This window comes from Nicotiana tabacum, chromosome 19, assembly GCF_000715075.1.
Source record: "Nicotiana tabacum cultivar K326 chromosome 19, ASM71507v2, whole genome shotgun sequence".
Lineage (NCBI taxonomy): Eukaryota > Viridiplantae > Streptophyta > Magnoliopsida > Solanales > Solanaceae > Nicotiana > Nicotiana tabacum.
This window is the reverse complement of record NC_134098.1, coordinates 82,038,207-82,110,295: the sequence shown is the minus strand read 5'-3', so window position 1 is coordinate 82,110,295 and position 72,089 is coordinate 82,038,207. Positions and strand designations below refer to the sequence as shown.

The window sequence follows — 72,089 nt, the reverse complement described above, 5'->3', positions numbered from 1 at the left end:
AGAAAACAAAGATGCTTTACCTCGGGGCAAAGAGACCGTTGAGGGGGCGGTGGATGCCGGTGCAGAAACCGGGCTTGAGGCTACCCCAGATGGAGGCGGTGCCCCAAAAGACCCACTTGGGGCAATATAGATCGGGGATTCCCTTCGTTTCCTTTATTTTCCGACTCGATGATACGTGAAGCTCAGGCCGTGGAGGCCTGTCACGAGGAAGAAGCTCGTGGAGAGGAAGATCCTTTCTGTGGTTATTTTATTGGGGTAGAAGGTGTCACTGGTCTGAGTGACTTGGAGGCTTCGAAGAAGAGCTCGGGAGAGTTGGGAGCGCCTTATCTTTTCAACGAAGCCCAACAGGCCCTAAATCGGGTAAGTACATATTTTCTTTGCCGATGTCAATTTTCATACATGTGCTTTTCTTTTTGTATAATTCATTCCTTCTATTTTTGTAGGCTTCTGCACTCTATCTTGAAGCTTTCTTCCGATCCCGGGGGGAGCTGAACCGGTATGAAGCCGAAATCGAAGGCTTACTGAGGAGAGAGATGCCTTCAAGCTTCTCAATGAGCATAGGGAAGAGGAAGCAAAAGGACTTCGGGCTGAGCTGGGAGAAACTCGGGAAGAACAAGCTGATCTGGCTGAGCAGGTAAAAAGAATCTTTGAAGTTAATATCACTGACTCAGGCATGGTGGCTAATAGTTCGATCCCACAGATCCAGCGAAAGCTCGATGTGATCGAGCAGCTTTGTGAGGAAGTGGACGCAGTGAAAGCGGATGTCGAGGCGTGGAAGAAGAACATAGACCGCCTTGCCTCAGAAAAGGAGGCTGCCTGAGCTCAACTGGCCTCGGCTGAGACCCAACTCCGAAGCTTGAAAGAGAAGGCCTTGGTGTAAGCCAAGAAAATTGAGGAGTTCCAGTCTCGGTTAGGTTTAGCAACTTCCAACCGAGAGAAGCTGGCCACAGAACTTGCAGCGGCCAAATCGGAGGTTGAAACGGCCAAGGCTAATGCCGATGCAATGGTGGTCATCTACCAGTTCGACACTGAAGCTGCTCAGGTTCGAGAAAATGAGGTTGCCGAGCTGCTCAGGCTCGAGCAAACTGGGTTTTCGAGCATGCTAAATAACAGTCTCGAAGGGAAACTCTCGAAGAGATCCATGCTCGTGGCTTCGATCTTACAGCCGAGATCGAGAATGCTAAGGAGCTTGAAGCCGAAGCCAGAGTGTTGGCCTTTCCTGATGATGATGATACTGGGAGTATGAGCGGATCTGAAAGTGAATGAGGCCTCGAGGGCAAATATGTTGCTCCCAGAGAGGACTAAGTACTTTAGTATTTTTTGTGTTTCTTTTAAGACCGTATCGGTCTTTTGTAGAGAAAGTTGATCGAGCCATGCTGCCCTTGTAAATGTTATTTTCGATATATACAAAACTTTCTTCCTTTCTGTCTTATGAATTTATGAAGTTGTATCTAAGGTTTAAACATTTTGATTGAAACCGAACTAGTATAGCCTTTAGGTCTTTATGATTGAGTAAGTGCTTGCTCGAACTTGAAGTAAGGTAACCCTTAGGTTTTTAGTTGAGCAAGGATGATCTCTCGAACTCAAAGCAAAAAACAACCCTTAGGCTTTTATAAAAAGATTTTTTTATGGCTTTGTCCTCTTTTCGGCTTTTATTTGCAAAACTTGTAATGCCTTAGCATAAAATAGGGAATTGTTCGAGAGTTCGAACAATTTTGTACTCATTAGGGTTTTGGGGGGCTTGATATTATCATAGCCTTTTATGATTTTTCCGAGGGTAGCCTTTTATAACCGGTTTATGAAAGATTTCGAAGGCAAGTTTCGTTACAGAATTCGGACGTCTCTGATCCGTGTTAATTTGGTCGTAGCCTCTTTAGTTCGGTATTTGCCTCTTGGGCTTATTTTCCCGTTTTACTTTGAGCTTGCCCGAAATGTCAGTCCCTGAGTGGGGTGGTCGTGGCCTATAACAATCTCTCTTTAGTTCGGGATTAGCCTATTGGGCTTATTTTTTCGTTTTACTTCAAGCTTTGCCCGAAGTGTCAGTTCCCGAGTGGGATGGCCGTAGCCTATAAAATCGAGGGTTTCCTAAAAGGTCTTATGATCTCAGAGTTTATATAATTCGGTCTCATTTATTTTTGGGGCAGCAGTCCCCGATTAAGGGGGTAATCATTCGAACTCCGGTCATGGTCGGCCTTTAAGCATGTTTGCATAATAGATCGAGAATATGAAGTAGAAATTTTTTTCCAAGCTATGAGGTATTGGTAAAGAAGAATACTTCTCTTTATAAATCATTATACATGCGTACATGTTTTGTGTCAGGGCTCGAGTAAACTACACGGGCATGGTTCGTTTGATCTTTTGGCCCTTACAAATTTTTCCTATCGAGACCTTGCAGCCATGAAGTAACTTCCTCGTACCGAAATTGATATTTCGAGGGCAATGTCCCCTAGTATTCGGGGTTGATTGTAAAGAAGCCTTGGATGCTACTGAATTGTTCTAAGTTAGCATGATCAATGATTGCCTCATTAAAAATCTTACCGAAAAACCTATTTGGGACAAAACCGGTCTAAGAAAAAAAGAGTGCAACGCGTGCTTTTAGACCTAAGGGCTTCATTTTGAAGAATCAATCGTTGTTTCTAGTCGAACACCTATAGAGGTTAGTTTTGAAATATAAATAAAAATGGGTGGGGTCGTACCTTAGCAGTAGTATCATTTTAGGCGCGATACGTTCCAATTGATCGGTAGTTGTTTGTCGTTTATCATGCCGAGCTTGTAGGATCCTTTTCCGATGATTTTGAGAAGCTGATACGGTCCTTCCTAGTTCGGGCTTAGTTTTCTTTCATTCGGATTTCAAGTGTTGAGGGTGACTTTTCTCAGTACCAAGTCCCCGATGTTAAAATGTCGAAGATTGGTTCTTCGATTGTAGTACCTTTCGATTCGCTATTTTTGGGCTGCCAATCGGACGAGAGCGGCTTCGCGTATTTCGTCCAACAATTCTAGGCTTGTATTCATGGTCTCATTATTCGACTCCTTTATTGCATATCGAAACCTGATGATAGGTTCTCCGACCTCGACCGGTATCAGAGCTTCGGCGCCATAAACCAACGAGAACGGTGTTGCTCCGGTACTGGATTTCGATGTTGTGCGGTATGCCCATAGGACCTCGTGCAGTATTTCTCTCTATTTTCCTTTGGCGTCAGTCAATCTTTTCCTTAAATTTTGGATGATGGTTTTGTTGGTCGATGCGGCTTGTCCGTTCCCGCTATGGGTATTTAACGGGCGGGTTGGACACAAAAAAACCCAGCCCGTCCGTTTAACGTTGTGGGCTGTTAGCGGGCTGAGTTAGCGGGCTGTTAGTGGGCTGTACTTTTTCGGGTTTTTTTGTCCGTCCGGGTTCGGGCTTAGCGGGCTGTTAGTGGGCCGTATAATTTTTATTTATTTTTTAAAAGTAAATTTTGTTTTTCTTATTCAATGTTATTGATACTTAAGTGTTTGCAAACTTTTAAGGCTTAGAATTAAACTTTGAAGTTTAAAATTTTAAATTTTAAATTTGAATTTTATAATTTTAAAATTAAAATTTGAAAGTAAGTGGCTACAAAAAATTATTTAATAAGACCAATAGGCAATATGTAAGGATCAAGCTCCGAAGACTTTAATAAGACTAATAGGCAATATGTCATTTGAACTTATATTGAATAATATATAATACTTCAAATTAAGTTGCTAGTTCTTTTTTAATTTTGTTATTTTTGAACTTGCAAATTAAAAGTTTACAACAATTATAAATATAAAAAACATCACATGCTTTGCATCATTTTTATAAGTTCATCCATGTCAACATGAGGTTCTTGGTTTCCGACATTGGTTGAATCAGAACCATAAATCATTATATCTCTAATTTCTTGGTCCTCCGCTTCATCTACCTCGTCATGCCCTTGATTTCGTCGTTCTGATCTTATCCAATCTCTGAAGCACATTAGAATTTCCAAAGGGTTGCTACCCAATGAATGACGGGTATCTCCTAGTTGCTGTCTTGCTTGGCTAAATGCGCTCTCTGATGCGATTGTTGAAATCGGCATATTTAGCACGTTTCGAGCCATGGCCGAAAGAACAGGAAATTGATTTGAGTTGCTCCTCCACCAACCCAATGATAGAAATTTCTTTGTGCGGGGCTCTGCTGACTTTTGCAAGTAGAATTAAAGTTCATCAATATTCCTGCTACTGGTTTGTTGATGCTCCCCTATTGTAGACCAAATCAAATAATCTTCAACACCATCATTATCATCCAAAGCACTGGTCCCAGATGTTGAAACTGAACTTGAAGGAATATTTGCATCTACAGCAGAAGAAGCATCAATAATGTTAGCATAATAATTATATAATATTTTTAAATATTTGTGTAGATCAGAAATACAAGTGTCAATATCAGGAGTTTCAGTTGGTCCAATATCCATATAAGAATATAAAGCAGTGATTAATTGGCGACAAGTGGCCATTTTGATAGAAGGGTTTAAAATAGCACCAATTAGGTAAAAAGGGGGAATTGTGTAAAAATATTTTTTAAACTATCTAGCATAGAGAGTGAATTGTGAGGAAAAATTAAGAAGAAGGGGGGCTATTTATAGTTTTTAAAAGGTTAAAATTATAATTTATCAAATACTAGGGGTGTGGGGGCTATTTTCTTAAGGGTAGATCGAAATGGCCATTTCTGCAAAAAAGGGCCGTTGGCCAATGGTCATATTTGAATTTGACTGTTGGCAATGGTAAAAAAAAAGCGTTAAAAATCGGGCTAAATCAGGTTGTAGTCCGTTAACAACCCGTTAATGGGTTAACGGGCTTAGCGGGTTCCGGTGCACCGGTATCAAAAAATTGTTCGTTTGAAACCCGTTCCCCGCCTAACCCATCCCAGCCCGCCCCCCACGTTACAGTACCGGGCTTACCCCGGGCTAAACCGGGTTGTAAACGGGTCAGCCCGGCCCGATTAACAGGTATAGTTCCCGCTGGGATGATAAGGTGTTGATAGGATTCTTTTGATCTTATGATCCTCGAGAAATTTAGTTACCTTGGTGCCGATGAATTGTTTTCCATTATCACATACGATCTCTGAGGGCATCCCGAATCGACAAATGATGTGGTCCCAAATGAAGTCTATGACTTCATTTTCTATGACTTTCTCGAAAGCATGTGCTTCAACCCATTTAGAGAAATAATCAGTCATAAACAAAATAAACTGAACCTTACCTGGGGCCGATGGAAGAGGGCCAACGATGTCCATTCCCCATTTCATGAAGAGCCATGGGGATAGGACCGAGTAGAGTAGTTCCCCGGGTTAGTGAATCATGGGCGCATGCCTTTGGCATATGTCACATTTTCGAACGAACTCCTTTGCATCCTTGCCCATATCGGTCCAATAATACCCTGCTCTGATCACTTTATAGACCAGCGAATCGGCACTGGAATGATTTTCATAAGTGCCCTCATGAATTTCCTGTAGGATGTAGTCGGTATCTCCCGGTTCCAAAAATATTGTTAATGGTCCATCGAAAGTCCTTCTAAACAGCGTTCCGACTTCGGATAATGTGAACTGTGCTGCCTTTGTGCGTAGAGCTCTTGACTCCTTTAGATCTGATGGAAGTTTCTCGTTCTTTAAGTATTTTATGTATTTATTTCTCCAATCCAGGTTAAACTTGTAGAGTTTATCTCGGTGACCTTCTTCAATTACCGATCTCATGAGCTGTACGATAGTCCCTGAGCTGAGTTCGTCGTCTTCGACCGATGAACCTAAGTCTGCAAGAGTGTTGGCATCGATGTTCTCTTCTCGAGGTACGTGTTGCAAGGTCCATTCCTTAAATTGATGTAGAGTCACCTGTAGTTTATCCAAGTACCTCTGCATTCGGTCTTCTCGGACTTCAAAAATCCCGTTAACTTGGTTTACCACGAGGAGGGAATCACACTTAGCCTCTATGACCTCCGCTCCCAAGCTTCTAGCTAGTTTGAGACCTGCAATCATGGCCTCATACTCGGCCTCATTGTTAGTTAATTTAGTAGTTCTAATAGACTGTCTAACTATATTAATTGTGGGTGATTTTAATACGATGCCTAGTCCGGACCCCTTCGCATTCAAAGCACCATCCGTAAAGAGGGTCCAGACTCCCGAAGATGTACCTGATTTTATTAGTAGTTCTTTTTCAATCTCGGGTACGAAGGCCGGCGTAAAGTCAGCCATGAAGTCCGCTAAGATTTGAGATTTGATGGCGGTTCGGGGTAGATACTTAATATCATACCCACGGATTTCTATGGCCCATTTGGCCAATCGACCCGAAAGCTCAGGTTTGTGTAAAATATTTCGAAGAGGATAAGTTGTTACAACATGTATCAGATGACACTGGAAATATGGTTTAAGTTTCCTAGAGGCACTTATTAAAGCAAGAGCTAATTTTTCTAAGTATGGATATTTAGTTTCGGCCTCACCTATGGTCCGACTGACATAATAAATAGAGAATTGCGTACCTTGTTCTTCTCGGACCAGGACTCCACTTACTGCTATCTCTGAGACAGCTAAGTATAGGTAAAGCTGTTCGTTCAATTTCAGGGTATGAAGCAGCGGCGTGCTCGATAAATACTGCTTTAGTTCCTCCAAGGCCTGCTGGCATTCCGGAGTCCATGCAAAGTTACTCTTCTTCTTAAGTAGTGAGAAAAATCGGTGGCTCCTATCTGAGGATCTCGAAATGAATCGCCCTAGGGTGGCTATCTGTCCCGTTAGTCTCTGCACGGCCTTTACATTATCCACTATCGTGATATCCTCTATAGCTTTGATTTTATCGGGGATTGATCTCGATTCCCCGATTGGACACCATGAAACCAAGAACCTTGCCCGAGCCAACCCCGAATGCACACTTTTCGGGGTTGAGCTTCATATTGTACTCCTTCAGTATATCAAAAGTTTCCTGCAAATGCTTTAAATGGTCCTCTGCTCGCAGGGACTTAACTAACATGTCATCAATATAAACTTCCATTGATTTTCCTATTTTTTCTTCGAATATTCGGTTTACTAAGCATTGATAAGTTGTACCAGCATTTTTTAGATCGAATGGCATTACGTTATAACAGTAGGTACCGTACTTAGTGATAAATGAGGTCTTTTCCTGATCCTCCGGGTTCATCTGTATCTGGTTGTACCCGGAGTAGGCATCGAGAAAACTGAGAGTCTCGTGGCCGGCCGTGGCATTGATCATACGATCGATATTAGGCAAAGGAAAAGAATCCTTTGGGCATGCTTTATTCAGGTCTTTATAATCTATGCACATTCTAAGTTTGTTTCCCTTCTTAGGGACTACCACCACATTTGCTAACCATTCAGGGTACTTTACTTCTCGAATGGATCCTATTTTGAGAAGTTTGGTTACCTCGTCCTTAAAGAAGGCATGTTTGACTTCGGACTGGGGCCTTCTTTTTTGCGTCACCGGATTGAATTTCGGATCCAAGCTTAGTCTATGGGTGGTGATTCCTGGTGGGATCCCTGTCATGTCAAGATGGGACCAAGCAAAACAGTCCATCTTAGCTATAAGAAATTGAATAAGCTTTTTCCTGAGCTCGGGACTTAACCTCGTGCCCAAGTACACCTTTCATTCGGGCAGATGTTCGATTAATGTGATTTGTTCCAGTTCTTCGACCGTTGACTTGGTAGCATCGGAATCATCAGGGACCATGAAGGATCGAGGGATCCCATAATCATCATCTTCGTCAGTCTTCTGCTTCTCTATTTGGGTCTAGGCCAAAGATTGTGATTGCTATTTGGTATCATGTTCCTCCTTCGAATTTGATCCCTTTGTCGATGAGAGTGATGATATCGAAATCAACTCATCGACGACAAACATTTCCTTTGCAGCTGGTTGCTCTCCGTAGATTGTTTTGATTCCCTCTGGTGTTGGGAATTATAGAACCTGGTGTAGGGTACTGCTCTCATGTTGTGGATCCACGACCTTCCGAACAAGGCGTTATACCTCATGTCGCCCTCGATCACGTGGAACTTCATTTCTTGGATGGTCCCGGCCACGTTAACTGGCAGAATTATCTCGCCCTTAGTAGTTTCACATGCCATATTGAATCCGTTTAGTACCAGGGCTGCGGGCACGACCTGGTCCTGTAGACCGAGTTACTCTATGACCCTCATTCGAATGATGTTGGCCGAACTACCTGGATCAATTAACACACGCTTAACTTGAGTTTTATTCATAAGTACAGATATTACCAGTACATCATTCCATTTGGAAATGTGATACGAACTCTCTTAGTATCTCGTTATCTTTTTGCCTTACCTTGAAAAGATCCGACTTCCTGGTCTCGACTATTATGGCTCCGGCGTGTGCTTTTACAAAATAATCTGCAAGCATGGCAAAAGAATCGATAGAGTTAGGTGGTAAATTATGATACCATATCATTGCTCCTTTTGATGGGGTTTTCCCAAATTTCTTCAATAATACGGATTCAATCCAGTCGTCCTCTAGATCGTTCCCTTTAATGGCACATGTGTATGAGGTGACATACTCATTGGGATCCGTCGTCTCATTGTATTTAGGGATCTCGGGCATGCGGAACTTCTTGGAGATTGGTTTGGGAACTGCGCTCGGGGGGAAAGGCTTTTGTACAAACTTTTTGGAATCCAAACCCTTCAATATTGGTGGTGCCCCCGGGATCTGATCAACCATGGAGTTATAAGTTTCTTCCTTTTTGTCGTTTGCTTCAATCCCTTATTCTCCTGACTCTATCTGTTTTGTCAGTTCCTCGAGCATCTTTATAATTTTGGGGTTAGTCCCCGATTCTTGTTCATTTGACCTTACCACAGCTGGCCCCGTTATGTGGGTGGCTTCTCGAGATGGACCGAGCTCTGGCCTGCTTGGTGCCTGGGTTTGGCTTTGCAACTGAGCTATCGCTACTTGTTGAGTTTGCAACATTTCAAAAATCATACGCAAGCGGACCCTGTCTTGTCCAACATTTTGGGTATTTCGAACTGCAGATCGAGTTCCACCATGAATGATATTTTCGGGGTCGGAATGTTGGTTTGCTTCGATGGCCACATGTGAATTAACGTTAATTGGATCTACGACCCGAGTTCCGATGGGTTCAATGGGTGGCCTTTCATACCCGGGTATCACGTTGTTATTCTCATCTTGATGGCCAAATTCGTTGTCGATTGGTAGGGCCATTAACTGAGAGTCCGTCATTTTAGCCTGAAATCAAAGACACTTCGAAGAGCAAGTGTAAAATAGTGTATTTTTACAGAGATTTGTACCAAATAACCACTATTATCCTTAGTCCCACGGTGGGCGCCAAACTGTTTACCCGAAAAATGAATAGAGTTGAATTTTTACGCAGTTCTAAGGATACGTGGTATAACTTAGTACAAATTGGGAAAGATAAATAAATGAATATCGAAATTAGTTGTAAAAGAAATAAATGCAAATCGAATGGACTAGTTAGCCTAAGACTTCAAGTTTTATCATCTCCAAATTGAGTGAAGAATGATTGGTAGAAGAAACAATATGACTAAATATCAAAAGCGAAAAAATGATAGTATTTGCTCTATTATCTGTATATGTCAGAATGAATGTGTGTATGTCTCTCCATTACAAATGATAGCCACTCTTAATATAGTGGGAGAATTCCATTTTGGGTATAATTAAAAATGCATAGTGGGGATCCCATGATAGATTAATTAATTATCTTTTCCTTGTTTCAAGCCGTGATTTCCGCCGAGATTCTCTCCCCAAATGCGGCTATAACGGTTTTTTTATTTTTTGGCTCGATATCGATCTTGGCCGATCTCAATCTTGACCGGTCTCTGGGTCTCGAGCTCGACCTTGACTTGGCCGGTCTTGGTATTGATCGGTCTCTGAGTCTCGAGCTTGATCTTGACTCGATCTCGATATTGATCAGTCTCTGGGGCTCGAGCTTGACAACCTAACTTCGTATTATGGCTCAATATTACAATGATGAACCTTGGACCATTATGTTCCAATCTCGATTAGTCATACGAAGGGCAGACTCGGTTTTGACCGCATACATTCAGTTTGTTAGCCAATTAATTGACTTCCTTTTTCTTATATTGAAGATTAAAATAATACAATTCAATGTGATTTTTTTTAGATTTAAACAAAGGAGATAAAATTTATGTGTAGATTCAGAAATTAAATTATTTTTCCTTCTCTATCTCCTTTTTGAGGGTGGAGGATAGGTGGATGGTAGGGGTGGGTGTCGGTTCGGTTCGGTTGTGAATGTTATCAGTTCGGCATATCGGTTATTGCTTTATAAATATGCTAAACCGATAACCGAACCGATAAGATATCGGTTATCGGGTATCGGTTAGTCGGTTATAGATCATTATCGGCTTGGTTATCGGTTTACACGATAAGAATAAAAAATATCCAAAAATATCATATTTTTATTATAAAAATCACGATCATACTATTAATCTGCATTTTTATTTTTAAAAAAAAGAGGGATTAAATTTTAATTTTAGAAAATAAAACTTTCTTTGCATGTAAAAATCCCAAGAAATAATCTCAATTCTCAGGGTCATAATTTAGTAGGAGTAACTAATAAGACATTGAACAATCTAATCTTACTAACTATCTCAATACAAGCGGGCATAATTCACAGGAATATAATAAAATCATAATGTTGTAAATGCTTAATATCAGTGCAACAGAAGAAACAAATAGAAAAACTAAAATCTGAATAATTAATCCTTTAAAGTTTAAAACTAAAATCTTAATTGAAGTTTGAAGAGAAATTCAAAAAAGTTTAAAACTTACCCTAAGGAGTGCGGTCTAAAGATATAGAGTGACTATTGAGAGAATGAGAAGACGAGGCCCTATGGCGGCTTTATTACTTGGTGAGTAAAATTATAATTTTAATAAAGCTTATTGGGTTATCGGTAAACTGTTGTCAAAATTATGCAAATCTAGACCCGAATCGATAACCTAACAATCAAATAATATTAAATCGTTACTGGACCATTTACCCAATAATCCGATACTGATAACCCAAGAGTTTTTTTTCAGTTCGGGCTATCGATTTTACCCGATATATATCGTGGCCTAATGGATGGAGTTGTTTTTTCATACTATTACATTAATAAAGTACATTTGATTTAATAAGTATCTTATGTTAAAATTGAAAATAAAATTTATGACTCAAATTTCTAGTACTTTTTATTATTATTATCCATGTCTCCTATTTCTGCCGCAATTAAAGTGACCACATCTGCTCAAGTCCGACCTAATATGACTCATTCCACATTGAATTCCACCCATGAATTTGATCAAGTTGATTCTTCAAAATGTTTAGCAATAGAAGTTTTGGGCTATTGCTGTATAGAGAAGTTCCTTCTACTTTAATTTTGTAATTTATTTTGTAAATTTTTCTTTTGAAATATATAGATAACGAAACAAGTAATATGCCTAAATGATTATTTACAAAAAAAAAAAGGACAAAGAGACAAGTGGTGCGCCTTGGAACGGTCTCCAACCTCATCTATCTTATCTGTAGATTGGGGGTATTCGCCGGTCGGTACAGTGTCTCTAAACGTATATGGGGACCAAAATCACACAACCCTAAATCCTTAATTTACTCGTGAATCATGCGATGCAATTGTAAGTATTTCATTTTACACTGTATACTATCAATACAAGAATTTTATATCTTCAGGTCACCTCTATATGTTTTATTAAGTATAAAATATTACTTATAAAATTATAAATTTTACATTTTAAGAAAGCTTAGTCGTAAATCTTTTGAATGACATGTTAACGTTTGTCAAAATTTGCCCTTTTGTCAAAAGAACTCCACTGGTTAAGATTTTTTATATGAAAATACAGCTCTTCTTATAGAAGTTCTTGATGTAAAAAATTTTCCCCTCAAATTGGCAAACTTGAAACAAAGTGAATATCCCAACCACTTCTTAATTATTTAATATTAAACTTTGCACTTAGTTTAGTACACGAGTAATATACCATCTTTTAATAAGGAGTTAGCTTCATTATCCTGAATTATTTATTTTCTAAATTAAATTTATTAATTATAAGTCATAGGTTCGAGCCGTGGAATCAGATACTAATACTTGTATTTGGATAAACTGCCTACATTACACTCCCTTGAAGAGCGACTATTCCCCGGATCCTACGTGAACATGTAATAATTTGTGCATCAGACTACCTTTTTTTTTAAAAACATAACTTCAAAGTCTGACTTCCAATTTTGTTATGTTGTTACTCTCTTTTTGGTTTTTATCCTTCGGCTTCGGATAAGTGCACAAACTTTCACTAGAAATGTTAATATGGTAGTGTCTTTAGTATAGATTTACAAATTATCTTTTTTTTTTAAAAGAAAATTTTCTGAAAAATTAGGTGAAATATCAATTTAAATTAATGGGTTGGAGGATATGAATTCTCGATATTTTTGTTGCTCCAATGAAAGTCACAAGGTTTATTTCAGTTAAACATCGTGATCATCAGTCAATGTATAGCGAAATTAATAATGTTAATGGATAGTGAAATGTGAAGGAAAAAAGAATAATGAAAACATAGAGAATCTCCGTATCTCAATGATAATAGGAACGGGCCCCACTGTTGTGGCCTTTTCTTGACGCGGAGAAGACACTGTTTTACTTTGTGGAATTGAAACTTCACTGACTCATCAGTCTATCATTTAAACGAAACTTCTCATTGACTCACAAAGTGACTCTCTTTCCTGCTATTTAAGAGTAACGTAATTATTTTACCGATTCAAATTTTAAATTTTATGAATTGGAATTTATGATTTTTATATTTGATTTACTGAGTTCAAAATCTAATATTTATAATTATTTAATGAATTTTAACAAATATACACGATTTAATCAAAAAAACTGAATTCAAATGAATCTATAACTTAAACATTAGATCCGCTACTGTTCCATCCCTTCTCCATTACCCTCATAAAATTCTCGCATATTCTCATTTTGTTCCACTATTGAATGATTTTGGGAATATGCTAATTTTGTCTTAATTATGCTGCCTCGTTTTTTAGTTATTTGTCTTGATATGAAATTGTAAAACAGACTTTTAGCATAACTCTCAGACCCTATTAGTGGGATTTTACTCGATTGTTGTTATTGTTGACTTTTAGCATAACATTAATAGATATAACATACTAAAAATGTCACAGATACTTTGTTGTCTATGTATACAGTCAAAACCGAGTTTACCCTTCGTATGACTAATCGAGACTAGAACTTGATAGGCCAAGGTTCAAACTCGTGTCATATCGAACCATGGTGCGAAGTTAGATTGTCGAGCTCGTGACCCAGAGACCGATCAAGATCGAGATCGGCCAAGATCGAGACCGAGCAAGATTGAGATCGAGCGAGACCGAGTGAAACTTACCGAGCCAAATAACGGAAAGCTGAAATATCCGCAATCGGGCGAGAATCGCGGCGGAAATCCCGGCACGTATCAAGAAGAGGCCGACTAATTAGCCTATCATGAGATTCCTTACTGTATTTAGAATTGTATCAAGAGTAGGACTCTCTTACTATATAAAAATGGTATGATCATTTGTAAGACACATCACATTTACGCAATACAAAGCAATATACTGCCTTCTTCTAGCTTTCAATAACTAGCTACTCTGCTCTTATATCAGTTGAATCTTCACTTGGTTTGAGGGTGATCGAACTTGAGGGCCAAGGCTATTCGATTCGTTTGGTTTGCATTTATTTCTTTCATAGTCAATTTTAAGATTAATATATATATTTTCTCAATTTGTGCCAAGTTATATCACGTATCCTTAAAATTCTCAATTTGTGCCAAGTTATATCACGTATCCTTAAAACTGCGTATAAATTTAATTATTATCCGTTTATTGGGTAAACAGTTTGGCGCCCACCGTGGGGCTAAGGATAATAGTGATTTTCTAGTACTAACTTTCGTAACACATACTATTTTACACTTGTTGTTGTGAGTATCTTTGATTCCAGGCTAAAAAACAAAAATGTCAAACTCTCAATCAGCGCCTCTACATGTTGATAACGAGTCCGGTCACCAAGGTGAAAATAACAACATAGCGGCCAGTAACGAGATACCGCCTGCTGATCCCGCTGGAATTTCGATCGCAGATCCGATCGATGCTAATTCGCATGTGGCTATCGATGCAAATTTGCCTACCGGCCTCAAAAATAGTGTTCGTGGTGGAGCCCGGTCGGTGACTCAGAACGCATAAAATGTTGAAGGAGACGCGATCAACCTACGAATGATCTTCGAAATGTTACAGGCTCAACATGAGGCGATAGCTCAGTTACAGAACCAAAACTGCGCACCAAGCAGGACTGAGCCCGATCCTTCACGGGAAGTCACCTGCAGGGATGAATCGGTCATAGAAAGGTCAAACGAACGTGAATCAGGGGCTAGCTCCGAAGTTATAAAGATGCTTGAGGAGTTGACGAAACGGATAGAATCAGGGGAGAAGAAGATAACAAAAAGGTGAAAACTTACAATTCCGGGGTAGACCAAATCCCAGGAGCACCTCCGATATTGAAGGGCCTGGATTCCAGAAAGTTCATACAAAAACCTTTTTCTCCGAGTGCGGCTCCGAAGCCGATCCCCAAAAAATTTAGCATGCCTGAGATTCCTAAGTACAATGGAACGACTGACCCAAACGAGTATGTCACTTCTTACACATGTGCAATTAAACGGAATGATCTAGAGAACGACGAAATCCAATCCGTGTTACTAAAAAGAAATTCAGGGAGACCCTGTCAATGGGAGCTATGATATGGTACCACAATTTACTACCTAAATCTTTTGATTCTTTTGCTATGCTTGCAGATTCTTTCGTAAAGGAACACGCCAGAGCCATCAAGGTCGAAACCAGGAAATCAGACCTTTTCAAGGTAAGACAAAAAGACAATGAAATACTCAGAGAATTCGTTTCTCGATTCCAAATGGAATGGATGGACCTACCACCGGTCGCCGACGATTGGGCAGTTCAAGCTTTCACCCAAGGACTCAATGTTCGAAGCTCGGTGGTTTCGCAGCAGTTAAAGCAGAATTTGATAGAATACTCGGCTATCACTAGGGCCGATATACATAATCGATATCAATCGAAGATCAGGGTTGAAGATGACCAACTCGGTGCTCCTTCCGGGTCTGTTTATCCTATCAGACCCGCTGACATAATTAAGAGGGATATAGACCGAGAACCAAGGTCGAAAGGGATCGGTACCAGCCGTATAATGGAGATCGTAGGGGCAACGGACCTGGGCGCAACCCTCTACGAGGTGAAATGAGAAATGATCGAGGCCATAGCTCTCGAGGGATCATGAGCAAGAATGGTTTCGATAGGCATACCGGACCTAAAGAAGCACCACGATTGTTAGAATATAACTTCAATGTCGATGCATCCGCCATCGTATCGGTTATCGGACGCATCAAAGATACTAAATGGCCTCGACCTCTATAAATTGATCCAACACAAAGGGATCCCAACCAAATATGCAAATATCAGTGCACACATGGCCACAAAACGGAGGATTGTTGTTAATTGAGAAAAGAAGTAGCCCGGTTATTCAATGACGAGCATCTTCGAGAACTTCTAAGCGACGGAGCTAAGAATCATTTCAGAAATAGGGATTCCAATAAATAGAATGAACAAGACGATCCCCAACACGTCATTCATATGATCATCGGAGGGGTCGATATTCCTCAAGGTTCGATGATAAAGCGCACCAACATGAGGGTTGTGATCGAAGGAGACACGAGGTACAATTCCCTGTTCGGGAGACCATGGATCCACAACATGAGGGTTGTGCCCTCGACCCTTCACCATGTATTAAAATTTCCGACACCAGTAGGGATAAAGACAGTTTATGGGGAGCAGCCCACCGCAAAGGAGATGTTTGCCGTCGATAAAGTAATTCCGATATCAACACTCTCATCGACAAAGGACTCAGGTTCGAAAGCGAAATAGGAAGCCAAATAGCAATCATCGATGCCAGCCTCGACCTAATCAGACAAGCAAAGGATTGATGAAGACGACGATTACGGGGTTCCTAGATCCTTCATAATCCCCAATGATTCCGACGCCACCAAATCGAAGGTCGAAGAACTGGAGTAAGTGATACTAATCGAACATCTTCCCAAATGAAAGGTATACTTGGGCACGAGGTTAACTCCCGAGCTCAGGAAAAAAATTATTCAATTTCTTATAGCTAACATGGATTGTTTCGCTTGGTCCCATCTCGACATGACAGGGATCCCACCGAAAATCACCACCCATAAACTAAGCGTGGACCCGAAGTTCCATCCGGTGAAGCAGAAAAGAAGACTCCAGTCCGAGATCAAGCATGCCTTCATCAAAGATGAGGTAACCAAGCTTCTTAAAATACGGTCCATCCGGGAAGTAAAATACCCTGAATGGTTAGCAAATATAGTGGTAGTCCGTAAAAATGGAAACAAACTTAGAATGTGTGTAGATTACAAAGATCTAAATAAAGCATGCCCAAGGATTCTTTTCCTTTGCCTAATATCGATCGCATGATCGATGCCACGACCAGCCATGGGATCCTCAGTTTTCTCGATGCGTATTCCGGTTACAGCCAAATATAAATGAACTCGGGTGATCAGAAGAAGACCACGTTCATCACTAAATATGGAACCTACTGCTATAACGTAATGCCATTTGGATTAAAAAATGATGGTGCCACGTACCAACGTCTAGTAAACCGGATGTTCGAAGAACAAATAGGGAAATCTATGGAAGTGTACATAGATGATATGTTAGTTAAGTCCCTGCGAGCAGAGGACCATTTGAAGTATTTACAGGAAACCTTCAGTATATTGAGGAAATACAACATGAAGATGAACCCGAAAAATGCGCGTTCGGGGTCGGGTCAGGCAAATTTCTCGGATTCATGGTATCCAACAGAGGAATCGAGATCAACCCCGATAAGATCAAAGCTATCGAGGACATCACGGTAGTAGACAACATAAAGGTCGTGCAGAGGTTAACCGGGCGCTTAACCGCCCTGGGGCGATTCATCTCGAGGTCCTTCGATAAGAGCCATCCATTTTTCTCATTGCTGAAGAAGAAAAATAACTTCAAATGGACCCCGAAATGCTAGCAGGCCTTGGAAGAGCTTAAACGTTACTTACCGAGCCTGTCGCTGCTTCACACGCCGAGGGTAGACGAACAAATATACTTATATTTGGCAGTATCGGAGATAGCGGTAAGTGGAGTCCTAGTCCGGCAAGAACAAGGTACGCAATTTCCAGTTTATTACATTAGCCGGACCTTAGGTGAGGCCGAAACTAGGTATCCCCACCTAGAAAGGTTGGCGCTCACTTTGATAAGCGCCTCTAGGAAAATAAGACAGTACTTCCAATGTCACCCCATATGTGTTGTAACAACTTATCCACTTCGAAATATTATGCATAAGCCCGAGTTTTTAGGGCGGTTGGCCAAATGGGCCGTAGAAATCAGCCGGTATGATATCAAATATCGACCCCGAACAGCCATTAAGTCTCAAATTTTGGCAGACTTTGTGGTTGACTTCACACCGGCCCTAGTACCCGAGGTTGAAAGAGAATTGTTGGTAAACTTGGGGACATTTTCGGGAATCTGGATCCTCTTTACGGACGGTGCTTCAAACACAAAAGGGTTTGGAATCGGTATCGTACTAAAACCGCCCACAGGCAACGTGGTTAGACAATATATTAGAACTGTGAAATTGACTAACAACGAGGCCGAATATGAGGCCATGATTGTAGGTCTCAAACTAGCCAAAGGCTTGGGAGCGGAGGTGATCGAAGCCAAATGCGACTCCCTCCTCGTGATGAATCAGATTAATGGAACCTTCGAAGTTAGGAAAGAACGAATGCAAAGATACCTAGATAAGTTACAAGTAACTTTGCACCGATTTAAGGAGTGGACTTTGCAACATGTGCCTCGAGATCAAAATAGTGAGGCCGATGCCCTCGCAAACTTAGTGTCATCGGTCGAAGACAACGAGCTCAATTTGGGGGGCCGTCGTGCAACTCACAAGGTCAGAAGTCGAAGAAGGCCACGCCGAAATGAACCCCACAAGCTTGACATGGGATTGGAGAAATAAATACATAGAGTATTTGAAAACCGGAAAGCTTCCCTCAGATCAAAAAGTATCGAGGGCCCTGCGCATGAAGGCAACACAATTCACCATATTCGAAGACGGAACCTTGTTCAGAAGAATGTTCGATGGTCCACTAGCGATATGTTTAGAACCAGGAGACGCCGAGTATGTTCTAAGGGTAGTTCATGAGGGCACTTGCGGAAATCATTCTGGTGCGGAATCATTGGTTCAAAAGGTAATCAGAGCCGGCTATTATTGGATAGACATGGAAAAAGATACGAAGGAGTTCGTTCGAAAATGTAACAAATGCCAAAGACATGCATCAATGATTCACCGACCCGGGGAACTACTCCATTCGGTCTTGTCACCATGGCCATTCATGAAGTTGGGAATGGATATCGTTGGCCCTCTTCCATGGGCACCAGGTAAAACTCAATTTATTTTGTTTATGACTGACTATTTTTCTAAGTAGGTTGAAGCACATACCTTTGAGAAAGTTAGGGAAAAGGAAGTCATCGACTTCATTTGGGATCACATCATATGTCATTTCGGGATGCCGTCCGAAATTATATGTGATAACGGGAAACGGTTCATCGGCAACAAAGTAACCAAATTTCTCAAAGATCATAAGATCAAAAGAATCATATCAACACCTTATCATCCTAGTGGGAACGGGCAAGCCGAATCAACCAACAAAACCATCATCTAAAATCTTAAGAAGAGGCTAACCGACGCCAAAGGAAAGTGGAAGGAAATTCTGCCCGAAGTTCTTTGGCCATACCGCACAACCTTGAAGTCCAGTACTGGGGCTACCCCATTCTCATTAGTTTATGGCATTGAAGCTCTAATATCGATCAAAATCGGAGAGTCGCGTATCCGGCTCTGATATGCAACAAAGGAATCAAACGACAAGGCCATGAATACGATCCTAGAACTATTGGATGAAAGGCGTGAAGCCGCCCTCATCCGATTGGCCGCCCAAAAGCAACGGATCGAGAGATATTATAATCGAAGAGTCAATCCTCGATATTGTAACGTCGGGGACTTTGTGCTAAGGAAAGTCACCCTCAACACCCGAAATCCGAATGAAGGGAAATTAGGTCCGAATTGGGAAGGACTGTACCAAACTCTCGAGGTTACCGGAAAAGAGTCCTACAAGCTCGGAACGATGAATGGAGAACAACTACCGATCAATTGGAACATATCTCACCTAAAATGGTATTACTACTAAGGTACGACCCTTTTCCATTTCCTTTTTTATTTCAGACTAACACTTGCAGGTGGTCAACAAGAAACGACGAAGGATTTTTTGGCGAACGACACGAAGTCTTTAGGTCTGAAAGCATGTGTTGAACTCTTTTTTCCTTAGACCGGTTTTGTACCAAATAGGTTTTTCGGCGAGATTTTTAATGAGGCAACAATGAATCGTGCTAACTTAGAATCAAGCTCGATTACGAATCGACACCGAAGATCAATTCAACAATATCTGAGGTTCATTTGCAATCAACCTAGAATACTGGGGTGCTACCCTCGGACATGCATTATCTTCGAGTATCAACTCTAGCGAGGAAACTACTTCATAAAGAGAGGGTCTCGATAAAAATGATTTATTGTAAGGGCCAAATGGACAAAACAAACCATGCCCATGTAGATTGCTCGAGCCCTGGCATAAAATATGTACGCATGTATGATTGTTTCGATCGAGAATAAAGAGAAGTACTTTCCTTGCAATCATCTTATGTTTTAAAATTTTTCCTCTTTACATCCCTTTAAAGAACTTCGTACTTCCGAAAAATAACAAGCCCAAGGGCAATACATAACTAGAATGTGAACGACCACCCTCTCACAAGACCTATTAGGCAACTCCCCAATTTCTAAAGGCCACGGCCACCCCACTTGGGGACTCTTATCTCGGGCAAGCCCGAATGACTCAGGAAAATAAGCCCAATGGGCAGTTCCCGAACTAAAAATATACGACCAATTTAACACGTCTCAGAGACGTTTGAGACCCGTAACAAAAATAGGCCTTCAAAAAATAGAAAATTTTTCACAACCAGTTTTAAAGGCTGCCCTCGACAAAGTCATAAACTCAAGATATTTTCACGGAAAAATCTTCGGTAACATTGAACCCCAACAACACCTTAACCCAGAAAGGCAATAAAAGTAAGATTTGTTCAAACCCTCGAACATAACCTCACTGTTTTACACTAAGGCATTCCGACCTTTGTGAATACAAGTAATAAAGCAAAGAAAACATTTGAGAGCCGAAAGGGAAAGAAAAGTCTTATATATATAATAATTTTTACAAAGTCCAGATCGACCTAATACAAAACTTTACAACGGCCAAAACGACCTCAAAAAGATGCTATATAAAGCAAAAATATAAAGGCCTAAGTGGCTTGGTCTTCATCGGGGGTAACATCTCCATCACCGAGATCTTCCCGTCTTCATATTCGCTTAAGCTGTCAGAGTCTTCCTCAGGAAAGGCCAGCTTTCGGGTCCTGGTTTCCTCTACTTTGGCATTCTCAATTTCGGCCATATTAACGAATCCTTGAGCACGAACTCCTTCGAGGGCTTCCCTTTGAGCTTGCCATTTTGCATGATCCACCATGCTCTTAGCCTTCGCCTGGATGGCCTCGACGTCAACTTTAAATTGGGCCACTTTAGCATCAGCTTTGGTGTTGGCCATGGCCACTTCAGATCTGGCCACTTCGATTTCATTAGCCAAGTTTGCTTTATCAGAAATATCCAAGTCCAACTGAGACTGAAGCTCATTGATTTTCTCGACCTACACCGAGGTCTTCTCTTTTGCAGCTTGGAGCTGGGTCTCGGCCAACTTCAGTTGTGCTTGGACGGTTTCCTTTTTCGAGGCTAAGATGTCCATATTCTTCTTGAATTCTTTAGCCTCGGCATGTATTGTATCTACTTGTTTCAAAAGTTCCCCGATCTGTTCGAGTCTCTGTCAGACCTGCAGGATTGGATCGTTAGTTACTATCTCTAATTGATCTTCACTATCGTGAAGTACTCGGAATACCTGCTTGACCATCTCAGCATGCTCATCCCAAGTCGTTACTAAATCGGCCTGAAGCTTCTCACTCAGAAGCTTGTAGGTGTCACTTTTCTCAGTGAGGTCCCGGACCTCGGCTTCATGATGAGTTAATTCCTCCCGATATCGGAGGAAAGCCTCGTGATGCAGCACCGAAGCCTGCAAGAATAAGGGAAGATGTTGTGGGAATTTACAACTTTAAAAGTTAAAATATATGAGAAAGGAAAGACATACGAATTTACCCGATTTAATGCTTGTTAGGCTTCATTGAATAGGCAGGGTAACCTGACGAAGGTTCCTTCCTTGGTACCGGCAGGTCATCGATCCCGGTGACGTCTTCCAAAGTAGCGGACTCAACCCCATCCAAGAAGCCATGGATATCGGTCACCCCCTAAGGGCTCAACATACCGGCCTCACAGATCATGGCATCCGAAATTTGAGGAGACCCACTGATGTCGACCGCTCCAAGTTCGTCTATTGGGGAACTTTTCGCAGCTCGAGAACCATCATCCCCGGTCTTTCTCTCGACCTCCCTAGCTTTGGGAAGAATGGGATCGACCTTTTCTAGCTCAGAAGCTTCAACTAGAGCTTTCTCACCGACCTCCTCATGTCGGGATGTTTCGACTTCAGCGCTCGCCGATTTGAGAACTTCTTGTACGGTGACACCTGCCCACACGCGGGCCACCAGTTTGGAATTATCTTCCTTTTCTTCTTCTTCGAACTCATCCCTTCATCGGTGGATTAAGTCCAAAAACATAGCACTGTTGTCCCCCCCGGGCTTGCGAGACCTTCTCGACGGTCTCTTCTTTTCCCAGCCCGGAAAACTAGGAGCCCCTTTCCTCTTCTTCTCTTTGGCTTGCTTCAGAGCATGTGGGTGGGGAAGGACTTCTTCGTCACCAGATGGGGGCCTTATTGCAACATCTTTCCCGAGGCCTACCAAAGAAAAAATATGAGTAAGCTCGAAAAGAAGCTCGAACGATTACCGTTCTAAGAAAAAAAATCACTATGATTACAGGCCTCTCATCGACCTTTCGATAACTCCATCCAAGCACGCTCTGAGTACGGCCTTTGTAACACAAGGCCTTCGACCCATTCCTTAAGTTTCGGAACTGGGTCCGGCATCTGGGCCACAGTTGCGACGCCAAAAAACATCAATAAAGAAAGAAATAAGATGAAAAGCAATGAGATTAAACCATCAAAGTGAAGTACTACTTACGTTTCATTTTCCATTTCTCGGGAAATGACATGTCTTCAGCAGGGATCAGGTTCGAAGTCCTTACTCGAACAAATCGGCCCATCCAACCTCAATCCCGAGCTTCATCTATGCTCGAGAATAGAGCCTTACTGGCTAGATGAGCAAGCTTGATCAGCCCCCCTCGATAGAGTCGAGGACTGTAGAGGCGCATAAAGTGGTCGAGGGTAAAGGGACATCCCTCGATTTGATTACAAAAAATCGGAGGAGAATCACTATTCTCCAGAAGGAAGGGTTGATCTGGCCGAGGGTCACATCATACCTCTTGCAAAAGGCAATGATGATGGGGTCTAAGGGACCCAACGTAAAGAGGTAAGTGTAAACAATTAGAAACCCCTCCACGTGGGTAGTGATCGATTCCTTGGGCGAAGGAACCACCACATGCTTATTGACCCAGTTGCAGTCCTGTTTAACCCTAGTGAGAAGGCCTTCGGTGATTGTGCATATGTACCTCGAGACTGACTCACATCGGCCTGATACCTAGGAGGCCTTTTCGACCCTAAAATCAATAATAGTCGAGAACCCTACAAGAACAAATTCCTCAGGGTGAGGTTCCACTGCAGCCTCACCGCCGGCGGGTCGTGATGAAGAAGCAGACTCCTTTTGCAGTACGGTCTTAGAAGTTTTTACCATTAAAGAATAGAAGAAAAGAGAATTAAGATAGTATGCGGATTGATGAGAATTCAAGAAATTTGGGTACAAAAGTTGTAAATCAAAGGAATTTTTGAAGAAAAACCAAGAGTAGGAAGAGCTTTGAACGTAAAAGTTTGAATGAGAAAAAAGCTAGGGTACTTATAACTTGCTGGTGATGGTTCAGAAACGGTAGTGGCCGACTAGGGACTGACAGGCATTTAATACCTTGATAACTAGACCGACGAGACGTTTCGAGTTGTTGCTTACGTCATGATCGGGCGTATCAGTGACGTTCGTCTCTTACGTCATTATCCATCGAGACGGAGCTCGAAAATTCATATCGTTTCTCGTCGTCTTCTTTTAAAAAAATGAGGGGACTATCTGTATACGGTCAAAACCGGGCTTGCCCTTCGTATGACTAATCGAGATAAGAACTTGATAGGCCAAGGTTCAAACTCGTGTCATATCGAATCGTGGTGCGAAGTTAGATTGCCGAGCTCGTGACCCAGAGACCGATCAAGATCGAGATCGGCCAAGATCAAGACCGAGCAAGATTGAGATCAAGCGAGACCGAGGGAAGCTTACCGAGCCAAATAACGAAAAGCCGAAATATCCGCAATCGGACGAGAATCGCGGCGAAAATCCCGGCACGTATCAAGAAGAGGCCGACTAATTAGCCTATCATGAGATTCCTTATTGTATTTAGAATTGTATCAAGAGTAGGACTCCCCTACTATATAAAGGGGGTCTAATCATTTGTAAGACATATCACATTTACGCAATACAAAGCAATATACTGCCTTCTTTTAGCTTTCAATATCTTGTTACTCTGTTCTTATATAACTTGAATCTTCACTTGATTTGAGGGTGATCGAACTCGAGGGCCAAGGCTATTCGATTCGTTTGGTTTGCATTCATTTCTTTCACAGTCAATTTCAATATTAATATATATATTTTCTTAATTTATGCCAAGTTATATCACGTATCCTTAAAACCGCATATAAATTCAATTATCCTTAAAACTGCGTATAAATTTAATTATTATCCGTTTTTTGGGTAAACAATCTCATTGTGTGCATATGCGTGTCAAAGTAAAATAAAAATATCAAAGTTTAATAATTTTAAATATAAAAATATGTGATAATAAAATAAAACAGTATGTCTCCAAATGAAACAGAAACATCGTGGTTATCATGATTAAGTCTATCGTGGTTATCATGATTAAGTCGAGTACATCAAACTCTTATTTGGTTATTGTTACTTTTTGGCCATAAGAAAATTTTCACTTTTATTTTTGGAAATTATTGTTACTTTTTTTAAAATCACTGTTTGACCATAAAAATTTTAAATTTCACTTGAAGCTAAATATTAAAAATTTTCATAACTGTTCTCAATTTGTTCACTTCAACTCACTTACAAAAATTTAAAAATGGCTCCAAATTGTATTTATATCCAAACACAACTCTAATTCTCAAATATTATTTTCACTTGGATTTTGTTTTCTTCGAAATTTCACAATTCTTATGTCCAAATGCCCACTAAATCACATGGACATACCTAAATGTCAAATAGTTAATCAGACAGTTAACCAATCAGTGATAAACAATAGTGATCCCAGTAATTTTACTTCTTTTATGGCAAATATTTCCTTGATTTCACAATGAATGTTTGACTCTTGTCAAGCTCATGACATCATTGATGACATCAATGAAATAATCCTAAGAACTATAAATATGTGTCTTTCTCTCAATTGTTGAACACACCAACAAAGAGAGAAAGAAAGAGTGAGGCATCACAGACAGAGTATAAGAAAATAGTCTGTGTGAAAAATAGAGAGTGAGCAATATTATAGTGAGGTGGGAATATCAAAAGAGAGTTATTTCTTTTGAGTCTTGTAGTAGTCTTTGGGGTATTTTACTCGGACCTACAAAGTATAAAATTTCTTGCTATAGTGATATCAGTTGCTCCTCTAGGGGTCGTGATTTTTCTCTTATTCAAAAGGATTTTCCACGTAAAACATATTGGTGTCGTTGTCACTCTTTTATTCTTGTTAATTACCGTATCTCGGTGCTACGTTATTATTCTACTTTTATTATCGTTAATATTATTTCTATGGGGATTTATTCCCAACAACTGGTATCAAAGCACAAGTTCTGCTCATTCACAAAAATATTATTTATAGTAAATTTTACTCCTTGATAAAAAAAATTGTAAGGAGTAAAGTATGAAGTAACAAGATTCAAAGGCAATGACGGTTTCTCCACATGTCAAAGAAGGATGAAGGACCTGCTTATCTAACAAGGGTTAGACATTGCACTAGATGGAAAAGAGGCAAAGTCGGAAACCATGAAAGCCGAGGAATAGGCAGACATGGATAAGAAGCGGCTAGTGCTATCAGACTGCACTTGTCCGATGAAGTACTCAATAATTTCGTGGATGAAAATATTGCATGTGGTATTTGGAAAAGACTAGAAAGTCTATACATGTCTAAATCCTTAACAAACAAATTGTTTTTGAGAAAGCAACTTTATGCCATCCATATGAGTGAAGGTACAAATTTCTTGTCCCATTTAAATATGTTCAATGGATTAATAACGCAGCTGGCAAACCTTGGAGAAATAATCACTGAAGTAGATAAGGCTATCATGCTTCTAAACTCGTTGCCATCTTTCTATGATAATTTGGCAACAACCATCCTGCATGGAAGAGATACCATCGATTTAAAGAAGGTCACATCAGCCATCCTATTCAATGATAAGATGGGGAAGAAGCCCGAAAATCAGGGGCAGACTCTTATCATGGAAAACAGAGGAAGAAGTATTTATAGAGCATCGAGTAGCCGTGATAAATCCAAATCTCGTGGAAGTCCAGGAACCAATCAAAGGGTAGAAATTGTTACAATTGCGGTCAACCCGGTCACTTCAAAAGAGATTGCCCAAATAAAGGTCGAAGCAAGAGCAGTGGCCAGAAGAATGATGACAACACAACTGTTGTAGTGCACAACGATGATTCGGTGGTTCTTTTCATTCACGAGGAGGAATAATACATGTACTTAGGAAGCCAAGAGTCAGAATGGGTGGTTGACACAACAATATCCTACCATGCCACACCGGTAAGATTATACTTCTGTAGGTATAAAGTAGGAGACTTTGGAATGGTCAAGATGGGAAATACCAGTCACTCAAAGATTGTGGGGATTGGCGACATTTGTATCAATACAAATGTCGGATGCACATTAATTTTAAAAAATGTGCGACACTTACCAGATCTGTGAATTAATATGATTTCAGGAATCGCTCTAGGTCGAGACGGGTACGAGAATCACTACGCCAATAGGAAGTGGAGACTCACCAATGGATCATTGGTAATTGCTAAAGGAGTTGCTCCCTACACATTGTACAAGACAACCGCTGAGATATGTGAAGATGGATTACATGCTGTTGTAGATGATACGCTGCAGATTTATGGCACTAAAGATTGGGCCATACGAGTGATAAGGGACTACAGATCCTATCCAAAAAGTCACTCATCTCATTTGCAAAAGGTACAACTGTGAATTCTTGTGATTATTGTTTATTTGGAAAATAACACAGGGTATCATTTCAAGCATCTCATGGAAGAAAATTGAATATACTTGATTTAGTATATTCTAATGTTAGTGGTCCAATGGATGTAAAATCAATGGGAGGTAACAAATATTTTCTCACATTTATTGATGATACTTCACAAAAATTGTGGGTTTATTTCTTAAGAACAAAAGACTGTATTTCAAGTATTTCAGAAACTCCATGCTCTGGTGGAAAGAGAGAAAGGTCAAAAATTAAAGTGTCTCAGGACAGACAATGGAGGAGAGTATACTTCAAAGGAGTTTGAACACTACTGCTCAAGCCATGGAATCAAACAGTTCATGGAACCCCAGAACACAATGGTGTAGCTGAAAGGATGAATCGCACCATTGTCGAAAAAGTGAGAAGTATGCTCAAAATGGCAAAACTATCTAAGTTATTTTGGGATGAAGAAGCTCGCGCAACCTGTTACTTGATTAACAGAAGTCCATCAGTTCCTTTGGAGTTTGATATTCCACAAAAAGTCTAGACCAACAAAGAGGTGTCCTACTCCCATCTGAAAGTGTTTGGATGTAAAGCTTTTGCACACGTGCCGAAGGAGCAGAGAACGAAGCTGGATGACAAAGTTATTCCCTGCATCTTCATCGATTATGGAGATGAAGAGTTCGACTACAGATTGTGGGACCCTAAAAGGAAAAAGATCATCAGAAGTAGAGAAGTGATCTTCAGAGAAGATGTGGTTTGGGATTAATAGTGATCAATCAACAAAGACAAAAAATGATAATGGTACAGTTACTAACTTTGTTACTAATCCTACTGTACCTGTACATAATCCTTCCACATGTGAAGAATGGCACACGGAATATGTAGATGAAGAAGTTGTTGAGCAGGGGGAGCACCCTAGTCCACAAGAGGAAGAAGTAGAGCAACAACAACAAGATCTGAAAGAGAGAAGGTAGAGCCCACAAGGTATCCTTCTTCGGAGTATATCCTCGTCACTGATAAGGGGGAGCCAGAGAATTTTAAGGAGGTGCTATCTCATCCGGAATAAATCCAGTGGATGGAAGCCATGCAAGAAAAAATAAATTCTCTACAGAAGAATGATACGTATGAACTGGTTGAACTTCCAAAAGGTAAAAGAACGCTCAAGTGCAAGTGGGTCTTTAAGCTCAAGAAAGATAGAAACGGCAAGTTGGTCAGACACAAAGCTCGATTGATGGTAAAAGGTTTCGACCAGAAGAAAGGTATTGATTTTGATGAAATTTTCTCACATGTTGTAAAAATGACTTATATTCGAACAATCTTGAGCTTGGTAGCTAGCCTAGATCTTAAAGTGAAGCAGTTGAACGTGAAAACTGTGTTTCTGTATGTAGATTTGGAAGAAGAGATCTATATGGAGCAGCCAGAAGGTTTTGAAGTAAAGGCGAAGAAACACATGGTGTGCAAGTTGAAAAAGAGTCTTTATGGGCTGAAACAAACGCCTAGGCAGTGGTACAAGAAGTTTGACTCATTCATGAGAAGTCAAACGTACACAAAGACTTTTTCAAATCCATGTGTATACTATAAGAAATTCTCTAACAATAACTTTATCATCTTGTTGTTATATGTGGATGGCATGCTGATTGTAGGACAAGACAATAGGTTGATTGCCAAGTTGAAGGAAGATTTGTCTAAGTCATTTGACATGAAAGACTTGGGTCCAGCACAACAAATTCTAGGAATGGAGATTGTCCGAGATAGGACAAATAGTAAGTTGTTGCTGTCACAACATAATTATATTGAACGTATACTTAAACGCTTCAACATGATGAGTGTTAAACTAGTTAGCACACCTCTTGTTGGTCATATGAAGTTGAACAAGACAATGTGTCCTACAACAAAGGAAGATAAAGAAAGTATGGCTAAAGTTCCATATTCATTTGTCGTCGGGAGCCCGATGTATGCAATGGTATGTACCAGAACTGATATTGCTCATACTGTCGGTATTGTTAGCAGGTTTTTTTATAATCTCGTAAAAGAACATTGGGAAGTTGTGAAGTGGATACTTAGGTATCTAAAAGGAACCTCGGATGAATGCTTGTGTTTTGGGAGATCAGATCCAGTCTTGAAGGGCTATACCGATGCTGATATGGCCAGTGATACTGATAATAGAAAATCCACTACTGGATATCTATTTACGTTTTTATGGGGAGTTATATCATGGCAGTCTAAATTACAAAAGTATATTGCACTTTTAACAACAGAAGCAGAGTACATTGCCGCTACAGAAACCGGCAAGGAGATGATATGGCTCAAGCGATTTCTTCAAGTGCTGGAATTGCATCAAAAAGAGTATGTCGTCTATTGTGACAGTCAAAGTGCAATAGACTTGAGCAAGAACTCCATGTACCATGCAAGAACAAATCATATCGATGTGAGATATCATTGGATTCGTGAGTAGGTGGAGAACGAATCTTTACAGGTCAAAAAGATTCACACGAGTGAAAATCCTGCTGATATGTTGACCAAGATGATACTAAGAGACAGGTTCGAGCGATGCAAAGAACTTGTCGAAATGAGCTCTATATGAGAAACTGGAGATACCTCCTTCAGGTGCATGAGACTGGAGGGGGAGATTTGATGGGTCCATCCCATGTGAAAGGAAGACATCTTCCTTTGGATTTGAAATGTCAAGCCAACTAAAGGAATAGTAAGGAAGATTTTATGGCAAATATTTTCTTGGTTTCACAATGAATATTTGATTCTTGCCAAGCTCATGACATCATTGATGACATCAATGAAGCAATCCTAAGCAATATAAATAGGTGTCATGCTCTCAATTATTAAACACACCGACAAAGAGAGAAAGAAAGAGTGAGGCATCACAGACAGGGTGTATGAAAATAGTCTGTGTGAAAAAAATAGAGAGTGAGCGATATTGTAGTGAGGTGGGAATATCAAAAGAGAGCTATTTCTTTTGAGTGTTGTAGTGGTCTTTGGAATATTTTACTCAGACCTACAAAGTGTAAGATTCCTTGCAATAATGATATCAGCTGCTTTTCTCGGGGTCGTGGTTTTTCCCTTATTCAAAAGGGTTTTCCACGTAAAACATCTTGGTGTCGTTGTCACTCTTTTATTCCTGTTAATTACTGTATCTCGGTGCTACGTTATTATTCCGTTTTTATTATCGTGAATATTATTTCTGTAGGGATTTATTCCGAACATTCTATCCCTGAAATAATTCTTTCATCTTTTGCTTTTGTGTCCCGATTCCTCACAAATCCCGAAGTATAGTATAAGTTTAATCAAAGTATTATATTATTGTTTTATTAAATGAAATAAGTTATGCTGTAATCACGCTAACACATTAGTTGCTTTATTTTGGGATTGTGCGGCCCCACGTATAATCATTCTCAATATTGTATCCTGTCCTTTTCATTAGTTGAACGTAATTAACGCTTACAAGTATTTCAGAATTTTTCTCCAATTGTATTACCGTCTGGATAGCCTTTTGTTGTGAAAAAAGGATAAGACGTTTTTAAATTGTTCCAACTAAACTTTCAAATTTTTTATTCCCTTAATTTAGGTGCTAACAAACCCTCTGATGCTTATTTTTGAATTTAAATATGAAGAGCACAAGAAATTTAAAAGAAGCTGAGCTATGGGGAGTTGCCACTGGTCTTCAAAAAGCCTGGGATAGGGGATAGCGTCGAGTTGCTTTGTAATTTGATAATTTTAGTATGGTTCATATGTTGCGGTCTGGAGCCTCTGTGCCTTATCGGAATGATGATATAATTGTCAACCGCATTCGTCGTCTTTTTGCTATGAATTGGGTGGTCTCTATTGCTCATATCTACAAGGGGCTAATTCAGCAGCTGATGGTTTAGCCAATTTTGCCTTTAATCAAGAGCATCGTTTTGATTGGCATGCGCTTGTGCTTTCTAGCATTTCTTCGTGTGATGTGTTGTGTGGAGATGTTGTTGATGTTTCATCTCTCGCTTGATTTCTAGCTAGTTTTTCTTTTGTTGTTTTGTTTCTCTTTTGATAAAAAATAAAAAAGATGAATATATATATATATATATATATATATATATATAAGAATAAATTTTCCATACTTCATTTTACATTAAATCAAATAATTTAACTTTAATAATTAAAATTAAAAGTCACGAAAATACATATTATTTAATCACGATAAAGTGATATATATGTGTATAAATTATGTTTCTTATTATATATTAATTTATTATAAATTCCAAATACGTACTATACATTTACAAAGTTGGAGGACACCTCTTTAACATCAAAGTATATACATGTGCTACTGACTCATATTATGCGCTACACGAAAACAAGAGTTCCTTCTTTTACACATAACTTTAAAAGTCTTCTTATTCTTTCCTCTTCCTTACTTTCTTGTTTTATTTTTCGATATTGTCATTTTTGTTTTCTGTGGATACTGTTGTCTTGTTTGCCCAAACGAATCTTAAGATTTATCAAATTCATAATGAGTTTAATATTAGGGCAAAATACAAAATTGGTCAGTCGGTCGAAATTAATTTATATATTTTTTTATAAAACACACATATAGAAAAAAATTATTCAGTCGGATAATGTTTTTGAAATGGCTAAATATAATATTTTTGAAATGGCAAAATTGGTTTGTCGGTCAAATTAAACTAATTGCATTCGCACGGATACTAATACTAGTATAAAATAAAAGAGGTAAGACATGTATTCCGAAGTAGCATACATGTATGTATTTTAACTTACATATGTATACCAAATTCATAAAGATTATCACAAAAAGATTGTAATTTATACTTCCCAACTTACATATGTATACCAATACTTAATACTTATTCTTTTGGTTTAGTTTTTTTTTGTTTTTTGTTTTTTTAATATAATGGCTAGCAGCGACACCTGCCATACGCTCTCTTTTTTCATCAAAAATATTTCACGTGCCAAAATTAAATCATTCTATTGTCTATTGGATCCACAGTTTTTCGTTTTCATGACCCCCACATTATACAGATGTCAGTGTGCCTTATTTATTGGTACTTGACTATTTTGATTTGTAGATAGAATAGAAAAGGTTAACAAAGTTGGAAACAAAAAATTATCAAATGGAATGGAATTATTTACTAAAAAGGAAAACAAAAGTGAGTATAATGTTTTCCTTCGTTCTCTACTGTCTTGATTTTCCTTTCAAACTTTCTTTAATTTTTTTTATTCTATTTATGAGATAATGATTTCAAATGGTGAAATGATGGAATAAGTAGAAATACCCAAAGTAGCACAGAGAATAGTTCAGCATTTATAGAAGATCTCTAATAGAAATAACACTGGTGTAAATTTATGGACCCCTTCTAATGATTAATAAAACACTCATCTAGAAGTTGATATAGATGTAACAACAACAATGACCCAGTAAAATTTCATAAGTGGGGTTTAAGGAGGATAGTATGTACGCAGATCTTAGCACTACCACGAGGGTGTAGAGAGGTTGTTTCCGATAGACCCTCGGCTCAAGAAGACGAAAAGAGACAATATATCAGTTCCATCAACAAAAACCATAAAAATAATAACAACATCACAAGAACCAGTAAATAGATGGAAAGCAAAAACAATAACAAGTAAATAAGGCCCGACATTATGAAAATAAAAGAGTAGTGTGAACACAACATTGACCACTAGCAGTCTAAGACAAAATCCTATCAAGCTAGCTTCACACTGGTACGGGTTAGAAATATGCTCAACTACCTCCTAATGTCACGACTCAATTTTCCCTATAGGCCGTGATGGCGCCCAACATCACTGCTAGACAAGCCAACGGTGAACTAGTCATATATTTGTTCTTTTTAATAATTTCAAAGTAGTTGATTTTTATTTATTAATAGAATGCTTAGTAGAAAATTATAGTAAAGTAAAACATAAACTAACGAAAGAGTAAATACAATGAATTTAATACTCAAAATCATAAAGTCTCTACTGGAATATTCCTAAAACCCGGTGCCACAAGTATATGAGCAACTAGTAGAATATACAAAACCACCTATACTACTGTCTGGAATAAGATAGATAGAAAATAAATACAAAAGAGAGGTTGCATGGTGCTGCAGAACGGACACAGAGAGCAGCTCACCACTATACCTCGGGGTAACGGGGGTGCGAATGACTACCATATGCACCTCCCTCAGATCCTGCACGATTAGTGCAGAAATGTAGCGTGAGTATTTAAATAACATATACCCAGTAAATATCTAGTCTAACCTCGAAGAAGTAGTGACGAGGGGTCGACGTCGACACTTACTATGGGCCAATAAATATAGTACAGAAATTCTAAATAGGCATGGAATACATCAATAATAGTAACGCAATAATGAATAGTAAATAAGTGATTCTTTAACTAGATGTCAATTAAGATCTCCAATTAGCACATACTAACTTCAACAAATATGAGCCCTCAAGTAAATTATAATTTTTCAAGTCATGAAAGTAATATCAAGTGTAATCGGACTCTGAGCATTTATCACGCACGATTTTTGCCGAGGTCGTACGGCCCGATCTAAAGTAGTGTGTACACTGCCGAGTGTCGACCGACGCGAACCATAGATGCATCTATTATACGGTCGAGGCGTTCAGCCCGCTCCACAGCCCGCTCCACAAAAAGAGAGAATACTTTACGAACTCCGATTTAACGGCTAATTAATAAGGAGGCACAATTTCTGTCATCGATCAATAACCCGCCAAAACTCAAAGTAAGTGAAGAGTCATAACCCAACCCAAATTGGAAGATTCCTAAAATTCATCCCCAGGTCCACGTGCCCGGATTCCGAAAATTTTTGAAGATAAATATTACCCATAGCCTCACAAAACCAAATATATAATTTCTACCCAATTCCGTAATTTTTGTGGTACAATCCCATTTTTATCAAAGCCTAAGTTTTCCAACAATCTCCTAAAATTTTCACAATTTTTAGGTTAAAATCTATCCATAATGCATGATTTAAACTCATATTGTATAGAAATTACTTGGCTCAAAGTACTAGGTAAAAATCCCTCCTCAAAGAGCTCTAAATTCGACCAACAAGTGAGAGAAATGAAGAAAAGGAGCCTAAGTCCGATATAAATGCACCCCTTTTGTCCCAACGGTTTACCGCACCTGCGAAAGAATCTCCGCTTATGCGAAACCGCTCATGCGGTCGATCGTCCGCATCTGCGGAAAACGCACGACCCACGACCAACCGCACTTGCGGCCAAGTCCCGCATCTGCGAGCCCGCTTCTGCGGCTCGCCTCTCGCACCTGCACATCTGCGCCTGTGGATCGACTCGCACACCTCTGACCATGGACTTGCTGCCTCTCTCCGCATTTGCCAACTCTTTCATCGCAAAAAAAGTTCGATTTCACGGAAATTCTTCGCTTCTGTGGACCTCGCTGACTCCCCTCCTTTCCGCTTCTGCGAACAAGACGTCGCACCTGCAGTGCCGCTCCTGCGGCCATTCCCACTTTAGGTACGAACGCACCAGATGCCAGCCACCTTCAGCTCTTCTCCAAAGTGCAATCAAGCTCCGTCGACCCTCTGAATCCTACATGGGGCCCCTGGGGCCTCGAACAAACATACCAACAAGTTCGTAAACATAAACGGACTCGCTCGAACCCTCGGAACGCGTAAAACAACATCAAAACTAAGAATCGCACCCCAGAACCAAATCGAATCAATTTATGAACTTCAAGTATTTCCAACTTACTCCGAACGCGCCGAATCATACTTAGACTACTCGGAATGACACCAAATTTTGCGTGCAAGTCATAAATCACCATACAGAATTATTCCCAGGCTCGGAATCCCAAATGGACCTCGATAACACCAAAGCCTACTCGAAACCAAACTTAAAGAACTTGAAAACCTTTAATGCGCCAACTTTCAACATTAAGCACTGAAACACTCTCGGGTCATCCGAACACACGCCCAAGTTCAAAATCATCATACGAACCTATTGGGACCGTCAAATCCATTTTCGAGGTCGTCTACTCAAAATGTTGACTCAAGTCAATCCTGGTCATTATGGGCTATTATTAAGGAACTAAGTGTTCTGATTTTAACCCGAACCCTTCCAAACCCGAACTAACCATCCCCACAAGTTATAAAACAATAAAAATACATACGGAGAGTCTTAATTAGGGGAACGGGGACCTAGAAAGCAAAACGACCGGTCGGGTCGTTACACCTAACCTACAGCCTTAATGCTCGACCTCCACAGCTTCCTATCGAGGTATAGATGGTTTAAAAAAAAAAGATTTCTGCAATAATAATAGAAATCTCAAATGATTAAGCCTTAACAGAAATAATTTAACCCCAATTAGGAAACTTCCAACAAAAGTGGAGCCAGATCAGATACATATGGCTCAATCTTATTGACCTTACTCCCCAAAATTATTGCTACTTATTAATTTTTATGCATCTTCTCCCCGAGGAGAATATTATAACTTCAATACAACGTTCTTGAACAATAATATAATTCAAAGGATCTGATCGTATCATATTAGCAACTTTGCAAGCACATTAATAGCGGTTCTTTCATTTTATTTTATTTTATTTGACGTGTTAATTAATGGATCATTTCGCAAATAGTCTGCCAGATTCAATATTACTGGTATACATTGATTATATACAGTTATACATATATTATACATACGTCGATTATTTTTAGTTAAAAGATTAGGTGAATGACTTTTTGGTTTAATTCTACTTAATTTGATAGATAACCATTAATTATCTTCCCATTGTCAAGAGCCAATTATTAAATTGGTTCCTTTAACTAACATGATTACTTGTAGTCTTGCACAACGCAACTTGTTAGTGATTATATAGAAACACTTAATTACCATATTAAAAAATGTGTGTACTGGAAGTTTGGCTTAATTATACAAACTAATTGTTGCAATGAGTTCCCAATGATTTATTCGCAAACTAATTATTATAAATTGCATGACATATTCGATCTTATCTTATACGTATCGTCTAGTGTTTTATTAACTCACTTGTTCATATATAGTTGAACGCATGTAAATTAGAAATTTTATGTACGTAAGAGGGGATAGAAATTTCATAAAGAAAGAAATGAAGTTAAAATTTTAACAAAATTTAATCACTTAATAGTCTCTTTCATGTAATTATCTGTACTTGATGGATGCCCTGAAAATGATAATTAGTCTATAAATTATTTTTCACTGCCATTTTACATCATCCAAATTGTTTCTTTTCTTTTGACACTTTCATTATTCATACTCTATAGTCTATACTAACTAAGTATACATTTGCTCTTATTTACGACAAAAATCTAAATACCAATCGAAAATATGTAGAACACATTATTTTAAATTTAAAAATTATTATAGAAAAGAATAGAATAATCAAAGAAAATCCCATCAAATCTATCTGCACATGTGTTTGAGTGTCCATGCACTGGCTAGCTACTAGTAGTATTATATCAATAAGTTACGTTGAATTTGACAGAGAGATAATAAATTAATTAATCGCATGCATGTATAAATTAAGTTAATTAATTCTTCATTCACTGAATTCTTAATATGTCTTTTACACTCTACCCTTCGCCACATGGTTTATTTCAGCTCTAAATAAAAAAGTCAAGATCTGGCTAACAGCACTCCATCTGTTTAAATTAAGTATTAATCAATTCCAAAAATAAAAGATACAAAAATAATTTAACTTTGAACTTTCCGTTTTACCATTAATGTAAAAAAAAAAAATTATAGTCTCACAAATATTATGATCCCACAAATATTTTTATCCTTTGAACTTCTAAAATCACAAATTTCAAATATTTTTTCTCTTCGTCAACTCTATACCGAGTTAAATTATGTTATATTAATTGAAATGGATGAAGTAATATATATCTTTAATCCCGTTAAAGTGTGATAAATGTCTCTTCAATTTTCATTAGACTGCCACTCCTTTTACTCCTTTTTTTTGGTATACATCTATAATAACTTTTCAAATGTCACATATTCTTGTTTTATCCTTGTAATATTTGCTTAAACATATATAATCTTTAACTAAGAATTAAAATGTGCAATTTTGAGCCCTCTGCCAGTGAATATTCATAAAGTTAACAAATTATTAATTAAATATTTAATCCCTTAATTATGAATGTACTATATATGCTAAATTTTTATTGTTACTTCATATTTGAAGACAAGTTCTACGAGATTCGTAATCAGACGTAAAATCTTATTAATCAGTCAAAATATCATGTCCTCTCCAAATACTCCTAATAGAAACAATAACAAACAAATATATTTTTTCTAAAAGAAAAACAAAAAGTTAAAATTCATAGAAACTATCTTGACAATATTTTCCTAACACTTCTACTTAGAAACCTTAGAAATCGTGGTGTACTGTAAGAAACAGCAGAAAGCATGAATTTAATCATGCAAAAAAAGTTTAAAATAAATTAATGCAATAAAAATATTAATCAAAAAATAGATTAAAATATAGACGTTATTCCAGAGGGATGCATTTCTCCTTTATTTAATTCATTAATTGATGCCCTTCAGTTCTCTAGCCGAGAGTCTATCGAAAACAACCTCTCTGTCCTTCCAGGGGTAAAGGTAAGGCTGCGTACATCTTACCCTCCCCAGACTTCCCTCGTGAGAATTCACTTGTAGAAAATTACTGGGTTTGTTGCTGTTGATTTGATGTCCTTCAACTGTCTTTTCCTAACATGTTTGTGTTGCTTCGTAATTGACACAACATGTTATTCTAATCATTTTTTTCCAATTTGGTAGGCTAGAGTCAGAAATGTAGACCGTGAAGGAATTTTTACCCGTCGATCATATTTATTATTTACTTTTTTTTAGTTATATACATAAATTATGTATTAATTATACACAACTATACATATATAATACATAAACAAGACATTTAAGTGATTGAACAATCAACTATTTGGATTAATTCTTCATAAACACTAAACTTTAATTCCCTTGGATAAAATATTTTTCAAAATTAGGATACAATCTGACCTCTTCATAACCGTCAACCTATATAATGCTATTTATTATAAAAGTAAAGTTCTTTTTTGAATTAACTTTTATACTATATTTTATTTGTATATGACAAAATTTTACCTATAACATCAATATCTATTTTATAGATCTCCGAAATAGTTTAGTTCTAAATTTGCACCTTAAAATGGTTCAACCACACCAATTATGCCTCACAAATGTCATTGTTGATTTGGTGATCCCAAGTGACCTGTAATTTAGAGGAAGATAGAAATAAGAAGAGAGAGTGAGGCTAGAGTAAAATCATCCCCCCCCCCCCCCCTTAACAATCAATTGCTTTTTCCCCCTTTTAAATGGCCAATAAGATAACGACTCAATATCATCCTCTTGTATTTAATGTACATTTTAAGATAACAAAAGGGATACACAAATCACAATGTCTATAAACATAGACAGCAAATTAAATAAATTGCCCTGTGGAAATTTGTGAGGGTAAGCATGTTAGGTCATTGTGTAGATATGTGGAAGTCCTTCAACGTAGCCAAAAAATAAGATAACTTTTTTCTCTTTTCCAAAGACGAGCTAATGAATTGATGAAATTAGTAAAAAGTCCATTTTAATAATGCCATATAGTATTTTAATATATCCTCTATGGTAGCATATCTTTTTCCGAGATTATTATACAAGTAATTGCGACATTAAAACCTGAATTGATTACGTAGAAAGCACAAGAAAAAGGGAGCAATGGTATTAAACAATTGAACCTCTTTTGCAAATGTGACAAATTGCATTTCAATCAAGACCTAATTTATTAGGTCACTCTTTATGGGCCATGCCTGACCTAATCCTCCTTAAAAAACAACATCATCTATTTATGATTCCCCAAAAGATCATAAATTAAAAATAAGAATATTGTTGAGGACATTCCTTAGATTTCTATATAGAATAACAGTTTAAATGTATTAAAACAGTCAAGTCACTAAGATAATTGCATATTCATTTTTTACCATAAAATATTAATTGGTATTGGTAAAAATAATAACTATTTATCTCAAGTTAGGATACACTAACAATATAAAAAATCTTTATATGCGCTCAATACATACAACATAAATCCAGATAGCACATATGCGCACAAAAACATATATTAATAATTACACACACACACACACACACACACACACACACATATATATATATATATATATATATATATATATATATATATATATATATATATATATATATATATATATATAATAAAAATTCTTGAAAAATGCCTTTATTTACTACTCTATCTTATCTACTCAATTTAAAAAATAATCTACACAATTAGAAATGCAAAAATGGATAAGGTAAATACATTTAACAGGGGAAAACATTTTTTTTTCTGATTGGCAATTAAACGCATGATGTAGGATCACTATCAAATGGTAAAGCTTGTTATTATTTTCAAAGTGTATTTATATTATAAAATAAAAATTAACAGACAATTATATGCTCCTAAAAATGATAAGTAGTAATCATGGATTGGTAATTGTACCCATTTGAAGGTATCAAAGAGGATCAACTAACTGACAAAAGATGTCTCCTTTTATTTTTTCCGCAACGAAAATGCAAATTGTTCAATTTATTTAATCATAAAAATAATATAGAAATTATTTCGAATTAGAAAAGAATAAATCACTACTTTTGTCGTCTTGGAGAAAACTTTCTTTTCTTTGTCCAATTATATAACCATGTGTTTATTTTGGATGCATCCAAATGTTATATTTTTATGGAGTAAGAGTCAATAGTTAAAATTAAATTACTTGCAGTTGACGAATTCTGAAAGGATTATGTTAGTACTATCCTAAAAGGTGTAAAAATATAAAATTCATGTTAAAATCAGAATTACAATTTAATTTTTCAACCAAATCTCATGAATTTGGTTTTAGTTTTGTTGTGTTTGTATAATCAGTTCTCATCTAAATTGGGACTTTTTAAAAGTAAGCCTGATTTAATTAAAAGAATCTTTTAATTTTTTTATATTATATAAAAATATTTTATGAGAAATAAGTTACAAAAATAATTTGCATGTTTATTTTCTAAAAATGTTTTTATATGAATTCTTTTTATTTTATTGATATGAGTTAGAATATCTAACCAATTTTCTGTTAGGGAATGGAATGATCCAAACAATATGTATAAAATTTGTAAATATGTCATTTTAAACTAATAATCATACATGAGATATAGTAAACAAAAATCATAACTGACATCTTTTTAATTTGCAATTGTCTATCAAACATCCACATTATTAATTTGCTTATACTTTATTTAAACATAGAAAATATTTCTAAGATAACCTGCATATCAATAGTATATTTCTTGTAATGTCAATTATAATATAAACATAATCATTATCAAATAAAAAAAGTAATTTCTTTCTCCCCCTCGAAAAAGAAAGGAGAGGAGCATTCAAAGATTGTGATTTCAAGTTCACAAATATGACGTCTTTTTGTATTTAGATAGCTAAAAGAGACAATTTTTTAAATCTTTAAAAAAAAACTGTAAGTGGGCGAAATGTTTACATGTAATCAGTTAAAAAAAAAAGGAATGCGTAAACTATTTAAACTATGAGAAAAAAAGGACTTCAAAACCTAAAAGGAAAGGAATCATAAATATTAGGAAAGTAATTAGTTATCTATTCCTAAATATAAGAAAAATAATTAGATATTTACTCCTAAATATTAGAAATTATTAAATGACTATTTCGTCTAATATGAAATCAAATGTTAAAGAGTAAAAAAGGCGAACGACATTTCGCTAAGGGCTTTCGTACTTTTAATATAGTATAGATAAAGCTCGAAAATTAACCGAAATGTCAATACTAAAGAGAAGAAGTGGTATTGGATATTTTATGTAATAAATGATTTTTTAAAATCAAGAAGTTTGATATTATCCTTTGGATGAACCTTTTGGTGTTGGTATCACAGATTGGAATAAAAAAATCGAAGGAATCGGGTGTTTCTCAATTTTGGTGGATTTATGTTTACACTAAATAGATCAAAAATATTTACGACTTCAGTTTTTCTTTTTCCCTTTTTTTCCCTTCTCTTGTCTTATTCATAATTAATGTTTCTTAGAAGAGTACCAAAATTCCTTAGAAAATCTCTTTCACAAAGATTTCAGATACAAAAAAAGGATATTAGGAGCTTAGCAGCTCGAGAATATATTATAGCTCAGGAAAGGACCCTCGAAACATATTTGACCAAAGAGAACTAGAGATCAGTTGAAGAAAAAAATTGAACCGTTATAGCAGACTACAGAATTACGCACCAGAAAATTCTTTCAAAAGTGTAAAAACAGAAGCAGTCATATGTTAATATTAAAACAAAAGGTAGAGAACAAAGTATAAAGATTTATGAGGTAGATTGAGAACCATAAGGTCTCATGTCCAGATTTCTGCGAAAATATTAGATGAGTTTTTTTCCATACGCCCCAGCCTTGGTAGACAGATTACCCGTTACTACTTACTTGTGTTGGTTGGACGTAGCAGATACCCAAACAGATGATTAACTACTCCATGTTATATTTCATAGATATAGAAAATATATTTCTCTTACATTTAAGCAGCATAAGTTTCCCCGATATATACCTGCTAGATCTTGATCGAAGATTTTACATTATTGCATCTTGGTTTTAGAGAGCCTTAACTTGTAGTGTTAGAGAAACCAAAATTTGTCTCAAATACGTATAATTATTGCACATTAAAAGGGAGATTTGCAGCCGTACTCTATATTTGTGCCACATTTTAATCTGTACCTATTTTTAAAAATTATTGATTTGGTAGCCAGCTGACAAAAAATTCGTAATAATATGACAATTACACCCCTGACAAATTTGTCTTATTCATCAGCATAACGTAACACGTTCATTAAATTCAGATAAAGTTACAGGACTATCAAAATATGCACGCATTCGCTTCGGCCATTGTTTTACTCTCTTTTTTTCTACTTTGTCAAATTTTACTTATTTATATAGTATTTCTTATGGGTTGATTTTTCTTTTTTCTTTTTGGATCTCATATGTTGAAGAATATTTTGGGACATACTTGATTACATGGCAGAATGTCAATGAGTATCTGAATCATCAGCTACTCACAACACATGCTATTGTGTCTAACATATAAATGATTCACATTCTAAAATTATTCTTCATGTATATGGATTTATTATTATTTATTGGCTGCTAAAACTTGATGCTAATATAGCATGAAATTGTTCACATTGAATCTAAAACTTTCATGCTAATGCATGCTGAAATTATTTATTCTGCAGTCTACAGTTTTGTCATGCGTTTTATCCGAAACTTCAGTCTAAACATGCTGAAGTTATTTAGTTCATTTGCTAAAATTTCAGACTAAACATGCTTAAACTTTTTAATTCATTTGCTACAACTTCGGACTAAATATATTTAAGTTTTTGTCTTGCAGTATGTAATTTTCTAATGAGTTTTTACTAATGCATGCTGAAGTTATTTAGTTCATTTGCTAAAATTTCAGACTAAACATGCTTAAGTTATTTAGTTCATTTGCTAAAACTTCAGACTAAACATGCTTAAGTTATTTAGTTCATTTGCTAAAATTTCAGACTAAACATGCTTAGGTTATTTAGTTCATTTGCTAAAATTTCAGATTAAATATGCTTAAGTTTTTGTCTTGCAGTATGTAATTTTCTAATGAGTTTTTGCTAATGCATGCTGAAGTTATTTAGTTTATTTGCTAAAACTTCATACCAAAACATGCTGAAGTTTTGTCATGCAATCTACAGTTTTATCAGGAGTTTTATCCGAAACTTCAGTCTAAACAAGCTGAAATTTTTTAGTTCATTTGCTAAAACTTCAGACTAAACATGCTTAAGTTTTTGTCTTGCAGTATGTAATTTTCTAAAGAGTTTTTGCTAATGCATGCTGAAGTTATTTAGTTCATTTGCTAAAACTTCATACCAAAACATGCTGAAGTTTTGTAACGCAGTCTACAGTTTTGTCCTGAGTTTTATCCAAAACTTCAATCTAAACAAGCTAAAGTTTTTTAGTTTATTTGCTAAAACTTCAGCCTAAACATGCTTAAATTTTTATCCTGCAGTTTGTCAATAGTCTTTTATTAAAGAAGAGCAAAATTGCCTTTTTAAAACGCTTTAAACAAATATGGGTACGGAAGCAAACGAAAAAACAAAATGGGTATAAGTTAAAAAGGGGCGACCAAATAGGGCGCCCATGCAATTTTTACACATTAAAATAAAATGAGTCCAAACGAAGCCCAATGATATATGGAGGACGCATACAACCGTAGTTCTGGTGGTGTAACAATTTCATAAACCCTGACCACAACCCCAAACGGATTTAGTTTGTTAATCTGCCCCTTAAAAGCTGATACTATATCCTCCAAATTTTATAGCGAGAGGGTGATATAAGATAGAGCATGAATGCATCAACCAACCATCTACCAAGGGCTGATCTTCTTTTTGCAGATTCGTAGCTTAAACTAAAGAAGACTTGCCCTATATTCGAGGGGTGTTTATCGGACGGGCTGGACCGGACTGGACATGAAAAAAAATAGCCCGTCTGATTAGTGAGACGAGCTAGTTAGTGGGCTGGAATTCCGAGCTGGTAGTGGGCTGGGATATTCCGGTTTTGGTGGGCCAGTCCGGGTTCGGGCTTATCAGGTCCGGACCGGGCGGGGTTTATTTTTTTTATTTTTTTTAGTGTATTATGTTTCCTTGTTCAATGTAATTGTTACTTAAGTATTTGCAAACTTTTAAATAATAAAATAAGTATTTTAAGGCATAAAATTAAACTTTTAAATTTTAAAGTTTTTAATTTGAAATTTAAATTTTAAAATTTGAAAATTGAAATTAAATGGCTACATAAAATTATTTAATAAGATCAATATGTAAGGATCAAATTTCAAAGGTTTTCATTTCATATTTTCATTGCATAATAATACTTCAAATTAACTTGTCTTATAAACTAACACATTAAACTTAAATAAGTCTAACAAATTCAAAATAACCCAAATTGTCTCAAATCAACTTAAATACGAATTCCTGGAGGACGCACAAGACAACCCTTGATATGCCTCCTTAAACCAGTTGTGCCCTCCCACTTTCGATGAACATTAAAGACTCGACCACAGTTCTTGCACTCTATTTTGTGAACTTTTTTATTTTCTTCTACCACCTCAAAGTGTTCCCAAATATGTAAACGCACTCTAGAAGCACGGGGCATGATTTAGCTTGAACCTAACAAAAATGGTAACCACACTTCACTTGATAATTATAATTTTGTAGTGGTTACCGTAAATAATTGATAAAACTTGAAATATTAATTAATTGAGAACTTGAGAGCAATAAGCAATTCAATAATCAAAAGGGAATTGAGAAAGAATTAGAGTAGAAGAAGAGACCAAGTTGTGAAAAAAATAAAGCGGGGAGGGAGGAAAATAAAAAGGAGGGGGGCTATTTATAGTTATTAAAAGGTTAAGAATGCAATTTATCAATTATTAGGGGTGGAGGGACTATTTTAGTAAGGGGATAGGCCGAAATGGCTAAAAGTACAAAAATTGACCGTTGCCCAACGGTCATTTTTTATTTTGACCGGCCAGAATTTTAAAAAAAAATTACAACATAAACCGGACTGGACCGGGCTGGAAGGGTTAGAGGGCTAGCCGGGTTCTGGTGCACCGGTAGCCAAAAAAGGCCCGACCCCGTCCGGCACAACCCCCTACCCTAGCCAATCTGTTCCACCCCTTACCGAACTGGGCTGACCCAGGCTGAACCGGGTCGAACCGGGTTATTTGTGGGCCTGTCCGGATCGATTAACACCCTTACTATATTCCCGTTGCACAGGAAAACCAAATGAAAAAGAAATAAAAAGAAAACAAACGCGAAAAATACACAAACCAAAGAGGGAAAAAAATCAATAAAGAAGAAGAGATCTAGTTCTAATCGCTAGAGGATCAGAGCAGATAATAGTGACTACAAGATACAAATTAAAAGAAATAGTTAGGGGTGTCAATGGATCTTTAAAAATCGATTAAACCGACCGAATCGTATCGTACAAAACCGATTTTTAGGGTACTTTTAATTAAACCGTATGTTTTTATATAAATTTGTAATCGTACCGAATAATAGAGTAGGTTTTTAATTTTATAAAAATAAACCGAAAAAATACCAAACCGTACCGAATAAATTTATATATGAAAAGTATATTATATACTAAGTTTGAAACCAACAAAGCATTAAGTTTTTTTGGGCCTTGGGATTATGAAAATGGCTACAAGTGACCAAATAATTAATATCCAAAGTCCCAACTTCCAAACCTATTCTACTACTCATATTGAAAATAAATTAGTTTCAACATCTAGAATAACAAGCCACTAAGCAATCTAGAAATCTTCTAGCAAGTCACGAGTTATTGGATATTTAGATTTCTGTTGTTAGATACTAATCTTCTAATAAACTCTATTCTTGAATCCCAATTTGATTAGTATCTTTTCACTTGTATGATTTATATATATCATGTTTTTTGCTTAATTTATTTTACGCTACCATAGAATAATGGGATGAATCTCTATTTATGATTTATATATATCATGTTTTTTGCTTAATTTATTTTACGCTACCATAGAATAATGGGATGAATCTCTATTATGGATATCTTTCACGTTACTTTGATTCAACTCTTTTAAAATAGTAAAGATGTATAGAGAATTTGTCAAAATCATATGCAATTATGCATTTATCGCATTCTAACTTCAACTAGCGACTCTTACATGAATTTCTTTTTAAAATACCGAAAAATTAACCAAACCGTACCGACACCAAAGAAAAACCGAGATGGTTGGTATGGTTTCGAAAAATCTAATTTTGGTTATACAAAATAAAATAACCGAAAAATTAGTACGGTACAAATTTTATGAAATAACCGGCCGAACCGAACCATTGACACCCCTAGAAATAGTAGTGACCATAAGATTACCTTTGTGCAGCACAAGACAGTTCTAACACCAACTAAATAATACATGAACCATATCTGCATCTTCAAGTAGCATCACCCAATAGAGTTTGTTATTCAGAGAAATATTTAAGCGGGAATGTCATACATGTTGCACGGGGTCATAACAAATTATAGAAAAAAAATCATTACATGCACAAAGCTGTTCAAAAATAGAAAATTGCAAGATACAACAAATAGTGATCAAATAGGACAGCTTCTCAAGTTATTATTAAAATAAATACTCACTCCTACTTCTACAAACAGCACATAGCAGCACCAGTAGCAACCGTGCCATCATGAATAACAAGCGTAGGCATAGATATAGCTTTTCGACTTTAGCAAGGATCAACCTTTGCCAAAGTTTACCGAGTCTCACATACATCATAGTAAGAATAGCATTAATAAGACAAGTTCACTCTGCTCTGGACTGCCCAGCTCGTGAAGACAATATAATTCCAACAATAAGCCCATAAAGAGCCAAAGCTTCAGCAAAAATGAGAATGAGGATCATCCCAACAAAAAGCTTTGGCTGTTGTGCATTAGCCCTGTAAAAATATGAATATTGTTCAGCACACTAGCAATAAAATGCAATCAACATGACACAATGCAATAATAGCGCCAATCACGTAAACAGAAGAGAATAGTCCATACAATAATTAAGCTGCAGTACCCCTAACAATGACACTGGTTGCTTAATTTCTTCCAACAAAAATGAGACGCCCTAAGAAAAGGCAACTGTGGACCTTGAACAGTTTAGCCTCACCACATAAAGAAGCCAGAAAATTTTGAGAATGATAATCAAGCAAAAAGTGTCTGACAAAACGTCAAGATATATGGCAAAGAAATCAGAGAGGAAAACAAAGGCATCAATGATGGAAGACCTAAGGTATGTTGAAATATACTAACATGCTGCAGCTGTGCAGGCAGAGCATTATCAAGAGTACAAATTACATTTTTTGGATCAGTCTTCCATCAAACGCAGCTTCCACGTCAGGAAAGCCCATTGCTAAAAATAACAAACACTTTGAAGGACACCATAGGTACTAACTATCAGCTGACCTTCAACTGCCAGAATACTTTTTATTTTTCCTTTTACTTTCCCACACTTTATTAGGAGAAAGGCTTCTCTACAGGACATCATGGAGCTCAATCTAGTCATTCATTTTTCTTTTTATAAGATAAAAAATACAATCTAGTGTCATTCATGTAACAGTCTTTTCCTTTAGGGCAGGTTGGAATTGGAAAAGGCAAATGAAATGAATCAGTGGCCTTTTGGCAACCAAAGGCAACAATTTTTGTAAGAAGAGGGAAATTAATCAAAATCATGGGAGACGCCCCATCATGTCCAAGCATAATAACTGCATCACACAATGCAAAGAAGAGTATAATTGCAGAAGATTTCTAGATTGTCTTGGCTTGTTAAAAACCATATTCTGTATTGAGGCCAAAAATAAAAAACCTAATATCACTAACACCAATCACATTATCATGAGAAAAAATGAGGAGCCGGTCTTATAAAAGATATAAGCTTCCCTGTTATCTTAAGGAAACATAAAACTGGTCTCATATGTTCCAATCCTGCCCCCTTTCTTTTTAAAATCTTTGCGCTGAGAAAATCTACAGAAATATCTGAGCAAACCCATAGTTTCACAAAAGGATCTGTTGGTATTACAGATCTCAGTTTTCTTACAAAAGCTTACATCACCAAAAGGGAGAAAAGTTATTCCTTTATCTTTTGCGCATCTTCTAGACTTTTTTTTAAGGTTTCAACTTAGTCATTAGCATATAAAATATCAACTTAATCATTTACATTACATGAAAAACACATATGAAAGTAAGTTCAAATATTTAACTGAAATGTTCGTCCAAGATGATTAAAATCAAGTCAAAGATTATCAAAGATACAGAATTCTGTGGGATACAATACATGCCAAAAGGAGCAAACACGCAGAGAGAAGCAGGATCAATCATCATCTGAATCTTTCAACTATCACGCGGTGTCAAGTATTCTCTAAACACAAACTGGTATTTGCAGAAGCCAAAATTGAAAAACTAAAAGAGGCAGAAAATAGTGTTTAGAGGTGATGGTAAAATTATGTAGTGGTCAGAGAAGAAGATGGCCTAAAAGAACAGATAAAGGCCACGCTTCGAAAAGGTAGAAGTTCTGTAAGATAGAAGTGTAGCCAATCCTAAACCCAAATGAAGGAAAAAAGTTATTGACTTATTGTAGGTTAACTGCCAGCGTAAAATCAATCTAATGATAAATAATCCTCTAAATATTGTACGTAGCATAATAGACTCAAAGTTGATTGATTGATTGATTGAATGAATGAAAAGTGCATCGTGTAAACTTTTTGAAATAGCACTATATTTGGAAGTTCTTATTTAATGAAGGTGCAGACAATTGTTGGACAACACAGAAAGAGAATAAATCAATTTTCCTAGATCATAAGCACTCAGTCTTCCCATTTTAGGTGATTGTTTTGGCTAGAGCACGGAATTTAATATGTTAACTTGACTTAACAATGATATCAATGATAGACCAAAATATAAAAATGGTATGGGATGCCATTGTAGTTACATATGGCTCATTTTATTATTTGAAAGTTATAAGAACAGTCTTCAATGATAACATCTAATGTACATACATCTTACTAATGTTTGTGTGTAAGGTTGCTGGTAGTCCCAAAAGCAATGCTTACAATCTATTACAACAGAACTTCTCAATAAATACTTTGATAAGAGTGTTTTTCTCGACAACTTGCTAACTGCAACCTAACCCATTTATTATTTGTGGTTTTGGTTCTAACCTTCATTCGACATACAACTCAAGCCACTTAACCTTAGTCCTGCTGCATAATTCCCGATATAACTTTGAAAAGTACACAAGAAAATTATTTCTAACCAGGACCAGACAAATTTAGATGACACACTAGAACTATGAAGTTTGACCTTAACAAAAGTTACCCAAGATGCCTTCCTATTCACATGGTTAACTAGCTCGAAACAAAAGTTTACATTTTTTTTTTGATAAGTTTACTTTCTTTTCTTTCATTTCATACTACCAACATCTTCCTATAAAGAAATCACAACTTAGTGAGCATACATACCAAGCATCTCGATCAAGATACAACATTGTAACCTTTGGAACCTATAAAAAGAGATAACCAGAAAGCCGAATCCTAACCTTATTTTAACAGGTAATACAAGACAAATACTCAACTTCGCCTAATTCTCACCAGTCACCAATATAAAATCTCTCAGATTCAAGTCAACATGCATTAGCATGGAAGTAATAGGTGGACAATGAAGCAGCAAAAAAGTCAATAAAATTTTTTTAAAAAAAAGGAATGAATACCTAACACCGGCATCACCAACAATACCAATAGCCATTCCAGCAGAAAGTCCAGCAAGACCACAAGCAAGACCAGACGAGAGATGAGCATATCCATCAAACAGGTAATACGACTTCGTTTTGGGATTAATACCAGTACTGATAATAACAGCAATAATCAAACCATAAATACCCAACACACCAGCCATAACCACCGGAACAATGGATTTCATCACCAGCTCCGGTCTCATCACTCCCATAGACGCCACTCCTACACCGCTCTTTGCTGTTCCGTACGCTGCTCCCATGCCTACGAGATATTCGACAAAACGTCAATAAGATCTAAAGTATATTACGACTTGATGCGAATCTATTGATGGAGATTTGAGAACATACAGGAGAAGACGAGAGCCGCAGCGGCGCCGAGAAAGCCGAAGAAAGGAGCAGTTTCATCGCCGCTGAAAGTCGACGACATTGTTCCGATCGGATTTTGGATCTGAGAAATTGATTAGATTTAGATACGAGGAGAGTTTTATCGAGTATTTGTGTATGGATCTGATTTTATGCTCTAGAAGTTAATAATTGAAATCTGGTTGATAAATAAAGTCAAGCTTCATACACGTGGCTTCCGTGTTCTGATGCAGTTGGGTTTGGGATTTTTTTCCCCGGGATTTCACACTGTTTTTAATTTTTTTATTTTATAAAATAATAATCAGCAAATATATATTGTGTATAATTAGCGTATAATATTACATATACTAAATAATGTACTGTAATTATTTGTAATCGAACGGTCAAATATGTAACTTCCCCTTTTTATTACACTCGTCATGACTCGAACTCTGATTAAATAAAAGCCCTCGGTTTAATAGTACTAACGTGGATTAAATTAAAGTAAATACAAAATAAAGGTGAGACACTTTCGTTTGTCCACCAACTCGTTCCCATGGCAGAGCTCCCTTGAACAATGGGAAAAACTCATTTGTTTAATGTTCACTTTTTACATCTCTTTCGAAAGTAACAAATATGAATTTTGGTTTTGGCATGCTTTTGCTTTGTACTCTGGCTGATTATCTAGTCATATCAATAAAATTCTTTCACACAATAAGTATAATTTCGTTTCCTACAATCGTTTTCTTCTTTCTCTTTCCTCCAACAATGTAAAGATTATGTACATCATTGATACAGTTTAACTTGTAATAACATGTTAATTACTATTATTAACAAATTATATGTAATTACATTATAACTAATCTAATTGAGTTTTAATACTTTTTATTCTATCACTATACAAAATTTGAACTTTAATTAGTAAATCTCTTATATCAAAACTAAAATGTTATAATCGGAAACACAGAATATTTCGTGCACGGGTTGCTCTTTTTATTAATAGTTAACATTAGACCTAAGTGTGATTTGTGAATAAGCTTAGATGCCATGGAATTTCCTTTTCCAAGTAGGAGTGTAGCTATGAATTTATGAATCAAATTTATTTCATGGTCCAGAGATTGGCCCAAGCCCAAATTCCTTTTAGCGGGTCGGCTAAACAAACAAGACCCATATAAGTTCTTTCTCATTCTACACGAACTCCTCACATTCTCTCCCCCTCTCTCTGAAGGAATCAAATCGTATGTTTCTCTTTCTCTCATAATTTTTCCTGTTCTGTTTGCTTCTTATTTGACAACAAGCCTTAGTCTTTTTGGCAATGATCCTTAAGTGTAAACACATAAATTTTGGTGAATTGGACTAGTGCTATATCTGCTTCCCTTTGCTCATAGAAACCTTCTACTCTAATATCACAGTTCTCTGTAGTTTTTAGGAGTTAATATATTTTCTTATTTGCTTCTCATGTGATAAAGGCTCGAACTTGTGATTGTGTTCCAAATTTTCTGGAAAAAAATCTGAATTACTAGTACTAATTATGAAAAGCATATCCTGATTCCTGAGTCATCCAATGATCAGCCATTGTTTTGAAAAGACTAGTATATATTTTTTATAATATCCTTTTTTCTTTGTTCGCCGTTCTTTTATAGGTTAGCTGAGACAGTTGAGTTCAGGTGATTCGGAGATAGCAATTATGGTAAATTTCCTGTTCTCCACCGCTTCTTGATATATACGCCCGTGGTTGTACTAATTTTATTTTATAAATATAACTTATTTGCCTTTATTTTAAGAATAAAAAGGGCTAGACCATATTGAGTTTATTGTATGCAGCATTACTTTGCACTTTTGCAACAAGCTAGGCTGTCTTCAGAATAGCATATAATAATATTTTTCTCTTGAATAAAAGATGGAATTGGATTCTGACTGAAGTTATATTAATTGGGGTTTCTTAATTTAGTAAGAGCTGAAAATCTGACTGCTTGTTTTGGGAGCACTGAACTTATGAATAGAATGTACATCAATAGGGGCACGTTTCCTCCTTTTGCGAAATTTCGAGAACGGAGGAGGAATATTGGCCAGTGGACATTACAGTAGTTAAATAGGTTGAGTACCATTAAGTGACAAATTTGTACATCTGCAACAGAGCAGAATTTTGTTTACAGAAACATACTATTGAAAGGGTACATCTTTTAATTGGAATTGGCTAAACCGACTTTGTTTTCCATAAGCTTCTCTAAACAAAGCCAATCACTCAGTGCTTCTACCTTCATAGGAGCATCTTCTATGTTGATTGCAGTGGTTCTTTGTTTGATGTTATTTAATTCTGTTTTATAACCTTCACAAATCTATGATTGACTTTATTGACGTTTACGTTGTTTGTGTTTTCTTCCTTTGTCCTTATTGTACTTTTTGGTTTGTGATCTGCAGTTTTTTGATGGATATGGATATCATGGAAGATCATTTGAACAGACGTACCGGTGTTATCCTGCATCATTCATTGATAAGGTTGGAAGGTTTTTAAATTCCTTTAGTATTCTAATCTACTGTGGTAATTGTTTGTGAAGGTTTCACAAAATCCTTCTTGTTCCTTTGACTTCCATCAGATTGTCATCCCCACAAAAGTCCATCACATCTTATTTCCCCAGGTTGCGTCATGTACATTTTTGTTGTTCAAGAGAAGGGGGTAGGGTGGAGGAGGGCATGGAATTTTTTGTGATAAGGGGAAGGAGGGGGTTGGATTTAACTATCTAGCAGTTCTTTTTGCTGTAGTTGTACGTCGAAAGAGCTCTCTTTTTTTAATACCTATATACATATATATGCTGCGGAAGATGGATCTTATATGTGTAATAAACTTGTACTTCAGATGTTTGTCTCATGTATTGCTTCTCCCATTTCAAATTGTTTTCCGTTGGTATTTATTTTCTGTTACTTTCACTTCAATTCTGATTCTGTTTGTTTCACACTTTGCAGCCCCAGTTAGAAAATGGAGACAAAAGTAAGTAAGGCCTATAGCTTTTTTTTTAATCTGCGATAGGTGATTCGATCTCTGAGTCTTATGTTGCATTTTCTTTATTTTTTCAGTTATAATGCCTCCCTCTGCTCTTGATCGCCTAGGTCAGTTTGTTCTGTATCGTGGCATTATCAGCTATTTAGATTTTGCACCTTTAACAGTTGGCAGCTTGTCCTTTTCTTCACCTGTATTCAATATTGAATGTAAATTTTGCAGCATCACTTCACATTGATTACCCAATGTTGTTTGAGCTTCGAAACGCTGCAGCAGAGCGGGTTTCTCACTGTGGGGTTTTGGAGTTCATTGCAGAAGAGGGCATGATATATATGCCATACTGGGTACGTGTTACTTCTGTGTAATCTTATTTTCTTCAGTTCAGCTTAACTGTTGCTCGTTAACTCATTAAGGTATGGGCCTTGTAGATGATGCAAAATTTATTCCTACAAGAAGGAGATATTGTTACAGTGAAAAATGTAACACTTCCTAAGGGGAAATATGTCAAGTTGCAACCGCACACAAAGGATTTTTTGGATATTTCGAACCCAAAGGCCATGTTGGTTTGCTGAACTTTTGTTACTTTTCTGTGGTTCAATTCCATTTTCTGCTTGTGTTTGTGGGGACCCAATTGCTTCTACATAGTTTTTCTAGAATTCATGGCGCACCCAATGTTTGCGTGTATGTTTCTTTAAAAGTCTGTTAAATGTTTGATTTTAAGTTTGTATTGTTAGAGACTTAAAAGTGAATGTTCAAAGGGAAAATAAAGCAAGACAAGATAAGCAATCCCTCTGTACCCATTCATATTTTTTTGGGGCATGATTATTAAGTTAAGAACTGAAATTTTTGTGTTTATAAATGAAAGTGGGTCCAAGTGTGTAGATAAAGTTAACTTTTTGAAAGTACTTACTTTTTTAAAGTATAAGAGTGTATGTGCCGTGGCATATTTTAGTAATAATAAAATATTGAAATGTATCAGATTATGAAACAAGCAAATAGGAGATAATGGTCTTCAAAATAGGAGAGTGGAGTGTGGTAAAAATAGACCAAATCCATGTTCCTGAGTTAAGTGGAACTTAAGGACAATTTTGAGCTAAATCATTTAGGAGAGATCACGAGACTAATTCAACGGGATTGGCACTTTATTGTTGGTGTACTTCGGTAACTACTCGCCATATGGAACATTAGATATTGAAAGTCTAATGTTGGTGCACTAGTCATTCCTCTTAACCAGTTAAAAGCTGAGTCAACTTTGAAGTGATACTGCTTCAGTACATGGATGTATAAGAACATAGAGCAATTTCACCTCTTTGTTACTGGATGAACTTTTTGTGAGATTGTTCATTTGTTAATGAGGTAAATGTTTCCTTGTAGAGCTAGAAGCACCAAAGGAGCGTCGTCAGCAAAAGGGAAACATTTTGTTATCCAGGATTGAAATAGTTATGTTTGACATGTAGCTAAGTAGAGAGAAAGGGCCTAGGGAAGAAGCATAAAGATCTAAGCAAGGAGTTCTTATTGTTCAAAATACTTTCCGCGTTAGCTTTTTCGTTGTCATTTAAGTGATAATTAGAGTTAATGATAGTGTGGTAATGTTTGACATATCTCCTTCTACGAGTAAATGTGGAATTGAAATGATATTTTATAGAGGGATAAAACATGAATAATAATTAACTTTGTTTGTGTTCCATTTATGAATATGCACATATTTGACTTCCGCATGTCCTAATCCATAGAGTGCTGCCCTTTATTCTAATTGCTCTATTATTTGTATGTTTCCTGCTTGAATACTAGGCAAAGTTAGGTGAAATGATTGACAAGTATAGTTTATTTTCATTTTTAAAATTTAAAAATATCCACATACTGATGGATGCTTTGACGTTTGACTTCTTTCCCTTTCTGATGCAGCTTGGAGACGACACTCAGAAACTTTTCCTGCTTAACGACCGGAGATAGTATTATGGTGGCTTACAACAACAAAAAGTATTACATAGACATTGTGGAGACAAAACCTTCTAATGGAATAAGTATTATTGAGACAGACTGCGAAGTAGACTTTGCTCCTCCTCTTGATTATAAAGAACCTGAAAGAGTGGTTCCTTCTCATCCAAGCAAGGCTCCAGCAGAAGGTGCATATTCTTCAATGTTTTTTTTAGGACCGAGAAATCCGTCTGGGGCCAATAGGGCCAACCACAGCCTTTGAAACTCGGGGATATGGGCCCGCATCTCTACCCTTCTCCACTTAAATACCAGGCTTAGTTCGCATGGCGTAGGGATTGACCTGTGACATAAATCACAAGTCCCTCAACCTTTGACACTTGAACTAAATATTATTTGGATACTTCTCCCTCCAAAAGAAATTTACTGAAATTAATTTTCTCCTTTATCTTCAAGAATTCTAGTGGCACCACATATTATTGCTTATATTAGTTGATCATGCTGTAATACCTATCGATGGAGAACTCCATATTTCAGACATATTTAATTGTTCTTCTGGAAATACTGTTAATCAACTCCTGACACCTATTTAAACTATTTTATCTTATACTATTCAAATGACAGCAGCTAGGTGAGACGGAGGCAATATCTAATATGGTTGTAGAGACCAACGACAAATTCTTAATATGACCAGAGTTTCATGGCTATTGCGATTGCCTTTCTACAGTTTTGAAGTTCATTTTATGTGTACATCTATGTGGTTAACAAAAGGGAGCTTGGTGCTCTTGGAAGTGCGTTGACTTTATGATACTTCCATGTTGGGATGTCTGGTGATAGATATTGTTGGGCCAATTGTTATTTGGCCGGTATGCTGCAGTTCTAGGAGTTAGCTTTTCAACTGTAATTGCTTATTCCTGTAGATTACTGTAGACCTTGCTGTGTCTGAACTTTCTTCTGGTAGCTTAATGATTTTTCGCTCATGCAGGTCAAGAGGCTGCAGCTGAAGTAGAAGACCCAAAATTCAACCCTTTTACTGGTGAAGCGAGACGTTTGGATGGGAAACCATTAAAACAGCAACCTCCACCTTTATCCTCCTCTGGATCCTCAGACAAGCGAACCAATGTTACTAATGGCAGTGGGAAGTCTGCTGCTGCTGCTGCAAGCTCTCAAACTTCTAGTCGTCAGTCACAGGGGAAGCTTGTATTTGGCTCAAATGCAAATCGCGCTCCTGAAAAACAGAAGGTTTTATATCTCTATACATGCTAATATTCATAATCTTTATTTCTTCTCTCTTTTCCTTTTCCATGCTAATACAAATTTGACTGTTTATACCTCGGTTGCTACTGTATCTCACTCTGTTAATGCTCCTTTCCATATGCAGGAACCCGTGAAAGAGGAACCTGAAAAGAAAGAAGAACCCAAGTTTCAGGCTTTCTCTGGGAAAAAGTATTCTTTGAGGGGTTAATTGTGATATAATTTCGTTCTGTCTATTTACCTTTTATTTATTAACCATTTCTTTTGTTAGTCAAATATCTGAATTATGTTTAACTTTATTATATAATCTATAAAAATTAGGAGTAATCTTAAAAACGGGTAATTTGTTCTATCACTCTACTTGCCTTTTGATCACCGCATTAATCGTAGTTATTATTTATTTTCTTATATCTTAGCTTACTATTACCGAATAATATAATTTTCAAGTGAGATAATACGAGTTTCGTAAAATTTTCAATACTTTTGCATTAGTACTTGAAAGGAACATTCTGATATGCACTAGTACCAGTTTCAAGAAAATTTTAGTGTACAACACTCTAGTAATTTCCTTTTTTAAACCCTTTTTTTCTTTGTATTTTGTGTGAGAAGAAAAAGAAAAAAAAATCGAAAAACCAATAAACTGGAGGGAAAAAAGGGATTCTATTTGATTCGCTCCGGTTTGATTTGTATATTTTATAAACAGATATAGTGAATTTGGTTTCAATTTAGAGCCACCCATGGTTGGTATGTCACAAATCATTTTTCAAGAAAAAATATTTTTAGAAAACAATATTTTCTGAAAGATACTTTGGTGTTTGGTCGAGTGAAAATTATTTTTTTAAACATTCATTGAAAATTGATATTCCTCTGTTTAAATTTAGGTATCTTACTTTTTTAAAAAATATTGTTTAAAAAAAATATATTTTTTTATATTTAGTAACTCTTCAATTTCAACATTTTACATACAATCAACCCTCTCTATAACAGCCTTGTTTATTCTGATATTTTTTATTTTTTTAATGTAAATGGATGCTATACACTTATAATAACATTTGACGTTTAAATATTTTTTAGCTGTAATAGATAAAAATTATTCAAAAATTAATTATTTTTATTTTTTAATGTTATATATAAAAGATTAAAAAAATTATTCAAATTTAAAATCTTAAAAGATATGCATTTTCATTAGTTAAATATTCAAAAAAGCCAATAAATTTATAACTAAACGTAAAAAGATTTAAACTCCAAGGCAAACATTTTAAAGCTACCTAGAAACATAACTTCTTTCAAGATTGATGGAACAACTTTGTAATTGTAGCTTGTTTCGTAAATTTCATTCTCTTAATAGCGATATAACGATTGAATTGGTGAAGATTTGTGTTCATATTTTCAGCAAAGAGATATCCAATAACTTTCCCTTATTGAAGACAATCTAAGAGCTTAATAGTTAAATTTTCTATCTAAATATTTTTTGGAATTTGTCTAATGGAAGTGTCTCGACCTCAATTTTCCTCCGTAGGATGTCGTGATGGCACCTAGTCTTAGGGACTAGGTAAGCCTAACAATTAACAGCAGATTCAACCAACAACTAATACATATGAAATAAAAAAAATTTATACAAGCCAGCAATCCCAAAACCCGGTAGTACAAGTCATAAGCTTTACTAAGTTTGCTAGAAAATTTCTAAATGCAACTGTTCCGGAAGAGAAATAAACAGTACAAGGTGAAATTTCAGAAGGTGACTTCGAGGCCTGCGAACGCGACGGCAGGTTTACCTTAAGTCTCCATAGCATGCCCGAACAACTAGCTAGTGATCAACCAACTCCGATGTACTTGGATCTGCATAAAAAATGTGCATAAGCGTAGCATGAGTACACCACAGTGATACCCAGTAAGTATCAAGACTAACCTCAGTGGAGTAGTGACGAGGGACAGTCAAGACACCTACTGGACTAAATAACCTGAACAAGTATAAATATGAACTAGCAGAGGACAATATCAATGTAGAGCTAAGCATAGAACAATAATGAAACAAAGCTCGTAATAGGAAACTAAGAGCAACAACTAACAACAGGGAACAAACAGGTAATAACACTATAGAGTAAGCTGAACACAGTTTAAGTCCGACGAAACCAAATAAAGGAAATCAAGTAACAACTCTATAGGAACAACCGCTTTCACACCAGATTTATTCAAGAATTTTCACGAGGTACCAAACCTCATAAGCACAAATCACGGATCACAGTTCATGAACCCTAATCACCTGGCATTTTGTGGCCACATTTCAATTCATAACCGCACGGACGACTCACGTGCCAAGAGCGTGACAATATCAAATATCCGCACGGACCACTCACGTGCCAACAGTAACAATGACTCATGACCACACGGACAACTCACGTGCCAATAGAATAACTCTCCCACAGAAGGCAAGTAATCAAAAGTACAGGTAACTGGTCAATAACATCAGGATTCGTCTTCTTAAGCCGATATGGATGATTAACTATGTGTATACTTGTGCAAACGTTCTATCACAATTCAAGTCAACCAGTAAGAGTAGAGACGATGAATGACACATAAGAAACGATCACCACAAAATGTATCAGATATAACTCACACAAGGTAGGCACACCGCTACACAAACAATCAACAATGACAATGTCCTCAGACCATCACAAATCATTCTCCGACATAGCCCACCTTGTTTCGCCACGTGCACAATAATAAAGTAAATGCTCGCCTTGTCTCGCCGCACATGCATAATAATGTTCCCGCCTTGTCTCTCCATATGCGCAAACCCACATATATAGCCCGCCTTGTCATGCCGCATGTGCAAATATCAATAATAATAATAGTACAGATAACTCACGTGCGAACACCCCGACAATCCTCTCAACAGTACCACATATGCCAAAACATAACAACACAATAAAATGACTTTCACAACATATTCCCATATGCCACAATATTTCCTCAAAATAGTTTCAATACCACAATCACACATAGCCCCCAGATTAACAACACTGACTACAACAGTAACAACAACATCAACATGAGTACACGACAAGTAAATTAATACAAGAACTATATAATACAAAGAAACGGAAGAACGAGCTCACAAAGAAAGACACAACATGTGATAATGGTCTCAACAAAAATAGCTCAATAAGGGAGAGATAATGTGTAACAATGATTCCACAAAAATACAACTTGACGATAACAAAGATAGTATGAATCAAAGATTCCAAATAAGGATAAGTCGACAATAAAAAGGGATAACAAAACTTCATTTAAGGTTGAACAGTTACGGAAGAGATAACAACAAATTTAATTAAGGATAAGCAATTATGGAAAAGATAATAATAATTTCAATTAAGGATAAGCAATTTCGAAAAAGATAGCATGGCAATAAAAGAGGCACCAGCTTCAATTAAGACATATAAGAGTTCAACTGGCAACAAGGGTAAAACATGAATCAATTAATTCCAAATAATGCACGTAAGGGTAAATTTAATAAATGAAGGATTTAACGCGATAAAACAACTTCATATCTAATGAACATAAGAACCTAAGAGCCCTAAACGGTCAAATTTCCACAATTAAGCCTGAGCACGTACTCGTCACCTCGCGTACACGGCCTTCACATGACACAATTAGCACAAATAACTCAAATCCTAAGGAGTAGTTCCCCCATATAAAGTTAGGTAAGATACTTACCTCAAATAAGCTAGACCGATATCCTAAAATGACCTTCTCGAGTGACACAACCTCCAGACTGCTCAAATCTAGTCAAACTAACTTAAATCATAAGTAAAACTCATAGGAAAATATTACAGATAATAAAGCTTCGATCTTTAATTAAAACTAAAAGTCAACCCCCAGGCCCGCACCTCGGAACCCGATAAAATTTACAAAACCCGAACACCCATTATGATACGAGTTCAACCATACTATAATTATCAAATTCCGATATCAAATCGCTCTTCAAATCCTCAATTTATATTTTTGATGGACTTTTACAAAATTCTCATTTTCTTCCATCCAATTCACTAATTTAATGATGAAAACAAAGATAAAATCATGAAATAAAAACAAATCCGGTAAAGAATACTTACCCAAAACAACCACGTGAAGAACCCCTCAAAAATCGCCCAAATCCGAAGTCTACAACTCAAAATATGAAGAAAATGACCATACCATCGAGGCCTCGACTTATATGATTCTGCCCAGGACTTCCGCATTTGCGAACACACACGCGCACCTGCGCCTTCGCTTGTGCGAGCCAATTCGACGTATCTGCGGCCTTCACTTGCCAATGTAAGGATCGCACCTGCCGCCATCTTTTCGCATCTGCGATGGCTCAAATTTCGCAGAAGCGGACACCATCTAGAGCCTCCAACGCGCATCTACGATCTTCCTTCCGCAAATGCGTCCTTGCACCTGCGGTCCTCCATTAGCGAAAGCGATTCAACAGGGTGGCACCAATGTCGCAGAAGCGACCAATCTCTCGCAAAAGCGGTCACACACCAGCGCACCAAAATTCGCAGGTGCGACGCACCAGAACCAGCAGCCTAGAAATTTCCCAAGTCCAAACTCCAAGCCGTTAACCATCCGAAATCCACCCGAAGCCCCCGGGACCCCGTCAAAACATACCAACAAGTTTCATAACATAATGCGGACCTGCTCGAGGCCTCAAATCACAACAAATAACGTCAAAACTAGGAATCACACCATGAATTGAACTTATGAATTTTCAAATCTTTCAACTTCTAAAACTCATGCCGAAACATATCAAACCAACCTGGAATGATGCCAAATTTTGCATTCAAGTACCAAATGACATAATGGAGCTAATCCAACTCCTGTAATCGAAATTCAGACCCGAAATCAATAAAGTCAACTCCCGGTCAAACCTTTTAACCTTCCAAAACTTCAACTTTCCAAAATGGTTCAAATTATCCTATGGACCTCCAAATCCAAATCCGGACGCACGCCTACGTCCAAAATCACCATACGAAGCTATTGGAATCATCAAAATACCATTTCAGAGTCGTCTACACAAAATCAAAACTCTGGTCAAGTCTTTTCATTTAAGTTTCTAAAGCAAGAATCCTTCTTCCAAATCAATTCTGAATCATCCAAAATCTGAACTCGACCACGTCATAATTCATAATACAAAGCTGCTCAAGACCTTAAACCATCGAGCGGAACGCAAATTCTCAAAACGACTGGTCGGGTCGTTACATCCTCCCCCTTTTAAACAAACATTCGTCCTCGAACATGCCAAGAATCGTTCTGAAGTCCTCAAATCAATGCATGTACACACCATACATATACTCGCAGGTGATCCCAAGTCACCCCAAGTCACATAGGCCCGACAACACTATCCCAACTGAAATTTATTCCTTACACCAATACCAATAAGTCTCATAACCAAATTTCTCACTATACGATCATCTCCAAAGGACCCGATTTCCACATCCACACACAGTATCAGCCTCAACTAGCTATAATAACTCATGCCTATACCCACACAGTACAACCACACGACATAATACCTCACACATATGCCCATATCAAAATCTCTAATCACAATAGCCGTCCATAATCAAACCCAGCACCAGCAATTAACCTCATACCAGCTAGAACCCTGTTCCAACCTCCACAACACTGACAACGATGCAAGAAACACAAAGATCCCATGCCTATTTACTCAAATCAAGAAGTCACACCCAACACCACTTGGCACACACCTCGCAAGCTAAAACCCAATAAGCACAACACCAATATGACTGAATATATAATGAAACACATGAAAGAACTATCAAATGAGCCCGATAGTCACCACTCCCTATTAGTACCATACTACGAATCAGTTTCATAGGGAATAATCAAAGTATTTGAACAAATCGCAAGAATCTCATCCTAATATAACTCCACCGCGGTCCGTAGCTCGGTTCAAACGTATCAAATCACATGAAGACACGAGGATCCCATCCTCAGCTCTGAATCACCAGTAATACACACATCATACCAACCAAAACCTATCATTAATTCAATTCCGCTAAACAAAATCACAACACATATTGAACTCCCACGCTGGTAGAGCATCTAAATCATAAGTCGTAACAGATCACCTAGAAACCACATCAAAACCTACCGTAATGAGTAACAGAAATTTACTTCTAGTCTCACAGCTCTCAATAATGAACAAAATGAAATGATAGACACGGGCTACCACTATAGAATCTACCAACAGGAGTAAACATATAAGCATAGTACGAAATCATGAAACTCACTCGATAAAGAAGAATAGGAGGAATCACCCCGATAAGCAGAACCGAAACAAAATATAAATGATGCTCGTTTATAACAAATCGAAACCATATCTGTACGACATCATCTGGTGCAGCGGCCTCGGCCCTACCGTAGAAAGCACATCAACAGGCCGGGCCTCCCCCTCTTGGGCGCCCTCTACTCGCCTTACATGCTCCCTAAGCTAGCGGTGTAGGGATGTCCACAAGTGGAGCAGAACTCATAGCCCGAATACCCTGTTGTGACACATCTGTCTGGAGTCTGGGACAATCTCTCACCATGTGACTGGTATCTCCACATTCAAAGCAACCTCTATGCAGACGTGGCTTTGGAAGCTGTCCGCTGCAGGTACCCTGAGACCCGTGGATACCTGAAACACAGTGCGAAGCCTGAAGTACAAACTGAACTGGATGCCCCACAAAACCTCTACCATGTCGTACCCTGCCTCCAAAATAGGGACCAGTAGATCTCTTCGGTCTACGAGGCCTCTTAGCCTCCCTGGCCTCTCTCTCCTGATCCCATATGCCCTCTAATCTGCGAGCGATTTCAACCATCTACTGGAATGAAACATTTGTCTACAACTCTTGATCCATGTTGAATCGGATACCATGACTGAACCCCTCAATTAACCTGCGAACTCGCTCTCTCAGTGTAGAAACCAAAGCAGGTGCATGTCTAGACAATCATTGAATCTAACGGCATACTATGACACTAATATAGTGCCCTGGTGCAGCTGCTCAAACTCCATGCGCCATGCATTTCGAAGGGTCTGAGGGATAAACTCTCTCAAGAACATCTCTCAAAACTAAGTCCAAGAAAGTGAAGCCGCATCAGCCGGGTTTCCCAACTCGTATGCTCCCCACCAATGATATGATGCTCCCTTAAGCTGGAACATAGTAAAAGCAACCCCACTCGTCTCCACAATACCCATAGTGCGTAGAATACGGTGGCACTCCTCTAGAAAACCATGTGCATCCTCTGAAGCCAAACCACTGAAAGTAGGAGGGTGATACTTTTTGAACCTCGCAAGTCTAAGTTTTTCTACCTCAGATGTTGCTGCCCTAATCACGGGTTGAATTGGAACAACAAGTTATCCCGGCACCATACCCGGAACCTGACCAGTATGAGCCCGCTGCTCTGAAGTACGGGCGGCGGGAGTCTGAGCTCCTCCCCCAATCTATGAAGTAGCTTGTGCAGCCGGAATCAACCCTGCTCGAGCCAATGTACCAAACATACTCAAGAACTATGCTAGAGTCTCCTGAAGTCCCGGGGTAGCAATAGGCGCCTCTGGTACCTTTCCTTTAACCGGAGCTACTAGCAGCTCCTCAACTTCTACTCTGACAGGTGCTCTAGCTGCAGCACGTGCTCCTCATTGGCCTCTGCCTCTGCCTCGGCCACTAGCAACACCAGCTCTGTAGGCAGCGCCATCAGTAACTTCACCTCGTGTTCTCACCATCCGTGAGAGAATATAATGACAAAGGCTCAAACTCCGAGATCAATAAACTCAAACGATAGGAATGAAAAAAGTGAAATTGTCCTAATAGTTCCGTAGCCTCTCAAAGATAAGTACAGACGTCTCCGTACTGATCCGCAAGACTCTACTAAACTCGCTTATGACACGTAGCACCTATGAACCTAGAGCTCTGATACCAACTTGTCACGACCCCAATTTCCCTCCGTAGGATGTCATGGCACCTAGTCTTAGGGACTAGGTAAGCCTAACACTTACTGAATTAACGGCAAATTCAACCAACAACTAATACATATGAAATAGAAACTTTCTATACAAGCCAGCAATCCTAAAACTAGTAGTACAAGTCATAAGCTTTACTAAGTTTGCTACAAAATCCCTTAATGCATCTATTCCGGAAGAGAAATAAACAGTACATGGTAAAATTTCAGAAGGTGACTCTGAGGCATGCGAACGCGATGGCAGGTTTACTTTTAGTCTCCACAGCAAGCCCGAACAGCTAGCTAGTGATCAACCAACTCTGATGCACCTGGATCTGCACAAAAAATGTGCAGAAGCGTAGCATGAGTACACCACAGTGGTACCTAGTAAGTATCAAGGCTAACCTCGGTGGAGTAGTGACGAGGGACAATCAAGACACCTACTGGACTAAACAACCTGAACAAGTATAAATGTGAACTAGCAGAGGACAATATCAATGTAGAGATAAGCATGGAACAATAAAGAAATAAAGCTCGTAATAGGAAACTAAGAGCAACAACTAACAACATGGAACAAATAGGTAATAACGTTGTAGAGTAAGCTGAACACAATTTAAGTCCAGCGAAACCAAATAAAGAAAATCAAGTAACAACCGCTTTCACACCAGATTTATTCAAGAATTTCCACGAGGTACCAAACCTCATAATCACAAATCATGGGTCCCAATTCATGAACCCTAATCACCTGGCATCTTGTGGCCATATTTCAATTCATAACCTCACGGACGACTCACGTGCCAAGAGCGTGACAATATCAAATATCCACACGGAACACTCACATTCCAACAGCAACAATGACTCCTAACTGCACGGATAACTCACGTGCCAATAGAATAACTCTATCACAGAAGGCAAGTAATCAAAAGTACAGGTAACTGGTCAATAACATCAGGATTCTTCTTCTTAAGCCGATATGTGTGATTAACTAAGTGTATGCTTGTGCAACTATTCTATCACAATTCAAGTCAACCAGTAAGAGTAGAGACGATGAATGGCACATAAAAAACGATCACCACAAAATGTACGAGATATAACTCACACAAGGTAGGCATACCACTACACAAACAATCAACAATAACAATGCCCCCAGGCCATCGCAAATCATTCCCCGACATAGCACACCTTGTCTCGCCACATGCACAATAATAAAGTAAATGCTCGCCTTGTCTCGCCGCACACACATAATACTGTTCTCACCTTATCTCGACATATGCGCAAACCCACATATATAGCCCACCTTGTCACGCCACATGTGCAAATATCAATAATAACAACAGCACTGATAACTCACGTGCGAACACCCCGACAATCCTCTCAGCAGTACCACGTATGCCAAAACATAACAGAACAATAAAATGACTTTCACAACATATGCCCATATGCCACAACATTTTCTCAAAACAGTTTCAATACCACAATCACACATAACCCTCGGCTCAACAACACTGAGTACAACAGCAACAACAACATCAACACGAGTACACGACAAGTAAATCAATACAAGAACTTCATAACACAAAAAAAATGGAAGAACGAGCTCACAAAGAAAGACACAAAATGTGATAATGGTCTCAACAAAAATAGCTCAACAAGGGAGAGATAATGTGTAACAATGATTCCACAAAAGTACAACTTGACGATAACAAAGATAGTATGAATCAATGATTCCAAATAAGGATAAGTCGACAATGAAAAGGGATAACAAAACTTCATTTAAGGTTGAACAGTTATGGAAGAGATAACAACAAATTTAATTAAGGATAAGTAATTATGAAAAAGATAATAATAACTTCAATTAAGGATAAGCAATTTCGAAAAAGATAGCATGGCAATAAACGAGGCAACAACTTCAATTAAGACATATAAGAGTTCAACTGGCAACATGGGTAAAACATGAATCAATTAATTTCAAATAGAACACGTAAGGGTAAATTTAATAAATGGAGGATTTAACATGATAAATCAACTTCACATCTAATGAACATAAGAACCTAAGAGCCCTAAACAGTCAAATTTCCATAATTAAGCCCGAGCACGTACTCGTCACCTCGCGTACATGGCCTTCACATGACACAATTAGCACAAATGACTCAAATCCTAAGGGGTAGTTTCCCCACATAAAGTTAGGCAAGATACTTACCTCAAAGAAGCTAGACCGATATCCTAAAATGATCTTTTCGAGTGACACAACCTCTAGACTGCTCAAATCTAGTCAAACTAACTCAAATCCTAAGTAAAACTCATAGGAAACAATTCTGAATAATAAAGTTTCGATCTTTAATTAAAACTAAAAGTCAACCCCCAAACTCGCACCTCGGAACCTGATAAAATTTAAAAAATCCGAACATCCATTCCGATACGAGTCCAACCACACCAAAATTATCAAATTCTGATATCAAATCACTCTTCAAATCCTCAATTTACATTTTTGAAAGATTTTTACAAAATTCTCATTTTCTTCCATTCAATTCACTAATTTAATGATAAAAACAAAGATAAAATCAAAAAATAAAATTAAATCCGGATAAAGATCACTTACCCCAAACAACCACGTGAAGAACCCCTCAAAAATTGCCCAAATCTGAAGTCTACAACTCAAAATATGAAGAAAATGGCCAAATCCTCGACTTATATGATTCTGCCCATGACTTCCGCATTTGCGGACACATATGCGCACCTGCGCCTTCACTTGTGCGAGCTAATTCGCCGCATCTGCGGCCTTCACTTGACAACGCAGGGATCGCACCTACGACCATCTTTTCGCATCTGTGATTTCGTAGAAGCGGCTCAAACTCCGCAGAAGCGAATACCATGTGGAGCCTCCAACGCGCATCTGCGATCTTCCTTCCACAGATGCGTCCTTGCACCTGCGGTCCTCCATTAGCGGAAGCGATTCAACAGGGTGGCACCAATGTCACAGAAGCGACCAATCTCTCGCAAAAGCGGTCACGCACCTGCGTACCAAAATTCGCAGGTGCGATGCACTAGAACCAGCAGCCTAGAAATTTCCTAAGTCTAAATTCCAAGCCGTTAACCATCCGAAATCAACCCGAGTCCCTTGGGACCCCGTCAAAACATATCAACAAGTTCCATAACATAACGCGGACCTGCTCGAGGCCTCAAATCATATCAAATAACGTCAAAACTACTAATTGCACCACGAATCAAACTTATGAATTTCCAAATCTTTTGAAACTTCCAAAACTCGTGCCGAAATATATGAAACTAACATGGAATGACGTCAAATTTTGCATGCAAGTTTCAAATGACATAACGGATCTAATCCAACTCCTGGAATCGAAATCTGAACCCGATATCAATAAATTCAACTCCCGGACAAACTTTTTAACCTTCCAAAACTTAAACTTTTCAATTTTCGCCAAAAATATTTCAAATTATCCTACGGACCTCCAAATCCAACTCTGGACGCACTCCTACGTTCAAAATTACCATACGTAGCTGTTGGAATCATCAAAACGCCATTTTGGAGTCGTCTACACAAAAGTCAAAACTCCGATCAACTCTTTCCACTTAAACTTTTAAAGCAAGAATCCTTCTTCTAAATCAATCCCGAATCATCCGAAATTCGAACTCGACCATGCACGCACATCATAATTCACAATACGAAGCTGCTCAAGACCTTAAACCACCGAACGGAATGCAAATTCTCAAAACGACCGATCGGATCGTTACAAAAAGATATCATGTGCAAATCTTCAAATTTATATATTATGCAAGATAGAAACTTTATTTAATGAAAAAGATTGTGTGCATATTTTTAGAATTATTATTAGTAATATTAGAGATTTTATATGGCTATTATAGAAGGGTAATTTTACAAAGAGCGTTTTATAAATATGGTGGTTGTTGTTTTAGGTAAAAAGTTGTTATAGAGAGGTGAAATATAACTTAAAAAATCGGTTCCAAGTAAAACTTGGCTTTTATAATGAATGACTGTTATATAGGGATGCTATTATAGAGAGGTTTAACTGTACAATCTTTAATACCACAAGATTAAAAAATTCCTTCTATTTTCTTAATGTAATTTTTGAAGTATTAGAAATTGAATGTTTATTGTAACATTTGTATCTATACTATAAAATATTAAAAGCACGATGTCCTATCGAAATGTCGTTCGTCTTTTTTATCATTCGTAAGTGTATTATATGTTGGATATACTTGTAATTATAATCGTTAATTTTTTTTTTGGAAAAAAATCAAAAAGTGTCGTGTGCTTAATTCCTTTTAGGTTTAGAATTTACATTATTTGGGTTTTGGGATTCTTGCCTTACAAGTTCTTTTTTTTTCTTTGGTTCTTGTTTCCTTCGGTGTTAGCATTCTTGGGATCCTTTTTCCATAGGTTTTTATTTCTTTAAGTTTTAGGATTCTTTAGATTCTTTCTTTTTAATTACGGTATGTCTTTTTTCCCATTATTCCTTTTGTGTTCGTTTAGGATGCAATTTTTATTGTATTTTTTTGTTGGTTTAGGATTCAATTTAGGTTTTTAAAATTTTAGAACCAAAACAGTTTGGAACAAGTAGGAGCTAACCACTTCTGTAGAAGAAGCCACAATCCTATATTCTTTATCATAAATTGTTCATAGTATCATCTTCCGCATAAGTAAACATGCTTGTAATTTGAGGTAATTTTTTTATCTTGTACTATATTCTTAAAGTTATGTAATAATGGTCGTTTGTACACTATTTAAAAACAACTGCAAATTGAAAGTTTGTCAATTGCAATTTTTTATTTACAATGTCTAATATATAATCATTGGTTTAAAATTAATTCATTTACGAATGTTGTAAATGTTGTTTGGATAGTTGCATCCCTCGCATCCGGTTAGGCATTTTAACTCATATCAATTAAATATTTTATTAATTTAAGATTAATTTCACTTTGTGCTTGATAGTTTTGATTACTAATTATTATGCAACTCAAGTTACTTATATTTTGTAAGAAAAAATTAAATTTGATTATCTCTTTTAATTGACTACATTATATATATCATAATATTAAAATTGTGTTCTTAAAGAATAGTCTTTGGCCATTGGTGACTTTGCATCTACCCAAACTTTTGACAGTTTTTATTAGTTCATGTAAACATTTATCCTTATCAATCTCATAAATAATATTTTATGCATCATGTTCATGATCAACTCTTGCTAAAAATATTTGATCATTTTAGTTATTAGGTTGCATAAATAACTATAATATTTATAAGATATTCCAAAAATATATATAATTTTTAGTCTCAGAGAAAATACATATGTACTATGATTAAAACACAAAACTTCAGTACGAATCAACTTTTAAAAAAAGTATTTTTCACTAAATAAAAATGTCATTCAATTGTTTTTGGTAAAACAATGTCATTTAATTATTTTTCTATATATAGGACTTTGATATCAACAAATATATTAATTATTAAATGTTTCTTTATTGAATTATTTACAAGTCCTACTATTTGAATTTCAAAATCAAGAAGTTGAAAGATAGGTGGTTTTGAAAAAAAATGGTTTCATATCCAATTTACAAAAATCAACAAAAAGTTTGTAAATCCTTCTTTATGTAAACTATGTCGAAAGTCTTGTTATTTAGGATTTCAAAATTAGTGAAAATTATCTTATATAATTTTTTTAATTAAATAATGTAACATGACAATTTTTTTATATTTGAACTCTTTTAAATTTATACTCAAATAATATATTTTTTCTTATCAAGCTTTTCTGCATAATATTTAAAACTTACAATCAACAATTAGAATAAATAACAAAAAATAATAATTAAGAATACAAAAAGAAAGAGAGAAAGAAAAGAAGACTATCAAATAATTTCAATAATTGGAGACAACGCTAAAAATCACAATAAGACATATTTCTTCCTTTATTGAGCTAGCAAATAGTATCAACTTTTCAGAAACTTATATTTCTTCTTTAATTGTTATTATAATCTCAAACACAATTCTTAATAATATTTATGTATATTTTAAAAAAATGTATACCCATTGATATGAGGTACACGCACAAAGCGCGTATCCTAAAACTAGAGTACGAAGCCCCTTAACAAAATATCGTTCGCCTTTTTACCATTTAAAAATAGATTTTACATTAATAAAATTATAATTATAACATAACTATTTTTCTAATATTTTGAACTTTAAAATTAACTAATTTTATTTATTATGTACTTTCTCATTTGAACTATGTAAAAATTTCTAATATTTAGGAATCTAATATTAAGTTAGATTTTACTTAGATAATTTTTCTGTATTTAGTATAGCTATTTTCCTTAAATATGACCCTTCCACATTTCCAAGTTTAACACGTTAGGAATTGTAATGAATTTCTTTTCGCAAAGTTTTTGTCTTCGTCTAATTTTGTAGAATTAAACACCAATGAATCATCAAGCATGTTTTCTATTTCAAATTCTTTGTCCATTATTTGGGACAATGCGAGTAGCGTGGATTCTAATTTTCACATGTAGACAAAGTGTTTAAGATGACTTATACATTTTCTATACTTTAATATAAATACTTTAATTAGTAGTGATGCATAACACGTAAATCATATTATACATTAAACATAATTGTCATTTAATTATTTTTCAATATAGATTTTTTAAAATTAACTAAATGCTTTGCTATAACATGAACTCTTAGTATTTAGAAATTTGAAACTGAATAATATATTAATTTACATTAATTATTATTTATCTGAATTGCGTAAAATAACTTTAACTTCTTAGTTTAATTCATATCCAAAGAACAAAAATCGATAATTTAATTTAAAATTCTTATTTATCAAGATCTAATAACAACTGAATAATGTATTTGAACAAACTAAGTTGCACCGATTTTGATAATTTTGTTTTGAATTAAGGAATAATCGAAATATCAAGGTATATTATTTTCTAATTCGAATGATAAATTCAATTAAAATTACTATATTCTCAATTCAAATGAGAGAAATAAGTTTGAATATAATGATAAACAAGTTAACCAAAAAGGTAAAGTCCACAAAGAATAACTAATAACTATATTTTCAAAAATTGATAATATCATTTCGTGTTCCTTCGATATTCAATGGTATTTCAGGTTCTCAAACTTTGTGTCTTTTGCTTTATTATAAATATATGCAACCTTTAAATCTCTTTATAGATGTTACTAACATTAGGGCTAAAATATTTTAAAATTATAATATTATTTAATTACCAAAAACACAAAAGAAATATTGCATTTTTCAAAGAAAAAAAAGAACACTATTTTTGGAAACTTGATTTGAAGAAATACTTGAGGGAATAGTATGGTTGTATATAAAGATGAAGCAAGAAAAAATACACGCGCCCAAAGAAGAGAGTAGAGATCCATGCTGTTTAACACACCAACGTCCAGAGGGTATAAATTATCAAATAGCCAATTTCAGAAGGTAACTAAGACTATAATTTATTGGGGGATTTTTTAACATAAGCTCTATATTTTTCGCTAAATAGATTACCATAGTCTTTTTAGAATCCATTAATAATAAGTAAATTCATTACAAACTTAAACTCTTGCTACTATAAAAATAAATATCCGGATGGATGGTTATGTGCTTGAAAATAAAAAGAAAGCTCAATCCAATACGAAGAAAGAGTAGATCAATAAGAAAAGTGTATCGGTTTGAATAACACCTTTTGCAATAGTAAATTTGTTTTTTCTAATATGTTAGAAACAATTCCCGTGATATTTCTTATTGATAAAGTAATAGAACAATTGAAGTTTGGTTCTGAGAATTTCTTTCTTGGTTGACGATAGCTAAATAGGATCAATAATTTTTTAGAAACTTATATTTTTGTTAATTTTAATTTTATAGCTCATACACAAGTTTTAATATAATATTTATATAATTTTTTAATATTTTATATTCATGAATATAAGGTACACGCGTGCGTATACTAAGACTAGTTAAGTTAATAGTTTAAACAATTGTGAAAGCAATACTTCTTCCATCCAAAAGCGAGGAAGATTATTTTTCCCATTTTGATGGAGAAAAAACTCTTGGAAAATATTAGTTTGGCAGTTAAACACAGGAGTGGTTTTTTTTCTAAATAATATTATTGAAATTTAAATAGTTAAACCCTTAAAAATCATAAATACTCCAATTATTACTTTATCCATTTCTTCAAAATCAAACAAAAAGAAAAGGCTTTGGAATAAGATAATCAAAAGAAAAAAACTTTAATTAAACTTTTTCTATTTTGTCCCCTTTTTTCATTATTTCAGTTGAGCTCTAGGGTTTAAGGCAAAGGGAGTAGGGTGGTGGGTGTAAGAAAACGGAGATGGCGATGACACAGTGGTGCAGTGCAGCAGCGAGGAGAATGCTGACGATGGCTACGGAGCAACGAATCGCATATTCATCCCTAACATCATCATCTCCATCTGCCACGTCACCGATTCTGTGC

At 36.7% G+C, this 72,089-nt stretch overlaps 2 protein-coding genes across 2 annotated transcripts; one reads left to right on the top strand and one right to left on the bottom strand.

The window, feature by feature from the left end:
- Positions 1 to 45,739: 45,739 nt before the first annotated feature.
- Positions 45,740 to 49,691, bottom strand: LOC107786276 (V-type proton ATPase 16 kDa proteolipid subunit). Its single transcript, XM_016607725.2, has 3 exons — positions 49,421 to 49,691; positions 49,049 to 49,334; positions 45,740 to 46,235 (listed from the first exon to the last, which is right to left on the bottom strand). Exons 1-3 carry the CDS (start codon positions 49,497 to 49,499, stop codon positions 46,103 to 46,105), a joined length of 498 nt encoding a protein of 165 aa, XP_016463211.1. The 5' UTR covers positions 49,500 to 49,691; the 3' UTR covers positions 45,740 to 46,102.
- An 862-nt stretch (positions 49,692 to 50,553) lies between these two features.
- LOC107786277 (uncharacterized) lies at positions 50,554 to 55,937 on the top strand. Its single transcript, XM_016607726.2, has 10 exons — positions 50,554 to 50,652; positions 51,058 to 51,104; positions 51,836 to 51,913; positions 52,379 to 52,403; positions 52,490 to 52,522; positions 52,635 to 52,756; positions 52,841 to 52,971; positions 54,318 to 54,538; positions 55,333 to 55,589; positions 55,729 to 55,937. Exons 2-10 carry the CDS (start codon positions 51,102 to 51,104, stop codon positions 55,810 to 55,812), a joined length of 954 nt encoding a protein of 317 aa, XP_016463212.1. The 5' UTR covers positions 50,554 to 50,652; positions 51,058 to 51,101; the 3' UTR covers positions 55,813 to 55,937.
- The last annotated feature ends 16,152 nt before the right edge of the window (positions 55,938 to 72,089 follow it).

Bases quoted from the DNA above. Each gene is read 5' to 3' on its own strand.
- LOC107786276 (XM_016607725.2), bottom strand. From the start codon at position 49,499: ATGTCGTCGACTTTCAGCGGCGATGAAACTGCTCCTTTCTTCGGCTTT. The intron at 49,335-49,420 runs GTATGTTCTCAA...AATATCTCGTAG, and splicing joins TGCGGCTCTCGTCTTCTCCT to GCATGGGAGCAGCGTACGGA. The intron at 46,236-49,048 runs GTATTCATTCCT...ATATTTTTACAG, and splicing joins GTTGGTGATGCCGGTGTTAG to GGCTAATGCACAACAGCCAA.
- LOC107786277 (XM_016607726.2), top strand. The intron at 52,523-52,634 runs GTCAGTTTGTTC...TAAATTTTGCAG, and splicing joins CTCTGCTCTTGATCGCCTAG to CATCACTTCACATTGATTAC. The intron at 52,972-54,317 runs GTTGGTTTGCTG...TTTCTGATGCAG, and splicing joins ATTTCGAACCCAAAGGCCAT to CTTGGAGACGACACTCAGAA.